Genomic DNA, 71,501 nt, shown 5'->3' with positions numbered 1-71,501 from the left:
CGGCCCATCTTTCCTCTTCTGGGGTCACGGAGCTGCTTATTATGGGAGAAGGCAGCTCTGCGGCTCCTCAGGCCATCCCTACAGCCCACTTCCTACCGGCGAACGGCAGAAGGAGAAAAAGAAAGCTAACGCGGTGGCGTTTTCATGAAGCTGCATCCACTGCGTTCAAAAGCCTTTTATTTCAAGACGACGTGCTGCCTACTTATTAGTCCTACAATGCCCTCTCTTTCATAAAAGAGTGGCAATGATAGATGGTTGTTGTTGTTCTAACTCAGCAAAGTGGAAAATGTATCGGCATCCAAATTAAAACGTTCTGAGGATGTCTGTGAAATCTGAGTGCTTGGTAACCTCTGTTCTAACATCTTATAAAATTATGACTCTGAAGTTCTTCTTTAGGCAGGATTAAAATCAAATATGTAAAGACCGTGACATGGCGAGTCCAAGAAAGAGGACGGAGCACGTTGGGGCACAGCTGGGAGCCTCTCAGCCCAGGCTGCTCAGACCAGAAGGAGGTAGGAGGTTCCTAGGGAAAGGGCAGTTGCTGGTGACACTGCCATGCATTCCTGTGAAGGCTGAGTCTCCTGCTCTGCAGTTCGTGGCTGCACCTTCCAAATGCCAGCCAGGGCCAGCAGGAAGGTGGCGCAGAAAACAATGAACCTTTAAATGGGCCCTCCCTAGCTAGCACCTGTTAACCGGCAAATGGCAGGAGGTTGGCCAGGGAAGAAGCTGTAGTGCCTGCTGGTACCAGCTGCCTCTGAGAGGGGGTCTGGCCAGACACAGGCCACCCCTTGGCAATGTATTTTTGCCGAGAAAGCCAGCTGTTGGGATGCGGATGGCGGGTAGGGACGCAGCAGCTGCAGCTTCCATCCCCTTCCACACTGCTGTCCTTGCCCTTCCTTGCTCCTCTACCTTCACCCCCTGGGCTTGGCCACACCCTCCCTGCCCCAGCCCTGGTGGCTGGAAGCCCAGGGGGACGTTGTGCACAGTCCAGCTGGAGTCGAGGGAGAGCAGGAACGGCAGCTGCAGAGCCACCTGTTACCTCCACTCGCCGCCTTCCCCTTGGTCTACCTCCTGACCCCAGCTCACCTTTACTGTATCGTCCCCACCCTCGAGGTCCTGGGCTTCCACCAACACTCTCCCTGAGCGTATCCCAGCACCAGGCCCCCTGACACCATTGCTCTTCCTCTGAAGGGCCCGGGCCTCTGCATCCAGGCAGGTTGGCCCTCCTCACAGCTTTCTGACAGTCGCCACCTAGAGGCGGTGCTGCAACCAGACCCCTGCAGCCAGGTCTCTGGCTTCTGCCCTCGTTTTCAAGGCCTGGCAACCTGGGGCAAGAAAGCATTTCCCATCCTACTGCTTCCCCTTACATACATATTCCCTGGCCCCGCGGGATTCTCCCTCCCCAGACTGAGCTTAGCTCTTGCCTATGGAAGAAGAGATCTAGGAAGAAAGGAATCCTCTCAGCTATGCTTTTTGGGCCAAACAGGTACTCAGAATGACCACTGGTTAATATCCCAATGGCCCGGAGCCAGAGGTGCCGGCCCTCCGAGTGCCCAGTGCCAGCTGCTGCAGGGCTGCACTGGGTGCACAAAATCGCTGCCCCTCCTGGTCCCCCACATCCTCTCATCCCCCCAGCCAGTGCCACCCACTGCACCAGACCTGTGTGCTGCATGCAGCTGCTGGAGGTGGTTTCCTGTGAGACGCGGTTCGGCTCAGAATATTCTGGGTCATGGAGCCCTCTGGAGTCTCCTGAAAGCTTAACACACTGTCTCCAGAAACATGCCCGTGTGTGCACACACACACACACTGAATTTGCACACCATTGCAGAAGGATCAGTAAGCCCCTGCTCATGTGCTCCCGGACCTGCAGGTCCCAGGTTAAGAACTTCTACTGAAATGTGCCACAGCAAGGGAGAGGAGGCAAAGGGGCATACTAGAGAGAAGTCTGGGTATGAGCTTCGCTGGGGTATCAGCTTGGCACATGACTTCAATGTGTTGTGACATCTCTCGGGCCTCAGTTTAGCCAGGATTGCACTGGCAGCTGGACCAGAGTGTCTTTAGGTCTCTTCCTAGCTCTTTGGCTATGGGGCTGTATGACACCCTCGACTCCACCCCCCAAGGTCAGGCAAGGCAAGGGAAGGGGGGTCCAAATCTCTCTAAGCAGTGCATCCTGGGGAAGGAGGTCAGACAGCCAGAAAAGAAGACTGAGCAAACTGCAAGTTCCCCTTTAACAAGAGTGACAAAACTGCAGAAGCTTCGGGAAGTGCAGCCACTTCCAAGTTGATTTTGATTTACTTTAAAACAACTTGAAAATATTTTCTTCAGTGCACTCTGTGAGAGAATAACCACCAGCCTTTGCAAGGATCTGGGTTTAAAGCTCTGCTCTGGGATTCTTTAGCTGTGTGACCTTAGGCAAGTCCCTTTTCCCTCTCTGAACCTCAGGTTCCTCATGAGCTGAATCACTAACTGCTGTGAAGGTGAATGAGGAAACAGGTAAGATGGGCCTCATATGGGGTTCACCCATGATAAACAGAAGTTCCCAGCAGAGGTCATAGTGGGAGTCAGGGTCTCCAGCGAGACAGTGAGGCTCTGGAGATGGGAACCTGGGACTCAGATAGGATGACAGTCCTCAGCAGGAGCATCTGTGAGCCACAACATCTGGCTGAGTTCACTCTCAAAACCAAGATCAAGTCCAGAGTGCTTTCTGGTAATCAGAGTCTCCCCTTTGAGCCTTTGCATTTACAGGACCTGAGCTATAACACACGCCTGAGTTCTGTTCATGTTCTGTTGTCATGGGTCATTGTCCAGCTGACCCTCACCCGGGGGGACCCTGGACTTCGCTCTATTCTCAACCTCCAGGCCACTTGCTGGAGTCTCATGGTGGAAATATGGTCCCACCTCCCAGCTGTCGCACTGACACTTTTATCTGTGGCCTCAATCTCACTTTCCCTGTAAAGTCTCAAACCACAGGCACTACACACAGAGGGAATAATGACAAAAACTAATGAAAACGTACCGACAGTGTTGAAACACACCCCATTACAACTTCTTAGCCAGCAATTTTGTGACCTAGGTTTACGGAATTCATCTTCTCTTCTCTCCCTTCCCCTTCCTCTCCTCTCCCTCCCCAGTACACCCCCTGCCCCCCACCCAGCACCTCCCACCCTGCTGGCAGCAGCTCAGGAATTACTCAGGGGAGCGGGGGTGGGGGGCAGGCAGATTGGCATGCTAGCTGTAGTTAGTATTTACTCATGGCTTCTGGCAACAAATCTCGATTGTGCTGTGAGCAGTTAAACTAGATAGAAGCCAGTGAGGATCCTTCCTGCAAGTGCAAGTACATGGCTTTGGAGTCCAACCTGCTTGGGCTAAGATTCCAGAATCCCAGCCCTCACCTGCTGTGACCCTATTTAATCCCTCTGTGAAGTGGGATTACTCACAGCTCTCTTTTCAGTGTTTCAAGAAAACACTGGCACTGGCCTGGCACTGCTCCTGGTGTGAGAGGAGGCCCTCACTCCCCCAGGCCTGCGCCAGATGAATAAAAACAAAGGCATCTGTCTGGAGTGGGAAGTGCAGGACACAGGAGCACGGGGGACACAGTCAGGAGCACGGGGGCGAGCAGAGTGGCTGGCAGGGTGAGCTCTGAAGTCAGTGGGTGAAATGAATGAGACCTGGCATAACAAGCCCTGGGTTAAAATCCTGACTCCACCACTGACTCATCTGGGTAAAACTGGACAATTCCGTAACTCTTAAAGCCTCAGTTTTCTCATCTGAAAATGGGGATAATGAAAGTATCAAGGCTGTGAGAAGTAGGCATACTGTGCTAAAGCTCTTAGCACAGGTCTGGGAACAAGGCAAATCCTCTATAAATAGCAATTGTGAGGCCCTGCTTCTGCTATTATCTTGGTGCTCATGGTCTTCCATCCATGAAATCTGAGAATTGTGCCAGAGGCACTTTGAGCCTCTCCCCCCAATTCTAAGATCAATGCTTCTAGGATATTGGCCAAGATGAGAGACAAGGTGGGCAAAGATGTAGCCTGCTGCCGCGCACACACCTGCTGTGCTCAGGTTTTAGCCTCTAAAGTGCCCTCTCCTTGGAGGAGGTGCCTGGCGCAGTGCTCACTCTCAGCCTTGGGCCCGAGGCCCGCAATACGCCAGGCTGGCAGAGGGAGGGGACTTTGCACGCGGCAGCCAAGGGCACCAGTGCCCAGACTCCGGAGCCCCTGGCTGGGAAGGTCCTGGGCTCGGGCGGTGGGCGGAGGTCGGAGCTCCGTGGACGCCCCGAACTCTCTCGCCCGTGCATCACTCACCGTCCACTCATCGCGCTGTCCAGAAGCCGCTGCTGGTGCCTTGCCCTCGCAGTCACCGGAGATGCATCCGCAGCGCCTACTGCTCCGGGGCTTGGAGCGTCAGGCCCGCCCCTCCCCGCCCCTCGCCCCGGGCCGGCCAATGGCGTCACGTCACCTTGCGCGGCCAGCCCAGCCCCAGGCACCGCCGGGAGGGTCCGCTCCTGGCGGTGTCTGAGAGGCCTCGGGGAAGGTTTGGGGCGTCTGCTTTGCGGGGTGTTCCCGGACTACACAGAGGGCGCCTGGAGACTCGCGGAGGAAGCAGCCCCGACTCGGTCGGGAGGGTCCGGTATGCAAACCAAGGACAGGGAACTTGGGGGAAAGGACAACCTTGGGTTTCCAACAAAGGTCGCAGTGCGGGCCCCGCAATTACTAGTGTGCCTGTCACGAAAGAGGAGGTTATCAGTAGAACCTGAGCGATGTTAGTTTTTGCTCAAGGGCCACCTGTGTGCCGTCCGGCTGTTTGCTTGCTGTGGCCTCTCAGAGCTCCACTCGATTTAAGAAGCCAGACCCTGGACTTGCCTGATGGCGCTGTGGTTAAGAATCTGCCTGCCAATGCGGGGAACACGGGTCCAATCCCTGGTCGGGGAAGATCCCACATGCGGCGGAGCAGCTACTGAGCCCGTGTGCCACAATCCATGAACCCTAGAACCCGTGCGTGGCAACAAGAGAAGCCACTGCAATGAGAAGCCCGCGCGCCACCAAGAAGAGTAGCCCCCACTCGCCGCAACTAGAGAAAGGCCCCGCACAGCAAGGAAGACCCAATGCAGTCATAAACAAACAAACGAACAAACAAATAATAAATAAATAATAAAATAAAATCTCATTTGTAAAAAAAAAAAAGAAATCAGATCCTCTGATGATTAAGAGGAGATAAGCTTCTCTGCCGGTTACTGCCTGCTGGAGGAGGATTTGCCTGTGCAGAGGCAGAGGGGACAGAAGGGCACAGGCCTTTTGGGGAACTCAGAGCAGTTCAGTGATTCTGGGGTGTGGGGTGACAGGGAAGGGGAAGGGGCAGATGGAAACAATTGCAATTTCTGTTTTGTATCACTATCCCAGTACTGACCTCGGGACTTCCCCTTCCCTCCCCCAACGTGAATCATTTTACTTTCGTTCAGTCTGTGGTTCCTAATCTTTTTACAGTCACATGGCCATTTTAGAATCAGATATGGACCTTTTAGAAAAAGGCAGGTGCCCACATAGGCAAAAATCAGCCTGGGATTTGAGTCTTTGAGCCCCTGGACCCCACTTGAGAGAGGCTGGGCTAATCGTTGTTGTTAGGGTTGCTGGATTGGGGGTAAAGAAATTGATCTCTACCATCTACTTCCTGCATGACCTTGCCATGTTGCAATCGCTCTGGCCTCAGTTTCCCTACCTGTAAAAATGAAGGAGCTAAAGATGACCAGGCCAGGTAGGGATCTTTCAGCTCTGCCTTGACATGCATTCGTGAAGAGTAGCCCAACCTCTGCTAGCTCAGGGCATCCCAGTGGTTGGGGACCTCCACTCCTGCATAGCCCAAAGGTCTGATCCGCAAAGCTGAGGACAAAAATTGGGTGCTTCACAAAGTTTTTTTTTTTTTTTTTAACAGTAAGTAAAATTCAACATAGCCCTCAACCTCTGAGCATTCATTCATGCCCAGTAGGATAAGTAGACATAGCACCCAGGTAGGATACAATTTCCCTGGCGCCCTCCAGCACCTGAGAGTGTGGGTGAAGCTGATGTTCTCATCAGGGCCAGGACTAGCCTGGAGTGACGATTGGCTTTGAGGAAGCAACCTGATGTGTCCTGCACGCCCACTGTGTGTCAGGCACTCCGCTAGCTGCTTTACAGCAGGGATCCCACACAATCCCCTCAACATTCCTGGGGAGTTGGGTGTCACTACCCGCATTTCACACGGACCATGAGTGTCCATCGTCAAGTACCTTCAGAAGGAGAATCACCTTTTCCTTCAGTATTCAATGGAGCTGTATTTGACCCGCAGCTCACTTATGGTGGGTGTTGTGTATACGGTTAGTTGCCAACCCAGTACCCATTCCCTTCTTTGGAAAAAAGAAAGAGAGAAAGGAAGGAAAGGAAAGGAAAAGAAAGGAAAGTTGATGCAGCCACTATGGAGAACAGTATGGAGGTTCCTCAAAAAACTAAAAATAGAGTTGCCACGTGATCCAGTAATTTGGAGAAAACTAGAATTCGAAAAGATACATGAATCCAATGTTCATAGCAGCACTATTTACAATAGCCAAGACATGGAAACAACCTAAATGTCCATTGACAGATGAATGGATAAAGAAGATGTGGTAAATATATACAATGGAGTATTACTCAGCCATTAAAGAAGAATGAACTAATGCCATTTGTAGCTAAGTGATGTAAGTCAGAAAGAGAAAGACAAATACCATATGATATCACTGACATGTGAAATCTAAAATATGACACAAATGAACTTATCTACGAAACAGAAACAGACTCACAGACATAGAGAACAGACTTGTGGCTACCAAGGGGAAGGGGGCATAGGGGAGGGATGAACTGGGAGTTTGGGATTAGCAGGTGTAAACTATTCTATATAGGATGGATAAACAACAAGGTCCTATTGTATAGCACAGGGAACTATATTCAATATCCTGTGATAAACCATAATGGAACAGAATATGAAAAAGAATATATATATATATATATGTAACTGAATCACTTTGCTGTACACCAGAAACTAACACAACATTGTGAATCAATAATACTTAAAAAAGTTGAGAGGGAGACAGAGAGAGAGACAGAGAGGGAGAGAGCAAGGATGAGCAACTTGTTTGGAGCAGCAATGTGCCACTCCCTGGGGAAGGATCATGACAACTTGTATTCTTCATACTGTACTTACAACCCAACAGTGTATCATGAGATTAAGTTAGTAGGTGATTTGACTAGTATTTAAAAAAATAGAAAATATCAGTGTATAGCACACATAGTAAATGTAAGTTGTGTCTTGTGAAACTTTTGTTTGCACTATGTTTCATTTATGTGTATTAGGCTGCGATATAAAATGTGTTTCTCACTGTGGGCCACAGTCAAAAGAGGTTGAAAGCTAGTGTCTAAGTCAGTCTTGACAATCTTTTTCATGGCTTTCTCAGCTTCCTTTGAAGCTATAAGTGGTCACATGACCCAATTCTGGGCCAAGAGATAGGGAAAAGTGTGCTGTGGGAGAGTGAACACAACTTTTGCTTTCCTGATAGAAGGATCAGATAGATACCCCCTTTCCCTGCCTTTCTGTCTCAAATGTGGAAAATGTGTAATGTCTGGAGCATTGGCAGCCATTTTGAGGTTATGATACAACATGTCCACATACTAAAGCTAGGGGAGCACAAAGATAAAAGAAGTCTGGGTCTTTTTTAACATCATGGAGTTGCTGCATAACGCCTTCACTGCCTACTCTAGACTTCCTGCCATGGAGAAAAATAAACCACTATTGGTTTAAGCCAGAGGTTGGTTAAGTCTTTTCTGTAAAGGACCAGATAGTAAATATTTTAGGCTTTGTGGGTTAAGTGCTCTGTGCTGCAGCTCTGCTGTTGTGGTTCGAAAGCATCCGTAGATAACAAGCAAATCAAAGGGCATGGCTGAGTTTCCAATAAAACTATTAACAAAACAGGATAGGCCACATGTGTCACATGGGCTATAGTTTGCTAACTTTCACTTTTCCTAGATGATCTTGCCCCTTTTATTGCCTCTCTGACCTCATCTCCTCCCACTTCCCCTCCCTCTCTTTGTTCTGACCACACTCGTCTTCCCACATATCAGGCCCACTCCCACCTCAGGGCCTTTGCACATGCTATTCCCCCAGCCTGGAAAGCTTTCCCCTCAAACATCTGCATGGACGCCCTCCTTCATCTCCTTCGGGTTTTACACAAATTGCTTTTCTCTGAGGTCTTCCCTGGCCCACTATCTAAAATGCCCATCTCTGGCCCATGAATACTATTTTCTGGCACACTGTGTATTTCATTTCTTTTATCATGAGCTCCTTGATGGAAGAAGATTATATCTGTTTCCTTAGATATTGACTCTGCCTGGAATGTCAAGGTGTTTAATCAACATTTGGTGTAGGACTGATTTTTTTTTTTCCTTTCTGCAAGATTCAGGTAAGAAAACAGACTTGGGGAGGCTCATTACCCCATCCAAGGGGACATGGAATCTGGGTTTGCCCCCTGGTGGCCCTGGTGGTCATGTTTGTGCCACCAGAGAATGAGAGTAGAACAATATCTACCTCTATGGGAAGATCAGGCCTCAGGGAAGCTGGGGCCACAGAATTTTCTGCAAGACTACTTCCCCCAGGGCATCACCCCAATAAAGGGGGCCTCTGGGAGTCCATTAAGGGAATAGAGCATTTATCCTGTTATCTTGGGCAGTCTCATTTTTTATAGCATTCCTGCATCAGAAAGTCTTTAGAAAAGTTATTATTTTGTGAACAGTCCAGACTGACTTGTAAGATCCATAAAAAGCCAAATGGGGGCGCTCATGAGCCAACATTTTTAGCTAAGAAAGAGCCACAGAGAATAAACTTATGTTTGATTTGTACGTGTGGAAATGGAAAGGAGCCTGAGTCTGATCAAACACATGTGACTTCTTGCATCAGGTAAGGCTGCCCCTGGGGCAGGGTGCTCTGCTCAGCTTTCGCCTGAAGCTGCTTGGCAGTAGGGCACCGTTCCAAGAAGACTGAGCAATTGCTTTCTTCCCTCTGGTGCTTTGAGAGGCACGTCGTGAAAATGACTCGGTATAATCACATGTTGTTGAGACGCAATTTAGATTTCTCTGTGTCTTGAAGGAAAAACAGGCTTATGTATTTTAACATAAATCATATTAATAATGAAGATTATTTTCAAGGCCATTCCCTTAAAACAGTAAAGGGGAGTTTGAATTAAAATTACTGGTTAATTGCCTAAGGTCTTTTATGGAAGACTTTGTATGATTTTCCCCTTTACTCTCTCCAACATAAGATTCTGAACAAGTGAGTTTTTAAAGCAATTTTTCAAAAAGTCTGCAGATTCTGAATGTATATTCTTTAGAAAACAATTGGATGATTGTACTTGATTGAGATCTGTAAGATCCAATTTAAACCAAGCAGCTTTTCTTTACCTTTAATGGGCTCTGTTTTATTAAACCCATCAGGAGGAAGAGGCCACTTACAGAATGCTTCTTGCACCATTTGTTTTGGTGGAATCCTTGAGTAGTAAGGTCATCCCATTGCATGATCTTAACGTGCAGCAGGATTTGCCATCAGTTTTCAGATGATTTCTCAAATTATTTGCATACCATCTACCTTTCTTTCCTATGTGAAATGGTTTTCATTAACTCCATTTGTTAGCATAAATATAATAACTTCAGGTTAATATATGGAATTCTGCAACCCATTCCAGAGGTGGGCTGGGAATGAGAATTTATTCTCCAAATGGACATAAATTTCAGTGATATATGCCATATAAATGCCTTCTCCTTAAACGGGCATGCATGTGCGCCTGTGTGCGTGCACACACACACACACACACACACCCCATATTGTTTGTCCTTTAAGTTATGCTTTGGAAAACCTTCTGTATCCCATTCTGCAGAACTAATAAGTGCTTAGGCACTGGGTTTCCTAGGAGGAAGAGAGTTTGCTTTAAAAGGTGATACAGCTAAAGACTGCTGCTGAAACTTCCTTCTGAGGAAGAATAACAGCTTATCTCAAGTCCCTTCTCCACTTGGTCCAGAGAAGAGGATGTAAATTGGCCCCAGATCTGCTCGAAAAAAATATATGAGAACAAGGATGGCATGAACATCTACAGACAGAGAACATAAACAGGTCTGGTTTGTTGGTAAGTCAAAGATCTTTCTCTTCACCCCCTCCTCCCTATCTTCCTGACACTGGACATACATACTTTTTTTTTGGTTCATCCAACAGTACAAATCAGAAAGCTAGGGAAAGGACATCTCTCCACTTGCTTGGATTTTTCCTGCCTTCCTGCGCCTCCCCCAGACCTGTGTCACCTCCCCACTCACCTGCATTTCATATGTTCTTCCACCTTCTATGTGGCTATGCCCCTGGAGGATGCTGCTAGAAAGTCGATTATTATGAATGGATATTGTAATGGCCATGAGTTAATAACGTCTTAAAAATAAGATGAAAATAACTGGCAATGCAAAATTCCTGAGCAAACTGCATTTTCATTGTAACTATGATTTTAATAGTAGAAAATGACTTTATGTTTTTTTTAATATTTTGATTCATTTAGCAAAGAGCAAGACCGTTTATTGGACACAGTGGCTGGCCATGAAACAGTACAAGGGCAGGAGGACTTACAGGACAAGGCTTCTCAAAGGAGAATGTCTTCAGTAAGGCTTTCCCTCCACACAGAGTCTGTTGCTGCTTAGGAGCCAGAATTTCTATGAATAGCAAGATACTGACTGATACTCAAGGCTGAGAACTAAGAAGTGTTAAGACCTTCCCTCAAGCCAGGATATTAAGCAGCCAAAGGAAGTGGAGACCTTCTAGATGGAAAAGAAAGGAACCTTGAGCGAGCACAGAGCATTTGACAAACAAGGGCCGTTTGTCCAGCTCCTGGGTTGTGAATTTCAAAATGATCTTCCTCAGGCACTTTGGGGAGACACACCAGCTAAAGAATGTGGCTGCTACTATGTCCTGGAGGGAAGAGCGGGCTCCTCTACCTCTTCTTCTAAGCATGCAGCTTCCCGAGGAATGTAAAACATCCCCAGTGGGGAAGGGGCAAGCTGGCCAGACTTGACCTGTAAACCCTGGGTTTAAAAAGATGTTTCAGCTGAGTTGACCTTACCTCTGAACCTGCCATCAAAGCCACCTCTGTTTAGCCCCTGATGTGACAGAGGCTGTCCATTCCCAAGTTTCCTTCCCCAAATGTGTAACTATAAACTAAGGTCCTGGGTGTTTAAGAAAGGATGGCACCATAGAATTACTAAAATTCTTAAATTTTGTGTCCATTGGGAATCATTTCTGGTTTTTCAATTTGAAAACTCTCTCATTGTAATAATTAAGATGTCAGCCTTACAGATGGGACAGAATTAGAATGACCAGTGTAATAGGGTTCTTAAGAGAATCAGACCAATAGGAAATATGTATTATGTTATATTATTATATTACATTATATTATATTTATTATATACCCTATCGTGATAGGTAGAGATGAGAGATTTATTTATTTATTTATTTATTTATTTATTTATTTAAAGGAATTGGCTCATGTGAATGTGGGGCCTCACAGGTCCAAAATCTTCTGGAAGGGCCAGCTGGCTGGAGATTCAGGTGAGAGTTGATGTAGCAGGCTTGAGTCTGAAAGCTGCAGACCAGCAGGCTGGAAACTCAGTCAGGGTTTCTATGTTGCAGTCTTGAAGCAGAATTGTTTCTTCCTCAGGAAACCTCAGTCTTTGCTCTTAAGGCTCCCTTAAGGCCTTAAGATTGGATGAGACCCACCCACGTTATGGAGGGAAATCTGCTTAACTCAAAGTCTCCTGATTTAAATGTTAATCCCATGTAAAAAAAAAAAAAAAACCTTCACAGCAACGTCTAGGCTTGTGTTTGACCAGACAGTTGGGCACCATGGCTTAGCCAAGTGGATGCAGAAAATTAACCATCACAACCCGTGAGTTTGACCAACAGCTTGTATCCCCTCATGTCCTTCTCGGGACAGACTCTGTGGCAGGTTGTGGCCTGATGCTTGGCATTTGAGACACTTTAGGATGTGAAAGTGCCTCCTCTCCTAGGGATTTCATGTTTTCATGTACCTATATCTAATCCGTGACAATTTTTTTTTTTTTTGCGGTACGCGGGCCTCTCACTGTTGTGGCCTCTCCCGTTGCGGAGCACAGGCTCCGGACGCGCAGGCTCAATGGCCATGGCTCACGGGCCCAGCCGCTCCGTGGCATGTGGGATCCTCCCGGACCGGGGCACGAACCTGTGTCCCCTGCATCGGCAGGCGGACTCTCAACCACTGCGCCACCAGGGAAGCCCAATCTGTGACAATTTTTGAGGAACTTTTGCTTCTCTGTTGGCCTACTGAGTGTAAATTAGGAGTTGGCCAAATAGTAAATATTTTCTTATTGTACTCCATGCTGTCTCTCTCGCTACTACTCAAGCAGAAGCAGCCACAGACAACTCTGTAGAAGAAGGGCGTGGCTGCGTTCCAGTAAAACTTTATTTATCAAAGCAGGCAGAGGGCCTCATTTGGTCCATGGGCAAAGAAAGATTTGGGGTTGATATAGGACATTTTCTTTATGCAAAACCTGGCAAAGGGTGTGGGTAAGTTATACTCTAACATGGGATGCTTTCATCTGTGAGGAATAAAAAACCCAAACAAAGGGGATTTTATTATCTCACACAGTAAAAAGCCCCCAAAATGGGTAGTTCCATGGTTGGTTAAGTCAGTATCTCAAAGACATTTTCAAGGACCCAAGTTCTTTCCGTCTCTGCACTCATCCTCAGCACAGTGGTTAAGTTCCCCCTCATATTTGCACATGGTTCCTGTATTTCTCAGCAGTCATGACCATATCCACCTGAAGGAGAGGAAGGGTGTCATCCAGTCAGGGCCATTTTAATAGCAAGGAAACCTTTTCCAGAAGGTACTGGGCCACCCCCCTCTCACTTCTTGCTGTCCGGCAGTGGGGTAGGGGTGCGCTGCAGAGGATGGACCCTTGTGACTGACAGGGTGAAGCACATGGCTGGTCGAAGGGAGGGAGATAGATCAGCTGTGAAAATCCAGGCTCTACCAGCAAGCAAGGGATCAACGGTGCCCCTGGGAAGAAGTCCGGCAATGCCTGCCCTGACTGCAAAGCCCCCGAAGACAAGGCCAGCCCATTCCAGGGAGCAAAGTCACTGTCTTGTGATGAGTGAGCGAGGTCTGAAGGGGGAGGGGGAGGACAACAGACGGAGAGAAGGTCAGGAGCGTACTGGCCTCTGTTGAGCACCAAGGAAGTGGGGTGGATGCTCTGAGTAACTGGGAGAGGACCCTGGCTAGAGAAAAGTGGCCTGGCTGTGAGCACAGGGGGCTGCCCAAGCCAGAGAAATGGGAACTGAAAAGGTCCATGGAGAAATGAAAAGCGGCCGTGGGGTCCTGAGGCCAGAAAGACCTCCCACCGGCTGCTGGGGGGCGTCAGCCAGGGGGCTCTGGGCTCAGGGGAGCAAGGGGACTTTGGGAGTTTGTGCTGGCTGGTCTCTCTCTGCTGACCTTTTTTTATAAGCCCCAGGGACTGGAGCACAGCAAGCAGAAGCCACAGGAGCCCCGGGCCTCTGGAGGGAAACCAGAGGGTAGCCTGGGTGTTGATGTTGTCTCCCTAAGTGTCAGAGATGTTTGCTTCGCCACTTCTCACCTGCATGGTGGGGGAGACCCTGCTGAGGCTGGGAGTTTTGTCCTGGGCGTGGAGGCGGGCCGCGTGGCGGGACCTGGCGCAGCTCCCAGGCTTGGCTCAGGCCCATCAGCCACCAGGGAAAACCCCAAAGGCGCCAGGCCTCTGGCAGGGTGAGCCGCATGGCACTGACCGTGCCGGGGGCAGGAGTCAAGCACTGCACAGGCTCTCTCTGTGTTGGGGTTGGGAGAGTTTAATGCTCAGAATAGAAACTGCTCCTGGGCATGCAAACACAGGGTGAAAAATGGGGTAAACACAGTCACAGCCTCAGTGCCGAGCTGGTTTTCTGCCTCGTCCCACCTAAGCTAGCTCCCTAAACTTTCTTTCTCCCTCCCTGTTCCTTTCCTCCTCTCCATCCACCCCTGAGAAAAGTCAATCTCAGGTGACTTAGATGTCAAGCACCTTAGGGTCATTTGGTCAACACCCTTCTCTTTCAAAACACAAGGGAGAGAGGCCCAGGGGAAGGGGCGTGGTCAAGGCTATGGGCTGATGAGGTCTGTGGCCAATCTAAGACTTTGTTCTCCTGATGGCATTAAGAATTTCATTTCCGGGGACTTCCCTGGTGGCGCAGTGATTAAGAATCCACTTGCCAATGCAGGGGACACGGGTTCGAGCCCTGGTCCGGGAAGATCCCACATGCCACGGAGCAGCTAAGCCCGTGCGTCACAACTATTGAGCCTGCGCTCTAGAGTCCATGAGCCACAACTACTGAGCCCACGTGCTGCAACTACTGAAGCCCATGAACCTAGAGCCCGTGCTCCTCAACAAGAGAAGCCACCGCAATGAGAAGCCCGCGCACTGCATCAAAGAGTACCTCCTCCTCTCCGCAAGTAGAGAAAGCCCACACAAAGCAATGAAGACCCAACACAGCCAAAAATAAAAATGAAAAAAAAATTAAAAAATAAAGAATTTCGGAGTCTGGAATGAATACTGGCTCTACGGCTTTTTAGCTGTGAGCCAGTGTGCAAGTTACTAAATTCTCCATGCTATGATTTCCCATTTGTGACATGTAATTGTAAAAGACCCTGCTTCATAGACTGAGGATTAGAGGAGAATGCACCTGCAAAGCACTGAATGCCCCCCACACACTCACGTCGCTTCTGTCCATCGTTATTGTCTTTGTTGTTGATAGGGTTCTCTGCCTTACGCTTTTTGTACTGCACAAAAATCTTCTTTGTTATGTATGGAGAACATATCGGCTGGCTTCAGATTCTGATGGACTTTGCCATGCTCCCCTTGTCCCAGGATAGACAATTACATACCTGGTAATATTCTAGTCCTTCTTCTGAAGCTCAACACAAATCTACTTTCCTAGGTCTCCCTCTGAATTCATGTCTCGTGGCACATTGTCTGCAATTTCATTGTAACGCTTTATCTGCCTTATGTCGGCCACACTTCCATCTATGGGGTCAGACAGTAAGCTCGACTCACCCCTTTAGCCCAGCACCTTGCATAGTGCCTGGCCCCCCAGGAAGAGTTTAATGAATATTTGTTGAGTTAAATGGACTCTTGTCCCTAGCAACCTATTCTCTAAGTTTATACTGGTGCTACTGATCGAAAAGAGAGATGTGTTCCACTTTGGAAAGAGGAACCTGCGATTAGGAGCTGCAAACATCTCACCGAGTTTCCTGGAAACTGGATACTGAAGCGATAGTGGGCTTCAGGCCCCCTCATCCCCACTGTGTATCACGTGCAGCCTCAGACAGAAGCAGCTGTTTAGGGGCAAATGAATCATCACCGGCATTGCCTATTTACTTGTCATCTTCCCTTCAAAGAGGAATTGGATTTGAGACTCACTAAGGCTTTCCAATATCCATTAGGTGGTAAACATTGCATCGGGTGGTCTCTTGCACCTGCCCCAGTATACGTCAGTGCACTCCCGCAGTTCTAATGTTCCCAGCTGCCCCAGATCTCTGTCTTAGGTTGTACAAATTTCCCGGATGATCATGCTGTTAAAAAACAACAACAACAACAGAAACCACACAGCCTATCTTTAGACTCAATATTGGATTTTCCTTGGACCTGCTCTGAAGTCTGGGCACGCACTCCCTGTTAATGTGCCCAGCTGGGCATCCCTGAGGCTTGGAGCTGGCAGGACCCTTAGAGATGACCTCATTCTCTCACGTTACATATGATGAATGACCCAAGGCCCCAAGCAGAGCCCAGTGGGACCATCCTCCTGGCCTCCTGGAAGCTTCTTTTTATAAAGTGTCTTCACCCTTATCATAATGTGAAACTCACAACATAATGGTCCACTGAAATGAAACTTGGCTTCTCTGAATTCCACTTCTCTCCTGTGCAAAGGTCTCGACTTACCAGTTTTTCCTTCTTCTCCAGACGACGATAAAATAACCAGCCAGGCAGATCTCATGGGGGCAGCCCCTAGCCAGCCAATGGGGACAGGCCCTCTTTGTCTCCCAAGAGCAGTAGTTTTTCCTGCCATCGACAGGATGGCAGCTCTAATCTCCAGCTTATCCCAGGGTTTTGAGGGGAAGGTGCAGGCTGGATGACTGACCAGTTTGCAGAGAAAGCTTGAAATTTTGTGCAGGCAGGGGATGGTGCAAGAGGTTCTCCCATTTGGATATATCAAATAGTATGTTTCCTTTGAGAGATCAGTGAGGTGTGGAATGGGGTAGAACACCAGGAGAAGAGGCTCAAGTGTGTTCCCAGGACATATATACCATTGGCAAGGTTTTGGCTCCAGGCTGAGCTGAAAGGGTAGGTGGGACTTCGAGACAATAACATGCAGCCTGCAGAAAGGAGCTGGCAAATCTTCCAGAATGGCTGTAGGCACCCGCATTCCAAGAAGGGAGCACTCAAGGACCAGGAGGGCCAGGGAGCTGATGCTTACTGAGCCCCTGCCAGCAACCAGGTGCTTTACTTCACTGACAACATAATATTTGACTCTCAGTCAATTCTTGGAGGTAGGTACTTTTATTATTTCTTTTTTACAAATGGAGAAGTGGAGGCTCAGAAGGGTTACACGAGCTCTGGCCACATAGCTGGTGAAAAGCAGATCTAGGGCTCCAGCCTACATCTTGTGCACTTGATGGTCAAAGTTCTCATCAATGCATCCCATTTCTTCATGGTCATGGCACAAAAAATTAGGAGCAAGACTTCTGGACTGGCAGTGCAAGGAGCTCGGGGGACACTCTCCCTACAAACCAACTATTTAACTGGAGGAAATTAAAAGTATCAATTATTTCAAATCTCTGGAAATTGTCCTAAGGGCATGTAGCAAACAGAGAAAAATTCATTCAAGAAAATCTACTAAATCTTGGTGAGAACAGGGAGGGTATATGGCGCTTGAACCACTACCCCTTCCCTTATTCCCTCTCAGCTCTATCTCTTGGAAATTATTCCAGGCACTCCACTCTGGGCAGGGATGGCTAATAACATGGGGACTCCCTCTCCCTCCAGCGTTCACTTACATTACAGTTTTGCCCCAAGCATTTGACAAATCGAATAACCTTTCGTGATAGGATCACTCAACAATGTGGAGATAGAAAGAAACTTCCTCAACCTCATGAGGACATCTACAAATAACCTAGGTATCATCGTGTTCAATGGTGAAAGAATGCTTTCCCCAAGAATCAGGAACAAGATAAGGATATCTGCTCTTGTTCTATTCACTGTTGTACTGGTGGTGGTAGCTAGGGAAATCAGGCAAGAAAGAGAAAAGGCTTCAAAGGACTCTATCAAGAAAGTGAAGAGGCAACCCATAGAATGGGAGAAAATATTTGCAAATAATGCAACTGGTAAAAGTCTAGTATCCAGAATATGTTAAAAACCCTTACAATTCAAAATAAAAGGGCAAATAAACCAATTTTTTTAAAAGGGCAAAGCATTTGAATGGACATTTCTCAAAGAAGATATATAAATGGTCAATAATTACATGAAAGGTTGCCCCAAACCGTTAGTCATTAGGGAAATGCATATCAAAACCATAATTAATGAATGACTATAATAAAAAAGTCAGACAATAACAAATGTTGGTGAAGATGTGAAGAAATCAGAACCCTCATACACTGTTGATGGTAAATGGTGCAGCCCCTTCGGAAAACTGGCGGTTTCTTAAGAAGTTAAACACCGATTTACCACTTGACCAAGCAATTCAACCCCTAAGTATATATCAAGGAAATGACTATATATGTCCACCCAGAAACTTGTACATGAAAATGTTCATAGCAGCATTTTTCATAATAGGCACAAAATGGAAACAACCCAAACGTCCATCAACAGATGAATGGATAAACACAAGTAGTATAACCATATAATTGACTATTATACAACCATGAAAAGGAATAAAATAAAGATACATGTTACAACATGGGTGAACCTTGAGAACTTTATGCTAAGTGAATAAAGCAAGTCACAAAAGACCACATATTACAATACAGGATTCGATTGACATGAAATGTCCAGAATAGGAAAATCTATAAAGACAGAAAGTAGATTAGTGGTTGCTTAGCATAGGAGTGGATTGGAGTGGGGAATAATTGCTAATGCATAACAGGCTTTTCTTAGGGGCGATGAAAATGTTGTGATCTTAGATTGTGGTGAGGTCGATCATGAATATAATAAAGGACATTCAATTATACACTTTGGTGAATTTTATGGTACTTGAATTATATCTCAACCAAGTTATTTTAAAAACTAAAAAGATCCTTTCGGACTGGTGGGAGAGATCTTGGAACACTGGGTGACCCCCCAGGGCGTGGCTCCCCGTGACTGGCGGTCCACTATGGCTCTCTAAGCTGGAGGGTGGTATCCACACCCTTTCCAGGCTCAAGCCCTGGAATCTGGATTTGAGACCTGCATTGGCCTTGCCCTGGAGATAAGCCTTGGTGATGTTTTCTGTTTCCTTACTTTGGGGTTTCCTCACTGAGAGGTCCCCACAGCAATAGGAACATGCACTCACACCGACTTGGGTGATTTGTAATCTGAAAAGCACTTTCCCCATCTTTCTTGGAGGACTCATTGCACCCATCCTGAGAGAAGTGCTGTTATTCCCACTTACTAGGGGAGCCTGAAACCAGAGAAGTGAAGGGGCTTGGCCCAGGTCAATCAACGTGTTAAGGGCAGATTTAACGATCCCCAGCCCAGGGCTCTACTTCCAATAGCTCTGTTCTACGTCTACGCAACATCTGCTCTGCCTTCTGCTGACAAAGGAAGGCAGGCTACAACAAGGTCAGCCCTTCTAGTCTGTGTTTCTCAGCAAGGATGGGTGTCATTACACGTTTGCAGGGACAGCAGTAGCTAAGGATGTGGTTGTAGCGTCTTGGGCTGAGAATCAAATGGAGACACGTGGTAGTCGCCTGCTTTTGAGGAAGGTGCCACTTTCTTGCCTGGTCCACTGACAGAGATGAGGGCTCTGGTCTCTTGAATGATCTCACCCAGACCCTTTTTTCGGGGGAGGGGGTGGGGTCAGCAATAAGAGTGTGGAAGAGCTTTACTTTGTTAACCTAGGTAAGCTCATAATCGCCTCAGCCTCTAATGCAGCATACCCAGCAGACTCCCTTAACTGATGGCAGCCACCAGGAAGCCTAGATGTTTCAGAATCACACGCGTATCACCCAGAACTCCCAATGCCCGCCTCACCTCTAAGACACATCCCAAACGCTGCTATAGCAGAGGTGTTTATTAAATGGGGTCTGAAAGCTCAGACATTATGCTTCCCAGTTTGCTTCCTGCAGCCTACTCACCTATCCAGCTCTGCTGACTCGGGCTGAGAATGGGGCAGGACTGTCGGGTTCCCCAGAGGCCTGTGCCACGAGGGTGTCTGTGCCCATCGTATCCTCCTCTCCACGTGACAGGTGGGGACCCTGGCTCCTCCCCGCTTGGGACTCCTTCTGTGCACTGCAGGCCAGCCTGGGACACCTGGCCCATTCGGAATCAGGTACCATCCCCGCCTACCCAGACCCATGTTCCATATTACTCATCCTCCCCCAGCTGTGACTCTCAGCCCCTGAACTTCCTCCTCGGCGGCGGCTAAAGAAACAACGCTATTGCTTCCACCTCTGAAGGCTTGTGAGAATGTCTTTTCTCACTTGGTTTTACAGAAGAACTGGGTTATTGCAGGGAGGAGTCTACTTGTTTGGGATACCTGCTGCATTTAGGCACCAAACTGATACAAGCTTCTGCTTGGCTATTTCCATACATTTGCAAAATAACTTGTAGGGAATGTTGAAAAGTGTACAAGAATGAGCACACGTTTCTAATCTAGACCTTAAAGCATGTGCTCTAAGTTTTGCTCTCCAGAACCCTGGTGTTTGCTCACACGCACGAATGAAGAAGCATTGTAATTTCTCATTAATTAAGATTGCCTATGAAGAATAATGTGTCTGAGTATCCGATTCATCTTTCTTTGTTCATTCTGGGTTAACTGTCACTTCCGTGGCCCCGTGGCAGAGACCTAGCCTGCTGCCTGCCCACTTTCCTGTCTTCCCTCTTTTCCCATCTCTTCCTTCCTTCTCTCCCATTTTCAACAAATATAGATCTCTCACCTAACCTCCCGACAGTCACCAAGCAGGGCAGAGCGATGTCTCCGTGCTGCGTGAGTCTCCAGGGCACCGCCTCTGCGGTCCCTGCATACAGCAGGCGCCTTGTCCTGTGTGTTGGCATTCACGGCTGAGGACTGTCAGATTTCAGTCTCTTTCAGTTTACATCATCTACTTGGAATCTTGAGAGCCCATGTAGTGAGGATGTAGGGAGCCCTCAGCGATGCTTCTGGAACGAGCATTGCTCATCTGGCCTGGCCCTCCCTGCAGTGAGCACAGAGCCGCATTGTCTCAAGTCGCTCTGTGACTCCTGCTGCCCGGCGCCAGCCCCAGAGCGCGCAGAGAATTCGGCCCACTGCTCGGCGCTGCTCCCGTCCTGAGGGCTCGCAGCCTTGCCTTTTCTCCCTGCTCCCGTCCTGAACCATCTCGGTTGGAGTTCAGGACCCATAGCTGTAGTCTACACCTGCCTCTGAGACGTGTAAGCTGCCAGAGCATCCCTGGCCTTTCAGAGCTGAAATGTTACATCAGAGATGAGATGGGCCGTGAGTCCTTGCTGAGTACTGGGTCCTGTGTCAGGAGCAAGAGAAGCCCCAGGGCTTCTGGACTGATGCAACCTTGTGTGAAGTGGGAACGATGTTCTCCTTCGGGGAAAGCACAAGGATTTCTCCGCTCCATGTCTGGGAGAGAGAAACTTGTGAGGGTTCGAGGCAGTGCGAGCTTCTTTGGAGCCACCCTCAAGGTCTCCGCAGGACCTGTCGTGTCGCTAGATGGTTCCAGAGGCCCAGCTACCGTGGGGATGTCTGGTCAGCCATTGAAGAACTGACCTGTGAAGACCCCGAGCTCCCCGCAGGGCCCCTGGACATCAGGAAATTCCAGGCAGGGCTGTCTATCTATACAGACCCCTTGTTGAGCATCCCCCAGCCTGGAACAAGCAGCTCAGAAGAGGCTGGTGCCCGCGAGGGAAGATAGGAAGAGTGGGGCCTCGGGGGGAGGGATGATGGGGGCGGTGTCAGAGGTGACCTCCTCTGGCTCGCTGTCCCCATCGTTCAGGTCTTCGCCCAGGTCCGGGATCATTCTGACCGTACTGTCCTCAAAGTGCACCTGCTTCTTCTTGGCCAGTGGGTCAGTTGGCTCCAGAGTCAGCTCCATCAGGGCATCTGGGTGCTGGAGGGCGTTGGGCTTCCTGGTCCCTTTCAGGATGCTCTTCATGTGGATGAAGAGGGAGCCAGGCCCCTCCTTGAGGGCCCCATGGAAGGTGTATGTTTGCTCGGTGTCCCCAGAGCCAGTGGTGCTCACGGCGCTGCCAGAGGGGTCCGTGTACTGCTCTGGCGGGGCCAGCACCTCTGCGGCAGCTTTTCTCTTTTTCCGCTTGCTCAGCAGGAAGTAGGCCAGGCCAGTGATGATGAGCATAGAGCCTGGAAGAGATCTGGGAGGTCAGGATGCTGGACGAGTCCTGGAGAAAAGCCAGAGGCTGTCCACGCCCACCGTCCCAGAGGGCCACTGCGGCACGCCTGTGTGGCCACACTCAGGTCCCCAGTGCTGCAGCCCTCACGCCTGACTTGTCCTCAGAGACCCACATCAGACCCGTGTGGCAGGCCTGATGCCTGGCCAGGGGATGTCAGTGGGGCCAGTGCTGTGCTGGGGCCCTCACCCTGACAGTTAGCCAGGAGACCCTGTGCCCCAGGCCCCTTTCTTGCTGACAGCCGATGCTGGTGCTGCCCGCCTGTCCTCCCATCACCACGCTCAGCCTCCCTCTCAGGGGCGGCTTGTTGGGGCTGGACCTGCAATGCTTTCGACACACCTGGACTCTATGTTGCATACTGGGCCCAACTGCTGAACTGGGCTTCCCTCCATTCCCAGGAGTGGGGAGATCCCGCTTTACTGCCCGCTGCCCTACAAACATGGAGGAAATGGCAAATCCCTGTGGGTACAGCTGGCACAGTGTTGGCTCCCCTCCTGGCCCCTCATGTAGCCTCCAGGCCAGAGGTCCCTCTGTCTCCTGCTGGCATCCCCACCCTGTCCAGAGGAAGGGGTGAAGGTGGCTGTCCCGCCTGCCAGGGCCAGGGCCTCCCATGCATCTCACGCTCTCTAAGGAGTGGGGGGCCGTGGCTCGCTGTGGCCTCGGCAGAGCCGAGTCCTGCTCAGGAGTGAAGGCTGCACGGGGTGTCCCTGAGAGGCCATGACAGGTACTTTAAGAGAAACAGCAGGAAGGAAGAGGAGGCTCCACCTTTCCACCTCATCTCCAAGGGCGGTCTGCTTCCTGGCACTTTTAGATGGGTTGTGAGGAGGGGTGCAGTTTTCACAGCTAAGGAGGAGGGAGAAGGGTCCTAGCAGAAAAAATCATTGTCAAAGCCCAGGAGGTGGAAGCATCAAGTGCTGGCTTCTGAGATCAGAACCTGGGCTGACGAGCAGGGCGAATGGGGTGGGAGAAGAAGATGGAGTTGCAAGGGTCTTGGGGGATCCCATTTGGTGTGCCTTTCAAACCAGGCTGAGGAGTTTGGACTTGAAGGGGTAGGTGCTAAGGAGGCACAGAAGGGTTTGGATGGAGAAGTGACTATCTTGCTCCCTCTGAACGTTCAGACCACACACAAGCATTGGAGAAAAGGTCAGTTCGCTCTTGTGGGTAGAGCCTCTGGGCGCCTATAGGAAAGATGCACTTCTTGGGACTTTCCTACCACTTGATCAGTTCCTCATCCCTATGATCCATGCTAGAAAGGGCAGAGGGGCTAGTGGGGCCCTGGAGCCAGCATCACTGCAGGTCCATGAGAGCGGGATGCAGCCCCTTCTGCTCAGAGCCTACCTGCAGTGGGGGCTGCCTGCCTCCACTACCTCCTGGAGCTCCTACCTGGGATGGTCACGTGCCAGACCAGGACAGGGTGGAGGAAGCAGGCCACAGAGAGCAGCATGTAGGCCAGGAACCTCTGGAAGCAGCCCAGCCAGTGGGCCTTCTCCCTTGCTCTGTAGGCCAGGGACCCTGGCTGACACCTGGGGGGAGGAAGTCCAGGATTGGCAGGGAGTAGGCAGCGACCCAGGAAAGCCCCAGCAATATATAAAGCCACCAGAGTCTGGAATTGGGTCCTATTATGGCCATGTTCCCTGCAGTGGCCTCTGGTTGAACACCCCCAGGGGCTGAAGACCTCACTGTGGGTTCCACAGTTAGGGGCCTTGCCTGAGCCTTTCCAGAGGGTGTCCAGCAATTTTGTGAAATGCAGCCCAGACATGCCTGTTTGGCCCAGGGGGGAGGAAGGTAAATGCTCTCAGGATGCTGCAAAGGCAGTGGGGAGAAGAGTAGGAGACTCAGGGGCACACTGGGAAGTCCACAGTGTAGTGCAGAAAGTGTGCAGTACAGGAGACACCTGGCTGGGACAGTTGTAAGGGTTGTGCACTGCACAAAGGGCCTGGCCACATGGGTGAGAGGGCTGGAATCCAGCTGCACCCTACTCAAAGGAGCCTTGGCTAGGCATGAGATGGCATTGTCCCAAGGGGGCTTCTCTGTTAACTGACATGCAAGGACCACACGTGGGCCTGGCAGAGGCCTGATGCTGGGCAGTTTTCCTTAGGGGAGCTATCTCCAGGCTGCAAAGGAGGAAAGTGTTTGCCTTTAGGTCCATCTCCTTCATCCTCTGAATTGGCTTGGAGCGGGGCTCTGCACACAGCCTCCTGCCCAGTCTGGCTTTGGGGGAGTGGTGTGGGCTGGCGGATGACGTGTTGGACCAGAGCACAGCCCTCCTCCCACATTCTGCGGCCATGGCTCATTGGTGCCCTCTGGTGGTCATTATTTTGTAACAAACCCTGGCTGGGAGTGGAGGGACTCCAGAGACGGTACACCGCCCCTTCAGGCCCGGGGCACCTCCCTGCCCTGCCCTGAGAAATTGCAAAGGTCCTTTAGCAGTGACATTCAGCAGAAATGGGGGAGGCCTGCTGCCTCAGGGCGGCCTTGCACGATGCCAGGACAGCTGGATTTGAAGCCTGGCTTTTTAGCTGACCACCTAGAGACCCAACTGTCTAGATTCTGAGAACTGTGGCCAGGGGTCAGTCCTTGGCCACCCTGATGACAGCTTCCATGAACGGAGCATGACTGGGCAGAGGTATAGGCCTCTGTGGCCATGTGGTTTCCCAAGATTCTGAAAAATCTGCATTCCTGCCTCACAAACGGGCATGGAGGCAGGCCCTGACTTGTCCCTGGGTCCCAGCAGGAGGCAGAGTCAGTTCTCAAACCCAGCTCTGGCTGCTCCAAGCTGGCTTTCCGCGAGGTACTCGCCCCGTGGTAGATGACTCAGACGGGGGTACAGTGACTGGTTGAGGATGGGGATGGACTCTGTCGGGGGACTCTGGGTGGGGTCAGGCCCTGAATGGATGAGTCAGTCCGCTCCGTGGTTGGGAGAAGGGAAAAGGGGACCACTGAGCTCCACGAGCCTGAGCCCATGTCCAGGCTGGGGCTCGCGGCAGGGTCGGGAGGGAACCTGTCCATGGCTGCTTCGGGAGCAGAACATCTACCGGGTCGTGGTCTCGTGGGTGGAGGCATCTGGGAGTGTCTGGGGCTGGGGGTGGGAGTGGGGCCGCTCTGGAGGCTACTTACTGGAAGCAGATGGCCAGCAGCTGAGCCACGAAGTAGGCCCCTTCACTCACGGAGACGGCGGCTCCTGTAAACCTGTGGCGGAGGCAGGTGAGGGAGGCCGGGTACCCTCTGACCCTCCCTTCACTTCCCTCGGCTGTCTTCTCCCAGCGCCTTGGCCTCCTGGGCCTCTGTGTAGCCGAACAACTGACCAGGAGTTTCTTGACCTAATCTTGTCACCCAGTCAACATGCACCAGAAGCTGCCTGGACGCCAGGGCCTGTGCTGGGTTGGGCTGGGCCGGGGCCCAGAGATAGAGGAGGGAGCTGCAGGCCAGCAGGGGAGACAAACTTGTCCCCTACACTGTTGCTTGGACACCGGCAGGCACATCCTTCTACCCAGTGTCGCCAGGGCTGACACCGACTGCTGGTTGTCTGAGCCTTAAAGCTGGGTCCCTTGCCTTCTCATCATCCAAACAGTCACCAGCAGGGGCTGACTGTGTTCCTTAGACAGCCTGAGAATCACTCCCATTCTTTCTGGTCTCACCTGTACTGAATTGGACACTGCCCCCTGAATCCTTATACCAGCTTCCCCTTTTGGCTTCCCTGACTCCCTGACCCTCACCTCCTGGCCTCTGTTCCTCCAATCTATCACCATCAAGCTGCCCGAGGGCTCCTTCTGAATCTGATATTCCTCCGCATCCAGACTTCTTCAAAGGCTCCTCTGCTTCAAGTGTGGTCTGGGGATCCTGCAGTCAGAATCTCCTGGAGATTCCTGGGCCAGCCCCAGACTGTATATATCAGAATCTTTGGAGGGGAACTTACATTTTTTTATTGGAGGGTCTTACTGGCCTATAGAAATGAAATTTCTTAGCACGCCTTTGAAAGCCCTACATGAAGCTGTTAGGTGCCACATGGCCTTTGCACAGGCTAGTGCCTCTTGGAGGTCTCCCCCTTTCTTCTCTTGTCCGTTTGACAATGTTAGTTATTTCTCTCTTTCTCCCTCTGACCATTTAGTACTTAATCTCTACCTTCTCCCACTTTCTCTGTGCCTCCCAGTATCTGCCTAGCTCTTTCTCCTCAGCTTTTAAATGGTAATAATTAATTTACATAATGAATACATGGCGTACATTTCTAAGGGCTTTACAAATACCAATTCATTTAATGATTTTTGTTAAATCACTGTGATTACCCTCAGTTTACAGCTGGGGAAACTGAGGCACAGGAAGGTCAAGCCCCTTGCTTATGGTCACATAGCTGATCAGTAGTGGGCCAAGATTCGAACCCAGCACTCAGACTGCAGAGCCTGTATGCCTACCAAGCGCACCAGAGCATGTGTTTTTTTTTTTTTTTTGCGGTACGCGGGCCTCTCATTGTTGTGGCCTCTCCCGTTGCGGAGCACAGGCTCCGGACACACAGGCTCAGCGGCCATGGCTCACGGGCCCAGCCGCTCCGCGGCATGTGGGATCTTCCCGGACCGGGGCACGAACCCGTGTCCCCTGCATCGGCAGGCGGACTCTCAACCACTGCGCCACCAGGGAAGCCCCAGAGCATGTGCTTTGATAAACAAGTGACATTGCCTTTTTCTATGTCCTGGAGTAGAGGGGGAAACTGAGGCTTTGGGAATAGAGTGGCTCATTCAGACTTCCCAACTGGTGCTACAGAGGCTGTGCCTCTTGAGGCCAGGGATGCTGGGCCACTCAGATGAGGCAGTGAATCCAAGCAGGGAGCCCTGCCCTTGTAGCAACATCCTACACACGAAGGCCTCTGCTCAGGGTTCCATGCTACCCATGTGCACCCTTCAGCCACCGTTTGTGGGTAAGTGTGAGGAAGGTGCTGAGGGGCCTCTTTGGAAGGAGGAAGACAGGAGGCAGCAGGGGTAGAGGAGAAGTGGAGAAAAGCCCGGAGAAAACCAATGACAGGTCCGCTCCTACTGGTGCCTACTCGCGGCCATGGCCCCTGCTTGGCCCTGGGGACACAGAGCAGGAAGTGACAGTCTTATGGGGAGATGCTCCAGTAGACGGAGAGAACACAGTGGCAGAACTCTGAGATCTGCAGGGGTGGGGGAGATTGTGAGTATGGGAGGAGGATAAGTGGAAGAAGGAGTGAAAAGAGGAGGGAGGGACATTTGGGCCTTTGGGTGTCCCTTGCGGAGTGAGTGGGGTGTGAGTAGCAGGAGGGATGGGCCAGGTGGGCAATGGGTGCCCATCCCAAGGGGTAAGAGCAGGGCATGGGTGGAGAACATAGACTAGTTTACAGTAAGGGGCAAGGGTCTTGAGGGTGGAAGAAACATCGTCTAGGACTGGACCACAGAGTGACCAGATGGGCACAGTGTCCCCTCAGCACAGGGACGGAGCAGTCAGGAAGAGGCAGGGTTCTGGGTAGAAAACAGTCTGCATTAACCAGCCATGGATCTGGACTGTTCCATAGGATAATACCCTCCACCTCTTACCCGAAGTGGATGTTTGTGGGTGAACTAGGCAGCCATGTGGAGAGGAGGAAGGCCCGCCCTGCTTCTGGATTCGAGGCAGACAGTGCACCGTGGCCAGGCACAGGCTCAGTAAGATGTGGAGGCCCTTCGGAGCAAGGAGAAGCCCCTTCCAGCCAGCAGGGGCTCCAGGCTCGGGGAGGCTTCCCAGGGTGAAATGCAGGGAGGAATGACAGGCTTTGGGAATGCCGGAGTGGCTGGGAAGGCACTCGTGTACTTTACAGGATGGAGCAATGGCTTAGAGGGGAGGTGATGTGGGTGAGTTTGAGAAGACAGAAACTCCTGGGGTGTAAGTTGAGTGACAAGAAATAAGGTGGAGGCCAGAAGATGGCAAAGGAGTGTGGGCTGGAGGCTCTGGGATCCCTTGAAGGTGGACAGAGGGACCAGGTTTCTAGGTGGCAGTGTGGAGATGGGCCAGAAGGGTGGAACGGAGTTGTGGATGGGGTGTGATCCATGTAGCAAACCAAAGAGGCTCCCTGGGGCAGGAGGGCTCCTTAGGACATAGACCAGGCCACCGTGATGAGGGTGGGTATGGAGGGGAGGAGCTGGGGGGCAGAGGATGCAGCCTGGTGACCCTGCAGGCAGGCCAAGGCTCCCTTAGGATGGAGCTGCTGAGAAGCTGGGCTGTAGAGCCCGCAGGGACCCCAGGCTCTCCTCATCCCTCTGGGATACCACTGCACAGCGATCTTTTTCCCACTAGGGGGCGTCTGTAGAGGCAGCTGGCAGAGGAGAAAGGACAGAGGCTGAGACACTGAAGGGACCCAGGTGGATGAATCTGGGCCCTGCTGTTCATGGGCTTGGTGATGTGGGCTGAGCTGCTTACTCCCTCTGAATTTTTTTTTGTTTTTAATCTGCAAAACGGACTATATGCACTTCTTCTGTAATGCTGTCAAAGGTAAAGGACATAAGGTAAATAAAACATTTAACTGTGCTTGGCGTGTAGAGGAGCTCAAATAGATAGTCCTTTGAACTGATTCCCCAATCTTTAAAACAAGAGCTTGGTTATTGTTTTCTGAATAAAGACATGATTGAAGAGATGGATGGATGGATAGATGTATGGATGGATGGGTGGGTGGATGGATGGATGGGATGCTAGTTGGTTGATTTACAAGATGATCTGGCTAAAGTCCTTCCCAACAAAGGGATATTCCAGAAGCCACCTCTACTCCTTTCACCTTTGGGACGGAATGGAGCTCGTGTGGGATGGGGGGATGCTGTGGGTGAGTCTCAGCAGATGGACTTGGGGTGAGCTGGAACAGAACATACAGGCAGGGAGGGCACATGCACACATACTCACAGCAGGTAGAAAGCCAGGCTTTTAAACTGTCCCTGGAGGAAGGTCTCAGTGCCCACGCCGATCAACACTAAGGGGAGAAGAAGAGGAGGGAAGAGTGGGCCCAGGTGCTCCAGCCACGGCACTGCCTTGTGCAGGCTCCTTGGACGTGGAGTGAGCCCTCTCCTGGGGATTGGGCACCAGGGTAGGCTCCTCTCCATGTGACACAGGGAGCTGTAGCTGGGAAGGTGCAAGGGAGCAAGGAGGCTTCAGGACTGGTCTCTGGAAACCAGAGGGGTTTCATGCAGCACCCCAGAGGCCTTTTAACCCAGTCTTCCCAGAGCAGATGCCTGTCCTTCTCTGTCCACATTGGTCATGCTGCCACCCCTTTAGTGCCCCTGAAACAGCCCACACTGACAGGCCACCAAGCCCTGGGCTCCACCGGTGTCCTCCACATGCAGCGGCTTCAAGGGCCCTTACCATCCTGTAGGCCCATGTGGGCTGTGTTTCTGGGCCCTAGAGCTTGGCCATGGACCTGCCCCCACCTGTGTTCCCTTTGCCCAGATCACGGTTCTTGCTCTTTCCGTGCCCTCGTTTTCACTTGCTGGCTTGGCGGCTGCATCACGCACTCCTGGTTCATCACTTTGGACCCAGGGCGGATTAAGCCCCTGGGGTTTTGCTGGGACACGAGATGCAGCTCAGCCTCATCTTTCCGCCCGTCTCTTCCTGGCAGTTGGTGTCTGTGCTCAAATACCTGACCTTGCATTTGTACGAGTAAATCCATCTTGGACCCACGTGTGTGGACTTGCTGGGTCCTGGCTGTCTCCTGACTCTCAGGGCTTCACTCAACCAGCCGCAGCCCTGACCCATCCGCCCGCTGATGGAAACGCTCCACGGACAGCACGCAGATGTTCCTCCCGCCGTGGTGACCCACCCCTCAGACCTCTTTCTGGCCCTAACTGATTACAGCCCACGCACCCTACGTTTCTCCCTCTGGGCTCTGACGACCCACGCTGGTATTTGCCGAACAGTGACTTTAGCTCGTCTGCCTCCCAGAGAGTCAAAGATGGCGGGACTGGGCTTCTGTTCTCGGCTGCCCGTGTGTGGCCCGTCATCTCTGCCGCGCGGGGGGCTGCTTCCCTGGGCCTGATGCCTCCTCTTTGCCCTGGCGGATTCTCTGTATAAGCACCCATGCTCAGGTGACCGGAGCCCTTTGCCCACTGCGGAAATGCTGTCTCCTGAAATGCAGGGTGGAGCTGTTCACTCAGGTGCCAGCACCTCCTCCCCTCCTTTCGTGGGGGGATGCGGAAGTACTTCAGGGAGAAGGGGACAGAGCTCTTCCATCGAGGAAGGGGGTGCCTATGTATTCTTAGTGATGGGGGTTCCAGCGCTCCCCGTGCTTATGGGCCAGGGCGGTGGAGGACACTGTCCTCTCCAGGTCCTAGCCACTTGCTGGCTTGTCCCAGGTGAGGAGTCAGGGATGCCACACAGCCTCGCTCCCCTCTGCAGTGTTAACGTGACCTGTAGAGCACTCAGTGGCTGATACACAACGGTCACACGTGTCCTGGTTCCTCACAGCAGCCCCGCAGCACAGGGAGTTCTATACTCCCCATTTCATAGGGACGGAAATGAGGCTCAGTTGCCTTGTATAGTTCCCCCAAGGACACATCTAGAAAACAAAGGACCGACAGAGCAAACTTGAGCCTTCTGGCTCCAGACGATGGGCCATTTCCTGGTTTCCACTGTCTACCTGTGTGTGTGTGTGTGTGTGTGTGTGTGTGTCTGTTACGCAGGCAAATATTCACGTATTTAGTTTTCACTGTGTCTCCTGTCCTGTTCCCAGCACTAAGCATTTATTAACTTATGTAATCATCATAGCAGTCCTAGTACTGTTACCCTCACTTTACAGAAGAGGAAACTGAGGCACAGGGAGTATAAGTAAAACAAAGAAACAAACAAACCAATCATGGATGCCTAGGTCAGGTCCTGCATTTCGGTCTCCCATTTGCCAGTTAATAGCTGAGCCAATCTCTCTGAGGATTCAGTAAATTAATTAATGTCAAGCACATCACTGGTGCTCAGTGAAATTACCAATCTTTTGTACAAGAATCCAGTCCAGCCCGGGGAAGTGTCTTCCCACCCAGCGCCCGGGGAAGGGGTCTTCTGCTCAAGGCTGTTGCTTGTGATTGTTCACTTCTGGGGTGAGGCAGGACCTTCATCCACCTTGTAATCTTTGTAGATTTGCATGGGATTCTGGCGATGACCAGCAGATAGCAAGAAGGGGTCTTGGGAACTCAGCCCCTTTTCCTGATTTGCACCCCTTTGGCATATGGAATGCTATTTTGACGTCTTTTGATGGAAACAGAGAGTCAGTAGTCAAAGGGGCATTTCAGGAACACTCTAGAGGCAGTTTGCAGTTAAAAAATGAGAATAACAATAGGGAAAAGAGAGAGCTGGGTTGAGATCCCAGTTCTGTGTGGGTAACGGTGGATAAGTACTTAATTCATCTGAGCTGGGTTTACCATCTGTGGAATGGGGAGAATTCGTTGTATCTCCTAGAGTTGTTGCTTGGATTGGAGAAAAAAAACGGGTCTGAAAACCTGGGATTTGTGCTCATAGATGTCACGTGGCCCATACACACAAGCTCCTTCCTCCCTCTACCTCTGGCCTGGGCAGCTTTCCCAGCCTCCAGGTAGCCCATTTTGCATCAAGGAAGGTGGGGTCACTCTTCCAAAAGCTCTCAACCAACAGTAAACATGCTGGATTCTGCAAGCCCAGGGACAGAGATATGCCTTTTGGTAGGGCGAGGAGGGCAAGGGGGTGAAGTCAGAGACATGACCCCTCAGGTCAGGAGATCTGTAGGGGGTTCTCACGGGAGGCCATAAATCCCTTTGACACTGGGGCCAAAGGGTCCCCCGCTGGATCCTCCCAGTTCTGGGGCTCATGCTCTCAGAGGCAGACCATGTGAGGCTGAGGCAATGCTTCTGTCCCCCTCATCCATCTGTCTGCTTGTGGCCTCCACCCAGCTTCTGCCCGCAGCTGCCTGCCCAGGCTCCATGGTGTCTCCTGACAGCTATTCCTAGACTGTGCTTCCATCTCGTCTTCTGTGGTTTCACAGGGCTCTAGCTCTGAGCAAAATGGGCCAACCTACAACAGCCACTCACCCCAACAAATGACGCTGTGACCCTTGCCCTGAGCTGGGCCCGGGGACAGAGGAGATGAGATTGAGAATGGAGATGGGGGACAAATGCCATACATGTCCCCAGAATCAGGGCTTCATTATAACAACTTCTCCATAAGAAAGAATTGCCCCAGAAGAGCCTTGATCCTGGGCGGCATTGTTCTTTGTGCCACAGGGGGTGCGGGTGCTGGGCGGAGCCACCTGTGCTGCTTTGACACCCCCACGGAGGGGCCTTAGACTCCTTCCATCCCTCCCTGTTGTCTGTCCCTTAGGATCACGTTGCCCCTCATCTCAACCCAACAGAATCATATTACAAGCCCACCCTGGCATAGTCTGGCCCACCCCTCCATCTCACTTCCCCTCCCTGTCTCCAGGGAGGCATCTTTTCTGGCGTCGGGTTAGAAACCAGCATCTGTGGACAAGCCTGTCCTCTGCGTCTTATTCCCCGGCCTCTAGTTTCTTTCCCTCCTGTCTGGGCCGAGTCCGACCACAGCACAGTAGTTTCTTCTCCCAGAGGCCAGGGCTTTCTTCTGAGTTGCCTTCCTGAGCTGTTCGTTATAGTTCAGACTTAGCAGGGATCAGAGATTCTGGACCTGTGGTGCAGGCCTGGGCCAGGCACACACCGGAGCATCTTTCGGGCATCCTGAGGCTCTGGTCCAGAGTGTGGGTCGATGAAAGCTATGGGCGTGCAGTGCTGTGACAGAGAACATGAGGCTTGATCAGAAAAGCAGAGTCCTGGCTCCTCAAGCAAACGATAACTCCCTTCCTTGCTTCCTATTCCAGAAAAATGGGGATGATACAACACGCATAACTGACTAGGAGCCTCAGGCTTAGTAAATTATAGAGAGTTGTGCGAACGTAGATGATGGCTAATGGAGTTATTAGGAGAGGCAGGTTGTTCCCATCAGTAGTCTCAGGGGAAGGGGAGGGTTTATTCTTATCCTTTCCTTCCGTTAATACATGTTTTTTTGTGGCTCAAGAGCTCTTCTCTATGTATTGATGTTGTTCATTGATTTTCCTGTCTCGGGTCCCTTCTGCAGGCCTGATTGATACAAGTGGCCCAAAGCCCCCTCTACCGGTACATCTCATGTGTTAAGCCCCTCTGTGCAGCCTGCTAAGGGCCTGTGTGCTCCTGAGGATGGGGCCTGTCTGTGGCACTAATGGCTAAAGGGCTATCTCCAAGGCTTCTGGCCTCGTGCTACCTTTGCCTCAGGGCCGATGTCATGGTTGGCTGTAGCTTATCTGTTCTGACTCCATCACTGGGTTGAGTTTTGACACCTGTCTTGCATTCAGTGCAGTGCCCTGGTGGCAACATAGGACACTTCACAGAGGTCACTAGAGGCCACGCTAACTGGCTTTCCATGCCAGGCAGTGGTCTTGGCCCTGGATGACTGGGGAGCTGGGTGAGTATGTCATATTCACTGCTGCTAAGGGCACCTCATAACTCCCCACATCGTATTTATTGCTTTTCTTCATCCTCAGCTATGGCATATCTCCTACTGGTCTTAGTGTCTGTAGGGACATCTCAGGTAGGGACACACTGATCTGATGACAATGGCTGGGGATGGTTCAAAGGGGGTCACAGCTGACTGTAGACACGAAGGCTAGGTTTGCACCATTTCTAAGAACACAGAGATGTTGGAACTAGTTGCTAAGAATCCAATGAGACAATAAAGTAGTAGCTGCAGGTTTCTTAACTCAGGAGAAGTTGTGGCAGATGCTAAGCCTGGCAGGGAAGTTTACCAGTGTGTTGAGAGCCATTCAGGGGACACCTATGAGGCAGGGTTCAGAGACACTATGAGAAAAGGCCAAGATTTTATAGAAGAAAATTCTAGATATTCAGTTAGAAGAGAATTTAGAGTATAGGGTGGCCCTCAGTGCCCTCCAACCCACTCACAAGCCTGCTTAGGGAGAATTTCCTGAAGGCGAGAGTCCTCATTCTCTACTGGATTCTCTACTATCGACTATAGTAGACCATCCAAGAGGACTATTTTGTTTGGCCTTGTAGATTGGCCAAAGTGCCTGTGGTAGATTGCAATGATGCCCCTGCAAGCCTTCACCCCCTTGGTATCCACACCCTTTGTTATATGACTTTGCAGTCCCTTGCACTGAAGAGAAGTCTCTTTCCCCTTCCCTTGAATCTGGGCTCAGCAATGTGACTTGCTTTGGACAACAGGATGTTATCAGGTACCAGGCAAGCACAGATGGGAAACAGGCTTGTGAACTGGACCTGCTTTCTCATGCCTCTGCCATTATCATGGGCACATGGCCAGGCCAGCCTGCTGGAGCACAAGGGACCTTATCATCCCAGCCAAGGCCAGTCTAGACAAACCAACAGCTGTCTGACCCTCAGATAGGTGAGTACACCCAGCCTACGTTAGCAGAGATGCCTAACCTACTCGCCCAGATGTGTGAATGATAAAAGCTTATTACTCTATGCCACTAAGGTTTTGCAGTTGTTACACAGCATTATTCTGGCAATAGATAACTGACACATCCACTATTAAAAACAGCTTTATTGAGGTATAATTGACATGCAACAAACTGCACATATTTAAAATGTGCGATTTGGTAAGTATTGACATATGTGTATACCAGGGAAACCATCACTCCAGTCAAGATAGTGAACATATTTATCACCCCAAAAGTTTCCTTATATCCTTGTAATCTTACCTTCCAATGCTTCTGTCCACTCCCAGGGAAACACTGTATCTATTTAGATAATAATATAGCTTTTCGTTTTTAGTTTGTTAATATGGTCAATTACATAAATTGATTTTGGAATATTAAAGCAACCTTACATTTCCGGGATAAACTGTACTTGGTTATGTATATTATATTTTTATATATTTTAATTTGATTTGTCGGAACTTTTAGAATTTTTACATTTATGTTGATGAGGGGTATTAGTCTATAGTTTTCTTTTCTCATCATGCCTTTTTCTAGTTTTGGTATCACTATAATGATACTTCACAGAATGACTTGAGAAGTACTCCCTCCTTTTCAAATTTCTGGAAAGGATGTGTAGCATAGATATTATTTCTTCCTTCAAGGTTATAAAATTCAAGGTTATGAAACCATCTGGGCCAATACCCCACCTTTCGCTGATGACATCGTTTACGTGGAGGGACTCTACAGACCTTTGCTGATGCCATCGAGGATACTGACCCTCAGGCAGAATAGCATCCTTCTTGTAGAGACCCACAAGGGGAAATTTCTTCTAGGTCTTGATTTCAGGTCACAGTATTTGGCTGAAGTATTTGACTCTTATTCTTTCTTGCATTTAAAGAGAATGTATCTGCTCACTCTTCCACATGGCAGCTTTCCCGGCACTAGAAAACAATGACCATGCCTCCAAATGTTCTTTCTCCATGCCACACATACCATGTTTCTTTCTTTTTTTTTTTTTTTATTGGAGTATAGTTGCTTTACAATATCGTGTTAGTGTATACTGTACAGCAAAGTGAATCAGCTATATGTGTACATATATGCCCTCTTTTTTGGATTTCCTTCTTATTTAGGTCACCACAGAGCACTGAGTAGAGTTCCCTGTGCTATACAGTAGGTTCTCATTAGCAATCTATTTTATACATAGTATCAAGAGTGTATATATGTCAATCCCAATCTTCCAATTCTTCCCACTCCCTCTCCTTTTCCCCCTTGGTATCCATATGTTTGTTCTCCACATCTGTGTCTCTATTTCTGCTTTGTAAATGAGACCATCTATACCCATTTTTTTTCAGATTCCACATATATGCGTTAATATACGGTATTTGTTTTTCTCTTTCTGACTTACTTCACTCTGTATGACAGTCTCTAGGGCCATCCATGTCTCTACATGTTTCTTTATCCGACCTTTACCTAGCCTATGGCAAGCTAGGAAGGCTCAGGGGAAAGCCCCAGGAGGGCTCCATCTCCCCAGCATCAGCCATTTGCTCCTGACTACATTCTTTTTTGATAACAGCCCTCTTCAGATGGTTGCACAGAGCTAAAGAAAAATCTTAAAAGAACTGTCAGCCCATGAAAAATAAAATGAGGCTACCATCTTTCTTCTGGTTTCATCACTACATGTGATGCAGAAATAACTAATGTGCTGTGGGATGACCTTAATGTCCCAAGCGCAAAATGTGAAGAAAAATGTTACTCAGTGTTAAGACCGTTCATAGTCTAGCCCCTTCCTCCCCTTCCAGCCTCCAGGGTCATATGTTAGCTTGTTCCTTTCCTCTGATCTTTCTTCTTTTTCCATCCTGCAAGAAGATCTCATTACTCACACTGTGCCATCCCTGTGTCCTGCACGTTCTTCTAAAATTAACCAGCGCTGAGTGAGAATCTAGGTGCCATGAAGTTTGCTGCTTTAGTCATTGTTTCATTGAATGCCCACGTTCTCAGAGCGCAGATGCACTTGTTATTCCCATTTCATAGATGAGAAAACTGACATTTAAAGTGATTAGCTGACATGCCTAACTAAGGTCACACATCTACTAAGTGGTAGAGAAGGACACAAATTCACCCTCTCAAACACTAGGCTGCAGTGTTTGGCACTGGAATATGTATTTACTAGCTTGTCTCCCTGGTCACCTCATGCGCTCCTCTAGGTTAGAGGTCATACCATCCTAATCTATGTGTCTACATTGCACAAAGTGGGGGCTCAGCCAATGTTTGTCAGATAAATGAATCCTAGGTGGAGATCCAGATTTTTTGTTCTAAATCTAAGAAGGAGGACACAGGCATAAATAAGTAAAGAAAGAAATGCTTGAAGTAAATTATATTATCTTCCAGTGGTAAGAGGGTGGAACTAAGGAGGGGGTATTTCATTTGCCCATTGGGACAATCAGACTGGAAAACAGTCCACATCCACTTACAGGATCTGAAAACAATACGTTCTTGCCTGGTAATAAACCCACCTGTGGACGTGTTGGAGCGCATGAAGCTTCCTTAGATGGCAGGAGGTGGTCACTGAGATATACATATAAGAAGGCTGGAAATTAGCAAGGAAGGCCCAAGATGATTGCCTCAGAAGCATTCTTTTTTTTTCTTTTGAAGGCTTTGAATAGGGCTAAAGTCAAACTATGCATTTGTTGTACTCTTTAAAAAATAATGAGAACATCTGGGTTTAAATGCTTCTTTTATCCTAGACTATATTAATAAGCCTCCATTTGAATGGAATGTGGCAAGGAATGGGGCTGTCAGGAATGTGGCTCTGTCCTTTATGTAGAGAAGAGGTGAAGGGGTCAAAAACCTGGAACAAAGCAAAACTCCTAAGTGATCCCAGGTTGATCGAAAGTAATTGATTTCTGGCAAGCAGGACTTGCTTAAAATGGCTTTGTCTGAAGCCCGGCTCCTGTCCTCGTTGGCTGAGTGGTGCCCTTCTCTTGGGAGCTGTGTGCCGACAGCCCTCAGATGTTCCGCTGCATCACTGCCCTGTGAGTGGGCAGACTGGGGCTCCAACACCAGATCTGCTGTTTACTGGCTGTGTAACTTCTCCCAAACTACCTCAACATTCTGAGCCTCAGTTTCCTCATTTGTAAAATAGGATTTAGCTCAGCACTCGGCCCTCACAGGTACTGGTAGGGCTGCAGCAAGATAATGGCTTTACAGCAAGTTGTCAGTCATGTACCTCTGGACCCATACATGGAAGGTCCTACTGCAATAATTCCTTCTGGAAATTTGTGCAGATTTGTCTGTCCCCAGATGAGGTCCAGGTGTGGGTTTGGCTGGAGATGGTCGTGGTGGTGCCAGTCAAAGCATGCTTGGCAATCATTCACAGACAGAGAATTAGCAGTTGGATCAAATATCAGTGACTTTACAGCTTTAGAGAACAAACTGGTGGTTACCAGTGGGGAGATGGAAGGGGAGAAGGGCAATATAGGAGTAGGGGGAAAGGAAAAAAACGGGTTATTATGGGATTATATGAAATCATGTGTGTGAAACTTTTGAAAGTTGTAAAGCACTCTAGAATTTAAAGAAATTTCATTCAATAAGAAAAGATCGCATAATATTGCAGATAAAAAGAATATCAGTGTCTTTAGATTTCGGAAGTGTCTGGTCAACCCTTCCTTTGCTTCAGTGTAACTATGTCCACTCTCACCATGGCCTCACCTGCCTGAAGCTGTGCATGGTCAGAACTGACCGATGGTGGGGGCACTAGGCTGATAGGGTGGCCTCAGCCAGCCTCTTTGGTACCCTCTGTAGGTCTTGCATTCTGCATCCCATCATTTCGCCAAGACATAGAAAGACATGTCCTTTGGCCTGATTTAGGCGGAAGGCATGCTGATGAAGAGTAGGATCTCAGGAGTAGATAGTCATCAATGGAAATCTTGCCTCTTTGCTTCCTGAGTGTGAGACTTTGAACCAGGTACTTCACCAACCAGCCCTCAGTTCCCCCGCAAGTGCAATGGGGACGAGGATGAGTGTGATGGTGCTTCAAAGGGTAGTTATAAAAAAAAAAAAAGGTCATGAAGAACCTAGGGGTAAGATGGGAATAAAGACACAGACCTACTAGAGAATGGACTTGAGGATATGGGGAGGGGGAAGGGCAAGCTGGGACGAAGTCAGAGAGTGGCATGGACATATATACACTACCAAACGTAAGGTAGATAGCTAGTGGGAAGCGGCCGCATAGCACAGGGAGATCAGCTCGGTGCTTTGTGACCGCCTGGAAGGGTGGGATAGGGAGGGTGGGAGGGAGGGAGGGAGACGTAAGAGGGAAGAGATATGGGAACATGTGTATATGTATAACTGATTCACTTTGTTGTAAAGCAGAAACTAACACACCATTGTAAAGCAATTATACTCCAATAAAGATGTTAAAAAAATAAAGGGTAGTTATGAGGATGAAACGAAATACTTCATTTAAAACATGTAGCCCTGAGCTAGGGTCACGATAGAAACTCAGGTAATAATGTTCATGAGCAGCTGTTACATCAAGAGCAGAGGCTGGAAGAGTGAAAAAACGCCCCCGAGAAGCTTGAGCGAGTTTTGCTCTGAGGAAAGTTGAGAGGCCTCCCCACAGGGCCCAGAGACATTTCCTCAGCAGTTCCTCTTTGCGGGAAGCCCAGGCCTGTCCTTGTGCAAGGACACAGCAGTGAGGAGAGGGCTTTCTCTCCAGGGTCAAGGCCCAGGGAAATGAATCTCCTCACCTCCCTCCGTACCCCAGCCCAGATCTGGAGGGCCTTCAAGGTGTAGCATCTACCCTGACACAGGGAGCTCTTTCCACCCTCTCTCTGCAGGCTTGGGGCAGGGGCTGAGGACTGGGGAGGAAGTTCATGGAGATTCACTTTGGGGGATAAGGAGGAAAGCAGAGGTGCAAAGGGAAGCCAGTCCTGCCTTCCAAGCACAGGATGGGGACCAACCTCGCTGGATAGGCCCCTTTCTAATTTTATGGAGGAAGTGCGCCCTGGGCCTCAGCGCTCCCATCTCAGTTGAAACCCATTTTCCCAGGTGCCCCCCTCCTGACAGTTAATGAGAATGAAACACAGGGTTGAGCCTCCCCTGGGGCCTAAGTCTCTGACTCGGATGTCATGACCCTGTCTTCAGGTGGACAGAGTGAGAACCTGCCGGAGGGACGGGCACGTAGGGATCCGGCATGTGTACTGGCAGGTGTGCAGTGCTTCCAGTCTGTTCCAGTGCAGTTCCCCGGCTGTGTCTTTTCTTTGGGTGGCTCCTGGTGCCACATCTCAGCAACAGAGGGACACCCAATGCCTTCCATGGCCAGGCAGGGGATACAAATGAATGACACCAGCCAAGTGTAAGTCAAATAACGAGGAGTGGGTCTGTGATGACCTGGAAAGCCTATGACTTCAAAGGGAGAGAATTGCCTCATTTTCTAATTTTCAAAACACTTCTGCCTGGGGGCAATCTGCAAGGCCTGTTTACCCTTCTCTGGCAGTGGCAATGCTCTGTCTGCGCCCACTCATGGTGTGGGGCTGGTCATGGGGGTGGGACAGCAATGACCCCTGGGACCACTGGACATCCTAATGAAGCTTCATTTAAAAGGGCTGAATGGGGAGGAAGAGGTGAGCTGTGCTTCGGCCACAGCCGCTGGGCCTTGCCATCCTGGTGCATGTCCCCAGGTCCTGGCGCCTTTAGAGCTGCTGACAGTCTCAGATCCATCTGCAGAGGGAAAGGGAAACCAGGAAGGGGCTGCTGGATCAGGAGCTGCCTGGTCCCTGCAGGTGACACTCTGGGTGACCTTGGGTCACATGCTTTTCCTAGTTTCTAGAAAACCCACACTCCTCCCCACAGGCAGACCAGGGCTACCTTAGGTCTCCCAGAGTTTCTGCAAAGTGACAGCCTCTGTCTCAAGTCTGATTTCCTCTCTAGCAGCAATGCCCCTATAAATGAGGTCTGGACTTCTTAACAGAGGATTTCAACAAAAAAGAGGCTTAAGAGAATAAGGAATTTGCAAATCTTACACATTGGAAATAGGCCAGCAGTTCAGTGACGCTGAAAGAAACTCGAGAGTTTCCCAAGATGACTAAAGCCCCTCTTTCTAGCTTCCCACCTGCTCCCAGCACTCTAGAAAGCCCAAACACAATTATTGGAAAGCCTGGCCATTAGAAGGCAATATAGTAGCCTATATTTAGCCTGGATCCTATATCAAGATCAAGGGAGAGGACCGTCTTCTGCATTGACAGTGGCCCTCTGCACAGAGATAAGGGCTGTAGTTCAGAGAAGTTTGTGTGTGTGTGTGTGTGTGTGTGTGTGTGTGTGTGTGTGTGTGTGTGTGTATGTGTGGCTGCAGACCCTTCCACTGGCTGGGATAAATTGGACTTTTAAACTGTCTGTAGCTAATCCATTAAAAGTTTATATACCTCTTAAAACAGCTTCCCGACAGGAGCCAGGTCTCCCCTCTGGGCAGAGCGTGGCAGGGGGAAGTGCCACTGTGATTTCTGACAGATGAAAGAGGTGCATTTTACATATTTAGAAACCAAGGCATAGAGGAGGGCAGGGTGTAGTCAAGATCAACGGTGGTAGATGAGGACTCAAACCCCAGACACAGGCACAGAAGCCCTACTGAGGGTTAACTTCCCTTCCCCAGGATGGGCATTTAGGGACCTTGGAGCTCATGTAGGTGACAAGGTGGTTCTGATGGAGGCTGGACCTGGCTCCCCTACTCGTTCATTTACTAAGGGCCCTCAGCAGAGCAATTCCAGACCCGTCCTGGTGCCCACTGGATGGGGCTTCCTGCCCTGGGAAGCAGGAGCTCTTTGGGCAGAGTCCTGGCCTTTTTAAAAATCCAGCCATCAGGGCTTCCCTGGTGGCGCAGTGGTTGAGAGTCCGCCTGCCGATGCAGGGGACATGGGTTCGTGCCCCGGTCCAGGAAGATCCCACATGCTGCGGAGTGGCTGGGCCCGTGAACCATGGCCGCTGAGCCTGCGCGTCCAGACCCTGTGCTCCGCGACAGGAGAGGCCACAACAGTGAGAGGCCCCGTACCGCAAAAACAAAAAACAAAAAACAGCCATCAGGGTTCCAGGCCGGCTATCTCTCTGACCTGTAGCATGACCTTGGGCAAGGTCACTGCCCCTATTTGAACTTAGGTACTCCTTCTTGTAACAGGAGGGGTGGTATTAGACCATTGACAGCAGGCCTCCCTGTGCCAAGTCAGGGCTAATTGCTAGAAGAGCCTACTGGCCAGCATAGCAGTAAAGCTGGCCCTGAACCCAGGGAATGACACAGATCCCCACTGAGCTCTGAAGTATGTCCTGGGGCTTCTCCCAAAAGGTTTACATCCTCAGTTCTACTTAGCTATGCTCAGTTCATGCATCCTCGACTCTCCAAAACACCTGGCTAGCAGACTCAGTTATCTCTATCATAAAGATTAGAAAGCGTGATCCCAGAGGGCCCAGGTGGCTCTCCCAATGTCACACATCGGTGAGCAACAGGGCTGGAGTAGGAACCAGCACTGTTTGGGTCTGAGCTGGGAGCCATTTCCCATTTTCCAAGACCCATTCGTAAGATTGTGTGTAATGGTGGGCAAGGACTTGATCGGCAGTGGGTGTCTCTTCTCTGTCCCCAGGGGACAGTGGGGGCCAGAGCCACGGCTCAGAATGCTGCCTGCTCACCTCCCCAACACAGATCCTGGCCACGTGCGGGGCTCGGGCTAGGGTCCAGGTCCGAGCTGGGGAAGTGAGCAGGCAGAGCTCAGGGTCACAGCTGTGCAGGTACTACTGTAACCATCTGTCTTCCCAGCAAGTCGAGCAGCCCCCGGATCAGGCTGGGTGAGGAACAGCAGTCCAGCACGGGGAACCATTTCTCCCCCCAAACCCTCGGTGTTTTAAGGGAAGCCTGGGATCTCTGTGTCCAGCTCTCTAGCTCAGCCTGCCCCGTGTGCTGGGAATTCTCTCTCCATGAAGTGGGGCTGTGGTTCGAAGAAAACAAGATGCACTCCGGTGACCCTTGACTGTGCAGTGAGGCAGCCGATTCTTACATTTGCCCAGCCCTTTACACCTTCACCTTCAGCTCCCACCTCCACCTCACAACAGCCCCCAAGGAGGTGGGGCAGACTCTTTCAACTCATTTCACAGATGACGATGCTGAGGGTTCCCAAGGTTACAGGGATGGTGGGTTGCCAAGCAGAGATTCTGTACCAGACCCCTGGATCCCAGCCCCAGGCTCTCTCCACTGCACCTGCTGCTGCCTTGAAGAGCAGTGTTTCTGGGGTTTGGGGAAAGAAAGTGACGAATATGTGGCCAGGTGTTTCTTCCCATCCCTCGCTGGCTGGCTCCCACCCCTTGGACAGTCCTGTCTGCTGTGCCCAGTACACAGAGGACCGAAGCTGAGGGGTGGGTTCCTACCTGCAGCAGTGGTGATGCCCAGGAGACGACAGGTGTATTCCAGCCCCGTCCAGAACACCTGCAGTTTCATGGTGCAGGGTCCCAGAAAGGCAGGCAGCAGAAGCTCTGGCCCGAGATGCTCCAGGTGGCCTGTGTGCAGCAGGAGGCTGTGGCTACCAGCTCCGGGCTCTTGCCAAACCAGTCCAGGCCACCTCAGCCTGGCCGAGGTGTGAATAGGGCTCACTTTCCCAGCTTGCCAGGTGCTCGGCTTAATCATTACCTTGGAAGAATGTCCCCACTGCTCCACGCAGCCGGGGCCTGGTCTGGAGCTGCTGCGGCCCCAGCGTGGCTGTCTGAGATCAGGCAGATCAGGGCTGGGCTAGAGGCAGCGTGGAGCTGACAATTAACTGTTTCTGGCTGGGAGGGGGGAGCCAGCCAAGGAGTCAGCCCAGGCCGTGCCCTACTCGGTAGCAGAAAGGCGCAGAGAAAGTCGCATCTGGACCTGAGGCCTTCAGGGTCTGAGAGTCAGTGTCTGGAGGGCCCAGTGTACATGCAGGTTTGTGTTTGTGTGTGTATGGGAGAGAGGGATGTGTCTTTAAATCACCAGCAGAAACAACTTTTGAAATGAGTTCCAAGCCTCTATTCTGCTGTATTTAGGTGGATTAGAAAGCTTCCAAGTCTGTGGCAGATTTGGAGTCTGACCAGACATGCTTAGCTCAGGCCCAGCGCCACACACGGACTTTTCTTTATCCCTGACATGCATCCATGACATGTGATGTGGGAAATTACTATAATCTTTGGGAGGTGAGTTGCTATGTCAACAATTAACTAGGTGACCTTGGGGAAACCCAAAGATATGCGTGAGCCTTAGTAACTTTTGCAGAAAACAAATGAGCAGATTTGGTTGGATTGGTGGTTCTCAAAGCACGTTCTGAGAGCTGCTCCAAGAAGCCTATCCTCTAAAATTGGACAATGATGGGCTTTTACTAATTCTTACTTTACTGACACAAGGGATTGAATTATAACAAGTTTTAGTTTTCCTCCCAGGCATTTTTCTGGAATTTTTATGCCTCTGGCCATATGGGGTAGACATCAAAAACAACCAAAGGAGGAGAAAAAAATTCCAAACTAAATTCTAATAATAGAAAACTCAGGCATGGTCCATTTTGCTTTTTTCTTTGTTGAGCATGCGTAAGCCCTCATATAATAAATATTCTTTGCCGTTAAATTATTTTAATTTGATTGATTAATTTGATCAAGATTTCATAGTGTTCCAGAAAGACTACTAATTTTCCTGCGCTGCATGAGTTTAAGAACTTCTGTGTTCACATGATCTTTAAGATCAAGTTTAAAAATGTATGATTTGACCTATGTGTTTATTTCTTTGGTTAACTGACTGAGTTTAATAGCAGACTATGTTCATCAACTCCAAACGTCCCAGTTTCGACAGGTCTTGACACTCTCGCACCTTCCCCCCGGTGCTGGTACCTGAGTCTCTGTGACACAGGCTGAATTGCACAGGTGGAGGTGCTGGGGCCTGGGGTCAGCAGCCTGTGGCTCATGTCCTTCAGGCACCTGTTCTTCCTGAGCTCCGTGGGAAGCTCTGGGTGCCCCACAGCACACCTGGCTTCTTCCTTGCTAAAGCAGCTGAGTATGCTGTAAACCTGGCCCCTCCGTGCTCAGGAGATATGGTGTCCTTCCAGGCCTTCGTTGGCGGGGTCTGTTCAGCCTGCTGGTCCTGGTTACAGCTTCTCCTTCCTAGCAACTTTGGGTTAGGAATAAGCGTGTAACCCAATTCCGGTCAAAGAGCCTGGAAGGGGCAGGTACTGCTGTGCTGCTGGGAAAGCGTCTCTGACTTTTAACGTGCGGCCCGAGGACGGGCTGCGCTCTCTCCCTTTGGATATGCCGGTGTTGGGGTGGGCTGCTATCTGGTGTTGAGGAGATGAATGGCATAACCAGCAGTACCGGGCACCCGATGCCCTTACGGAGCTGGCTAAATTCACCTGTTCCTTGCTGGTAAGCCGGTTGACGTAAGCTCCATTTCTCTCCACAGCCTTTCTCTTGGGAAGCTCTTTTTTTGTGCACTGGGCTTAGGTTGGGAGAGACTGAGAACTACAGGGGCTGAGCATTAGGAATGTTCTTCCATCCCTGAGGGTCCTCTTGCTTCACCGGGGTTGCACCCTAAGAGGGATGGAAGAGGGGGGGGTGTAGGGCCTGTCATAACGGTAAAATGTGGAGGAACCCCAGAGAGGGCCCTTTTTCAAGAAACTGCAAAGAAGACTCTGGCAGAGTTTATGACCCCTCTTACTACGATTCAGTGATCTGTGGAGCTCCACGGGGAAAGGAGAAATCTGGTTGGGCCCGATTAGACCTTTCAGAATTCAGAGAAAATATTGCCAGGAGCCAGGGGCCAGAGACCTTAAAATAGAAGCTGGCTGAGAAGGCAGAGAAGCTCCCAGACATCCAAGTCTGACCTTGCAGTTGCAAATGGGTCCAGAGGAAAAAGAGAAGGGGCGTTTCCTGGGGAAATTGGGGGACTGCCCAGGCAGCTTGTGAAAGGCCGAGAAGGGGACAGGACAGAAGGAAGGACTGAGCAGGGCTGAGGAACCTGCATAAAGAGTGTGGAAAAGTACTCTGAATAACAAAAAGCGAGTCTCAGATTACAGTGCCTAAGAAGCAAAGTGCTAGAGACCCCACTGCTCCAGACAATGGTGTGACCTGGATCTCATACATAGAAAGCATTGTTTCAATTGTTATTGCATCCTGAGGAGTCCAAGCTTGCACTAGCGGCTGGAAGTTATGGGGGGAAGCTTTTAGCTCCAAGTAGGGGAAGGTGTTCTAGCCATCATTCCCCCATTGGTAGGATAAACTGTTGCAGGAGATAATAAGCTCCTTGGAGCCCACGTGAATACTTGGTGGGGGGAGGTGACATGATGGGCAGTTCTCAAGCACTGATTGGATGATTCAGACCCGGAAGTCTGTGATTCTAAATGATTATGATTCCTTAAAGAATCCAGACAAGGGCTGTGAGATGTGCCAGCGATGCCACCTAGAATTCAAAGGAAGAGAGCTGGGGTTTCTGTCTGTGGGCCCTGGGTGCCCAGCCAGGGAAGAGAAGCAGTGTGGTGATTGGCAGGGATGGATTCCAAACTCACTTCTGCCATTAACAGCTGTGTGGCCTGGGACGTTCCTTACTCTCTTTTAGTCTCAACTTCCTTATCTGTAAAATGGGTCTACTAGCTATCTTACTGGGTCAGAAGTGGCATGTCAAAAGTACCTGTCCAGAGCAGATGCCAGTAAATGGGAGCTAATGCATACGTGAACAGACTGACTGCACTGTGGTCCACCCTGTGCAGGTTTGTTAACACAGGACCCCACCCACTGAACCCACGATACCCCAAACTGGGGCACAGCCTGGCCTCAGCATCATAGAGAACCAGGGTAAAGTGAGTAGCTGTTCTTTGAGATGACAGGGCACATCCAGAGCTTTACTTACTGTATTGTTTTGTTTCATGCTACAACGACCGGAGCCCCTGTGTGTTGCAGCCATAGGAAGGTAGGTTGACTCAAGAAACTTACAATAGTCCAAGCCCTGACTCCAGGGCTGTGAGAACCAGTGATGATGTCAGTGACGATTGTCATAGCTAGGTGCTGTGCTAAGTGCTATATACACCACCCTATTCTTATTATTATTTGCATTTTACAGGCGAGGAAACTGAGTCATGTTTGGTTAAGTGCATTTGCTCAAGCTCACACAGAACAGAAATGAGGAGATTTTGAGTCCAGTGGTCTCAGCTTGGCCCCCTCTACTACCCCCTCTGGTTTTACAGTTGCCTCTGTCACAGAGCTGCCCCAAGAGAGGACACCATCCCAGTACCCTTGGGCAGATCATTCAGAAAGCCTTTGGGTGGAAGCTTGGTGTTGATTTCCTCACTGTTCCTGGATCCCAGGAGGCAGAGGTGGGCTTGGTGAAGCTCTTCACCTTGTTCTCCCAGTGGTGGTCCATGGGAATGAATGCTTCCAGTGGAGGGCTGCAGCTGTCCCTGGGTCTTGTCTAGGGCTTCTGTGTATTGCTATAAGTGGATACTTCACAGATACTCCTCACTATATGAGATAGCCATAAATTGTGCACAATTAAGAGCAGCAAAAAAATTCCAGATGCTTGGGATGGCTCTGGGGAGCATAAGTCAGGAAAAGATGAAATGCGGGTGTATACGAATCTTCATCTGTTGGGGGTGAGGAAACTTCAGCAAAATAGTAGGAAGCTCACGGGCATAACTCAAGCAAGGGCCTGGCACTGGAGACAAATCCCGGGATCTGGTCTAAGCCTTTGACCTCTTCAGATGCCCTGTCACCTCACTCCTCATTTCAGTGTCTGCAGAAGAAAATAGACCCTCAGACCTGCACCCCAAAACCCCTTGCATTCCTCTTAACTGCATCCTCCCCTTCACTTGTCCTTTCCTTCCGATGGGGGCAGCGGGGTTAGTCCTCACACTTGTGCTTTCAGTCGCTGTCCTTGTGTGTCTCCTGAGCCTTTGGAACCATGTCTTCCACTTTTGCCTCCACCTTTCCCATCTACTCATCTACAGCTAAGAGCAAAGCTATGCTGCAAGACGCTGCTTTCCCCTGCAAGCCACGTGCAGTCTTTCCTCCCTTCACCACCTAGACTTTTGAAAGTGCTCTAAATTTACCACTCCCTCCCATTGTTTCTTTTTCTGTTCAGTTGTTCACCTACTAAAATGTGGCTTCTACCCGGGTACACGTCACTGCAACTATGCTGGCCCGGCAGCTGCCGCCAGACCCAGGGGCCTAATTGTTGTGCTCATTCAACTCCACCTCTCGGATTTTTTTAGCATCTGACACTGTTAACTCTTCCTTCCTTCTGGACAACCCCCCTATGACATTATCCTTTGGCAATCATCCTACATGCATTAGGGCTTGCGTTCTTTCCTTTTCCCGTGTGTCCTTTACAGAGTCCTCTTTCTTTGCTGGTTCCCTGGTGGCGATCTGTGGCTGGCAGCCTCCAAATGGTTCCAGTGATCTCCCCTCCTGGTATTCACACCCTCGTGTGGTGTTCTCCCGCATTGGGAGGGTTGGTCTGTGTGACTGAATACGGAAGAAGTGGTAGAATGTCAGTCTGATGTTAGGTTATGAGAGACGTTACCTTGGCCACTTTCTCTGTCTCAGGGGAAGCCAGTTGCCATTTCCTGAGGAGCCCTACTGAGAAGACACATATTGGGGAAATGATACCTCCTGCCAACAGCAGCAACGTGAGTGAGCTTGAAAGCAGACCCCCTGCCCCAGTTGAATCATCAGATGTCAGGCCCCGGCTGCCTATAATCTTAGGAGGATCCTGAGCCAGACACCACCCCCTCCGCCCCCAGCTGAGCTTGTTGTTTCAAGTTGCTAAGTTTTAGGGTAATCTGTTACTCATCGAGAGTTAACTCATACATGCTTTGGAACCCTCTTTTCTCTCATCTGCTTTCCACTCTCTCTAACTGCCTGGCTTGAGTGTTACCAGAATGAGAATAATTCCCAGGGAGGCCCTCCGGCCCAAGCCTCCTTTCCTTAGCTGTGGAGCTAAATTTCCACCTGTAATTTGGTCAATTATACATCAAACTCATTATGTCCCAAGTTGAACTTAGTATTTCCACTCCATTCTTTCCCTTTTTCCTGAGTTTTCCATCCTGGATACTAGCCTCATTATTAGTCTAGTCACCAAAGCTAGACACATCAAAATCAGCTTCCCGCTTTCCCCAGTTCTTCTAATTCTACACTGTAATTCTCCTCATCTGCCTCCTCTTGTCTGTTACTCTTAGTCCTCTTTGAGCTTAGCCCTCATTATTTCTTTCTTTTTTTTTTTTTTTTGCGGTATGCAGGCCTCTCACTGTTGTGGCCTCTCCCGTTGCGGAGCACAGGCTCCGGACACACAGGCTCAGCGACCATGGCTCACGGGCCCAGCCTCTCCGTGGCATGTGGGATCCTCCCGGACCGGGGCACAAACCCGTGTCCCCTGCATCGGCAGGCGGACTCTCAACCACAGCACCACCAGAGAAGCCCGCCCTCATCATTTCTTGCTCAGCTAACTGCCACAGCCTGGTCTTCCAGCCTCCATCCTATGCCTGAATTGTTGGTGGAGATTGCAGATCTTCACAAGTTACAACTTTGCTGAATACCTTCAAAGATTTCCCACTGCCTAAAGAATAAATCCTGAACTCCTCAGTCCAGGATCCCAGGCCTTCTGTAAGCTGCCCCACGCCATTTCTCCAATCTTTGCCCCCTCCCTTCTTCTCTTTCTCCAGACTGACTGGGGTCTCAGCCCCAGCCCCACCAGACACACTCATGCTGCCTTTCCTCATGTTGTTCTCTCTGTAATATCTTGTTTCCTTGCGCAATACTCTCTCCTCCTCATTACCATTACACTCATCACTGAAAGTCCAGGTGAGTAGCACCTCCCTGAATTGTTTTTGATCTCCACAGTCAATTACTTCTCCTCCCAGGCCCCCAGGACCGGTCACATTGTGTTTGAATTATTCCCTAATTCTTAGTGCTGCCCTCTCCCACCAGCTGACAAGATCTGTGGACTCAGGGATGGTAGATGCTTGAATGAATGAAGGACACTTGTTCAAGGGGATCCTTTATTTATATTTTACTTCTTTAGGATCAATTTAGCCAAAAAAGCAGGAAGTACACAAAGCCACATACCCAACAGTGTGAGGGTGTGCAGTTGATACATTTCAGGTAAACTCATCTTTGCCCCTCATCTCTCCCTCCTTCTCTGAGTTTGGTGCAATCTGTGTTTGCTCCCTTATAGTGCAGGGGGTACCCAGAATCTGTGCACAGCTTGCGTGCAGGGTTGTGTTAATGATTTTCTTGCAAGTCTTGTGCTCCCAGGGAGATAGAGCTGCCCAGGGTCCACCAGGCGTTGCCTGTGCAGGGTGGGGTGAGATATCTGCTCTGAAAGGGGGTGGAGAGGGGCTACCCAAGCTGCATGGGTCTGTCCCCGCTGCAGCTCAGATAAGGGCTTTGGCAACTGTCATTTTGACACCCTGGTTCTGGCAGAGGGATGGTACAGTGGTCTTCAGGCCAGGTTACCTGGGGGTGAATTCCAACTTGCCTCTAAGATCAGTGTGAGCTTGGTTAGGTCATGCTTCTTGGGTGTTGGTTTTTCTGTGTTTATAATGAAGCAGTTGGACTCTTCAGATCCTTCTGAGTCACTGAGGCTGACGTCTTTATAGCCTGAAGTCCATTTCAATGAAGACATCTTGAAAGAGAGGACTGACAGTGTGAGGGATTGCTATTCCTGGTGGGGGTCTGACACAGGCACCGCCTGCTTTGCTGAGTAAGCCTCATCAGACGTGGTCAGATGGCCCTGCCGGTGCAGCTTGGGCTCCTGGGACCATCTGTCAAGACACAGATTTATGGGGTGCGGCTGTGGAAGGTTTTAAACATTCCATGGGCTTGGCCTTCTTGATGACCACAGATTTCTGGAAATTGGTCTCTGACATCAGTCCTCCCAGGGGACACAGTGAGACTAAATACCAGTCCAGGTTTGTATCATTTAGGAGGTTAAATGCCCAGTGTTCCCGGGAGTGGGCCCCAATGTGCAGCGGAAACAATATTTTAGTCAAAGGCGTAGAGTCGCTTCGGACAGGGTCTCCCTCTGCTGTTGCTGTGAGGAATGGGTTTTCCTCATCAATCAGAGCCCCAAGGGAGGCTCAGGAGAAAGAACACAGGCTCCTTCATGAGAGTCCAGCTTGTGCTCTCTCAGAAAACCACACCCACCCTGAAATGTAAGTGCTGGAGTGAAATTAGGAGGGGAGAGCTACAATTTCCGTTCCGTGTCAGTGCTTTTAATGATTGTGTCTCTGAACATTTTGATTTTGTAGTTTAAATTACAAAAAGATGTTCAAGGCTCTGTCAAGAAAAATGAGAATTCTGTTCATAACTCAACCAAAGTCATTTGTAACTTCCTATAAGTACTAAATCATGTTTTATTCAGTTGTTTCTGTTCAGTCACCCAACATCACCCAATTGGTCACATACCAAAAAAATATATTTTCTGATATAACTAAAAGAGAGTTTATTTTTGAAAACACAGGGGCTTCCAGGTGAACGTGGCTATTTAGTGGTAGACATTTGGCTCCCCTCCGCCCCCATCAAAGTGCAGCGTGAGAATTTTAAAAAGTGTTCACTCCAAGGACACAAGGTAAGAGCAGAGAGGAGGATTCAAGTGAAGGACGGAGGCACGGCAACTGAGTTTTCAGAACATGGGAAGTTTCGAGCTACTTGCCTGCAATAGGTTTTTCCTGTCAGCAGTGTGCTTTTCACCCTGCAAATCCCTGAGTGGCTCAGCACCCAGGGACACCAAGAACTAAAGAACAAGGGTCAGGCGTGGGGCTAAAAATGAGTGGATAGTTGAAAGTCAGTAAATAGGGACTTCCCTGGTGGCGCAGTGGTTAAAAATCCACCAGCCAATGCAGGGGACATGGGTTCGAGCCCTGGTCCGGGAAGATCCCACATGCCGCGGAGCAACTAAGCCCGTGCGCCACAACTACTGAGCCTGTGCTGTAGAGCCTACGAGCCACAACTACTGAGCCTGCGCGCCTAGAGCCCATGGTCTGCAACAAGAGAAGATGCCTCAGTGAGAAGCCTGCACACCGCAAAGAAGAGTAGCCCCCTCTCGCCACAACCAGAGAAAGCCCGCGCGCAGCAACGAAGACCCAATGCACCCACATCATCTGGGGACCCCCATCCCTCCTCTCTGCCCTGCCCTTCTCCTGCTTCCCCAGCCAATGGAGACCAGAGGCTTATTCTCCAGATGAACTGAATGGTAGCAGTGTGTCAGGCCTTGGAATGCTAGGCAAAGCAGAGGACAGAAGACAAGGATTAAAGTCAGACTTGTGCTGAATTGTGGGCTCTTCAGACTTTTTCTCCTCCCTGACTCTAGAATAGTAGCAGGCAGACCTATATCCCCAGGCAGGCAGCTGGAAGACTCTTTCTGGAGAGTATGAATAGCCCCAGGGAAGACCTGGGCCCTAACTTATGAGGAACCAAAATTCTAATGACCTTCTGATGAAACCCACAAATCCTTGAAATCTCCACAGAACATGTCCAATTACTGTTGCAGTACCTTGTCCTAGGTATAAGGACAGCGCAGGGCCATGAGATATTTGAGGAAGGTGCCAACGTGACAAAGAGGGCCTAAAACAAACAGAAAAAGAGGGCTCAGAGAGAAGGTGCAGGCAATGTAGGAAGCATAGAAAACTTAAAACTAATCAACCCTCTTATTACCATCTTGAGAGATACGTGGGAATATGTTACATCTATAAAACAAGGACAGCACACAATGAAAAAATAACCAGAGCATAAAAATTTTGAAAAGAAAAACGAACAGAACCCAAACAAAATAAAGCAAAGAAAACAAAAATGATAGAACGGTTGGAAGCTAAAATCAAGTAGAACAGAAGACAGAGGAAGAAGGGAAAGGCTGAGGTTCATCTACTGACCTATAGGAGTTCCAGACAGACAGAGCAAGGGGAAAAAAAGTATTGAAGATGTAGCACAAGAGAGTTTCTCAGAAATGAAGAAAACAAGTATCAAGAATGATTATATTTTTGGAAGATGGGAGGAGAGGTAGTGAGGAGGATGTCACAAGTTCATGCCTACAGCTGACCAGTCAAAAACTGCAACATGAATATTACCAAAAATATGAAAGTGAATATCAGAAGAATTTGCCAGAAGAGTTGACATTTGTCTTTGGGAAGTGGAACTGGGGAGAGGAATTAGAGAAACAAATAGTTGTTTGTTATTGTTGCTTTATTAAGACTGATTATTTCTTGACATATTAAGCTTGGTTACTTTTTTATTACTTAGACAAAAATAAAAGTGTATTTTGAAACAAGGATAAAAATTAAGGAAGTACCTCCCTCCAGATGCTAATATATTAGAGAAAATTCTTCAAGTTATATCGTTGTGCATATATGGAAAAACATATTGCCACAACGGGATTATAACATGCATGCTGCTAACTAATTGATTTTTTAAGCTAAAAATATACTGGAATTGTGCACCTGCCAACAAAAATATATAGAATGCCTATATATGGAAGGCCCACTGCTAGGTGGTACAGAGAGAATGAAGTTGTATATAGTTAAAAACTATTGTATAAAAGCTACATGAACTTAGTGCTATGGGAGAGAAACTACAGGGCTGAGCCCATCCAGGGAGGCTCCTTAGAAGTGGCTTCCAGGAAGCACTTGAAGCCACAGATGTGGAGGCTTCAGTAATGGAGAGGACAAAGTGCTCCAGACGATGCCAGTCCCATGCCATCCACAGCTATTGAAGCACGTGTGTGAGACTTGCTGGGCCCACATCAGTCATGGTTGTAGCCCATGTAGAGGCCAAGGGACAGGAAACTCCTTGCTTGGTTACAGGGGGCTCTGTCCCTGGCTGGGGAGGAGCGTGGGTGGAGTGAGACTCCTTCCTCATCTCGGCGATGACATTCACCATGTGCCTCACCACACTAGACCCACATCCCTCTTTCCTTGCTGGGAAGTTTCCATCAATTGTCACACTGTGAGCTGTGTAATGGTGAGCCGAGCTGTCTTTAGCACGGCGAGGTCCCATCACTGGAGGCTTCCAGGGAGAGGCTGCTTTAGGGCAGTGGGGATGCCAACATAATCTTCCACTTGGGATCAAGTCCCACATTCTGACCACTTCCTTTGTCAGCTCCTTACCTATATGTTCTCAAGTTTAAAACTAGCCTCACTTTTCCTCTGTTTGCTTTTCCTGTGATACCTCACCCCTCTGTTCTTTCCACCTACAGTTTCTACCTGTATAATTCCCACCTGTTTTATCTGGTCCAAAAGACTACCTTGGAATGGGGTTCTGGAAACTTTGAGACAGAGGAGACTGCACCAGGGCACACACACAGAACAGAAGCAGCACACTTTGTGGTTCTGATGTAAAACCACAAAGTTCTGAGGCTTCAATGGGAGCCCAATTATTGAGTACATGTGGGGAACCCAGGTACATGGTTCTCCTTACTGAACCCAGTGGGAGCCATTGTGATAACTAAATCACATGCAATAAGTGTTAGTTCCAGTTATTGTTTCCACCCCTTCTGTAAAAATTTCCTATTGCCGTTGTAATAAATTCCCACACATTTAGTGTCTTAAAACGACACAAATTTATTACCTCATAGTATTGGATGTCAGAAGCCCCATACAGGTCTCACTGGGCTAAAATCAAAGTGTTGTCAGGGCTGGGTTCCTTTCTGGGGGCTCTGTGGGAAGATCTGTTTCCTTGCTCATTCAGGTTGTTGGCGGAGCTCAGTTCCTTGTGGCTGTAGGACTGACAGCCCCATTTCCTTGTTGGCTGTCAGCTGAGGGCTGTTCCCAGCTTCTAGAAGGCACTCACATTCCTTAGTTTGTGGCCCCCTTTCTCCATCTTCGAAGCCACCAAATATGGTCCAGTCCCTCTCACCTTTGAATCTCTTCTTCTTTTGTCTCATTTCTCTCCCAGATGGGAAAATGGCTCCACTGCTATTGCACTGGGTGTACCTGGATAGCTCTGGCTAGTATCCCTAACTTAAGGTCAGCTCATTAGCAACTAAATTCCATCTGCAACCTTACTTCCCTTTTTCTGTGTAACATAACCCTCACAGGTCCCAGGGATTAGGACATGGGCATTGTGGGGGACCATTACTCTGCCTGCTACACTGTCCATCCTTCCACTGCATACTCTGACTTCTACAGAAGATTGGAGAGGGGAACCAAAGCACAAGAAGTTGGGGTACTTTATTTAGCCTTTCAGGGAGTCCTTAGAGGAAAACTGCAATTGCGAGAAAGGTAGAAAGCAGCAGCCTATGGACCAGTGTTTCTCAAAGGATGCTCTCTGGACCAGTAGCAGCAGAATCACCTGTTAGAGATGCAAATCCTGCCCCACCACCCCAACCCGGGCACCCGACTGAATTAGAAACTCTAGGGGTGGGGCCCAGCAATCTGGGGTTTAACAAGCCCTGTGGGTGACTCTGATGAGAGTGCTCTTGGGATGGACCGTCTCTGCGTTGTGCTTAGGTTTCTTAGGCTGCCAGCGCTTCGCAGTCACTGGGGCCTCCCTGGAAGACTGGGAACTTGATTGCCTCAGAAGTCAGGCTGCTAATGCCTTACAAGGGTAACATAACCCAGAAAATCTACCAGAAGGAACTGAAAGGCCTCTGGCAGGGTCTTCTGGGAAGCCAGCTGGGCTCACAGCTCACACAGGGCTGAGGGAAGTCAGGATGCAGAAGAGCCTCAGAGGCGGTTCCAGTGCAGGACACAGGCCAACCCGACCTCTGTAGCACCGGCTGCAGGTTTCTCTGTGTGGGAGAGTGTTTGAGGAGCAGGTGAAACCAGAGATTTTGACCCTGGAGAATGAGGTGGGCAGAACCCTATGGGGTTAAGCACCCAGAGGATGGGGTCCTTGGACTTTTCTGAGAAATCCAGACTCTCTTTCCCGAAGTGTCACCTAAGACGTTGGGTCTTATTCTTGACTGCACAGAGGAATCAACTTGGGGAGTTTTATACATCCTAATGCCCAGGCCGCACCTCAGGCCAATTCAATCAGAACGTCGGTGCGGGGATGGGGGTGATGGGGGGGTGGACTCAGGCTCAGTACCCTTTTTTAAAGCTCCTCAGGTAACTTTATTGTGCTGGTAAAGTTGAGAACCGCTGGTCCAACAGTGGCTCTCAATCTTGGCTGCACATCAGGATCAACTGGGAAACAGCAACAACACAGAGCAGGCAGCCTCAGTGCCCTAAACCAGCTCCTGAGATCAGCCTGGACCTTGTAGGTGTTAGAACTCAGACAGGGCTGGAGGCCAGGGTCTAACGGGCACGGAGGTGTTTCTGCTGGCAGCGTCTGGTCTGAGGTTTAGCTCCACCTTCCATCATCTTTTAGATTCAAGGCGTGAAGCTCCTGGCCCAGCCTGGGCACGCGGCAGTGCTCAGTTGAATATTCCTTTGTCTCTGTTAAACTGGCTCTTATTTTTGTCCAGCAAGGAAACGTGCAGCAGAAGAAAGGCCCTCCAATATGAGACCTGGGAGGGATCCCTGAACACGGGGGACTCATGGAGCAGAGGTGTAGCTGCTACTCAGAACGGCTGTGGGCCTCCCCAGTGGGGTCACTCCATCTCTCTGGTGCCAAGAGCTTGGGGGGTGTGTGTGTGTGCTTCCAGGAAGCTGGCCCTGTCTTCTTCCAAGGAAGTTTCTCCTGCCTCACAGGAGGAGTTTCAGTTTCTAGTCGCTTTATGATCAGTGTTTGGCTTTTCTCCTTTTGAGCCTGCCATATGAAATACATCATTATGAAATACATAATTCATAATGATGTATTTCATATTTGCACTGAAGGGGGTCTCATATCTGAACCCACCCATTGGCATGTCAACGTTTTGTTCTTGCTAAAAGAATCAGCTGGGACTCAAATGTCAGTTTAAAAAACAAAACCAAACCGATGTGTCAACAATGATCTCAAAGTCTCCCATTTGAGGAAGGATAGGTGCCGCCCTTCATAGAGGTTGGTGGGCGTGTCGGGGTCAAGGGGCTGGCCTGGGAGTGACAGGCTTGGGGCTTCTTACTGGGCCTCGATGATCTCATCGGTGTGATGAGGTGAGAAGTCTAAGGATCATCAACATCCCCCTGGCTCTGGTACCCTGAGACTGTGAAACGAGGTGGAAACTTGCTGAGTGGGAAGACGACCTGTAGCCAAGGACACGGACGTCTTTCCCCCAGTCTCTGCCTTGCTTTCGCTGAAGGCCGGGAAGTGCTCCTCCCTGGGAGTTCAAGACCTCGCTGTGTGGAACTCTTACCCAGGAAAGCATCTTCTTGCTTTTTTTTCAGACCCTGGAGCGTCAGCGTATGAATGAGCTGGGATTTACATCTGTAGGCCTGGCTGCTCTTCGGCTCTTGCTTGGATTTGGGATATAAATTACACCTGTGAGTTTGTCCTGCTCCAGGACCTGTGTTATTTATTGTTTGAGCTTGAGGATCACAGAGGATGAGATCTGGGGGACCAGGCGAGTCTGGCCAGAGACTGTTTAAAGGCTCTATATTTCCCCTGTTCTTTACCCACTCACGTAGGTTCCAGTTGTTTTGAAAAAGAGCAATGGCTCATAAATATGAGTGTGAAGCCTGGGTGAGTTGCCCTTGGCCTTGCCTTACTCCTGGGCACAGGGTTTAGCATGCACAGGAGTGGCAGGGTGATGGGGGAGGAGAGGGCTAGGACTGGCTTTTAACATCCTAGGTCTGAAAGTGACACAATACCAAGCTCTCTATAGAGGCTGCCAGTCCCCTGACACTTCTGTTTCCATGGAAAGAAGCATAGAGACAGTTATACATTTGGGAAGACCTTTGACAATGCCTTAAATTGCCCATAAGGTACAGAGTGCAGAGGATGGTGTATACAACCCCGGACAGAAATGTGTACTATAAATGAATAGTGCACAGAGCAATGCAGGCATGTCACGAACATATATGCAGGAAACATTCTGACAATAATTATGGTGATTATATAAAAGAGAGCAAAAGACTGCTTCACACCCACTTGAATGGCTATTACTAAAAAAAATGGAGAATAATAGGTGTGGCCAGGATGTGGAGAAATTGGAACACTTGTGCACTGCTGGTGGGAGTCATTTTGGAAAACAGCAGTCCCTCAAAAAGCTAAACACAGAATTACTGTAAGATCCAGTGATTCCTCTTGTAGGTGAAGCTAAGTGAAATGTTAGACACGAAAGGACGAATTCTGTATGATTCCACCTTTATGAGGTCCTAGAACAGGCAAATTCATAGAGACAGAGTAAAATAGACGTTGCCAGGGGCTGGGGGCAGGAGAAGTGTGGAGTTATTGTTTAGCGGGTATAGTTTCTGTTGGGATGATGAAAAAGTTCTGGGGATGGATTGGATGGTGGTGATGGTTGCATAACATTGTGAATGTACTAAAAGCCACTTAAAAATGTTTAAAATGGTAAATTTTATGTATATTGACCACAGTAAAAAGGGCAAAAGCTCCAGTGGTTGAATTGGCCTCACTCACCCTCCCTCCAGGGTTGGGGTGGACCCCATCACATCCCACCTGTGCTTCACCACGGTCCTGTTGGGGGGACATCAGCCCCATTTTATGGGTGAGTAAACAGGGTGCGAGGAATCTGTCCAGGATCTGTTATTCTCCTTTAGTTTCCCCCTAACACATACATACATATTCTCATTTGTATGCCTGCTTACTGTTTGTCTCCCCTCCACTAGCATATGCATTCTCTCAGGGCAGGGACTTTGTGGGGTCCCTCACCCCAGTATTCCTAGTGCCTGGAACAGTGCCTGGCACACAAGAGACATTTATAACAAATGAAGATGCAAACTATTCTCTTTGAGCTGGTGGGGGGCCGACACAGGACATGTGCCTCTCTTCCTTCTGGCTCTGCCACCCGGTATTCAGCCTGGATGGGCGAGTGGGGACCCCACAAATCGGAAGCCTTTCATGCTCCAAACCAGGATAAATGGCCACAGGAGAGCCGCCCCCTGAGCACCGGCACTCTTTCGGTGGCTGCGGGGCCTCCCCCTTGGAGTCACCTGTTTCGAAGTGGCTGGATTCTTCCTAGCCTGCTGCCTCTCCCTGCCTTGACCCTGCCCCAGCACACCTCGGTATCTGGACAGATGTGGCCTCTTCTCTTACTTTGCTCCCTCTGGACCCAGACTCTTCTGCCACTCAGTCCTGGGCCCGAGTGGAAGCTCGCCCTGTCCCTCTCAGGGTGGCTGAGAGCCAGAGCCCGGGCACATCTGGGCAGGAGGTGAGAGCCGGCTCCAGGCTAACCTTCGGGCCCCTCGCAGTGGCTTTCTTCTCCCTTTGGTGCTTCCTCCCTGCCCTTGGGGCTCCCTGGGAATGACATTTTACCTCCACTTTCACCCCTGTGTCCAGCACAAGGGCCTGTCCTGTCGAAGCTGATGGCAGATCAAGTTGCCCCCTGCTGACAGGGCAAGTCCTGCTGCTAACAGACCCCTGTCCCAGCCCTGGGTTTGGGGTGTGTCAGGGTTGTGGAGCTGGCCTGGGAGTGACAGGTTTGGGGTCTGCTTACCTCCTAATGATCTCATCTGCTCAATGAGGTGAGAGGGTCTGAGGGTCACAAACATTCTTCCAGCTCTGATGCTCAGATCATAAAACAAGGTGAAAACATGCTGAGCAGGGGAGATGATCTGTTAGCGAAGGACACGGACACCTTTCCTCCAATCTCTGCTTGGCTGACACCCTATGTTCAGGGTCATGGGGTACCACCCATTACTTTGATTTCAAAACAGCTCAGAGAGACTCATCTTTTCTCGATCCTGGTCCGCAGTATAATCTCCTTCTATGACATCACTATCTACCCATCACTCAGATTCACAACCTCAGAGCAGACTTTGCTTCCAGTTTTCCTTCAGCTCTTCCCAGGTCAGCAGAAGCCCTGCTGTTCCCACTTCCTGGCGTTGCCCTCATCTGCCTCCTCTTTATCACCCCTGTGTCTGTGGCCGACCCCAGGGCTGCCTGCTTATCCTCTGATGCGTGCCATTGACAGCCAGCTGACCACCCCCCCCCCACCTGCCACTCCAGATGCCACACTACAGCCAGGGGGTCGTTCAGAGATATGGACTAAACCATACCACTTTCCAGTGTAAAGGTCAACAGTTCCTGCAGGTACACAGGGCTCTGGGACAATAGCATGCTGGCTGGTAAACGTTTAACAACAGCCGTGCAGGACGAGAGCCCTTATTTGTAGCAACATTCAATGTATGTACACCAGGTAGGTGAATGTCACGGGAGTGTGGTTAATAGGTACTCCAAACTGCTGAGCTCAACTTCAATATTAGATTTGTAAATGGTGCCTACGTACATCTGCATAACCCCTGTGGGTGGTATGACCTCTTACTTCCTAATTAAAATGATCCCTTTATCACTCCTCTCTCAGCGCTAACTCTGTCTTGTTTTTTAAATCTAGTTCACTCTATACCAGCAATTTTCATTATTTCCCAGAGGTGGAGATGTTTCCATGGTGATGCTGGGAATGGTGCAGGTACCCTCAACTCTGACCTACGTAAGGGACTTGCTGGTGGGAGACTTTATCCTGGGATCAATGGGTTGGAAGCAGGAGTTGTAACCTCTACTTCTATCTCTTCCCCACACTTCAGTGCAAAAGAAAGTTGCAGAAAGCAGAAGTGAGGTGAGTGGAGAAGGATCTCATGTGGCTTTTTACCCCCTAATAAATCACTTCACCAAATGCTTATATGATTATTCTGATCAGCATGGCAGCACGCCAGAAGTTCTCACAGAGAGAGAGAGAGAGAGAGAGAGAGAGAGAGAGAGAACAACAACATCAATGCTCCGTCTCTCTGCTTCCCTTAGAACACAGCTTCTGAGTGAGGAGCTGCATTTGTTGTCTCTTTGGTGTGTGGCGTGAGGAGAAAGCTATCCCACCCCTACCACTGTTGATTTGTAGAAATTGTATAGTTATATGGTTAATATAGTCAATGCATGTTGACACATTGGATACTTTGGTGCCAAAGATTGGCATTTCTGAGTCACCCATAGCTGACCTTGGTATTTAGCAATTTAGTATAGTTAAGAATTTATAGAGCGCCTGTGGTGTGCCTGCCCCCAGCCAGGTACTGGGGCTGCAGCGACGAATGACATTCCTTGTTATGTCCCAGGAGTTTCTGGTGTGGGAGCTCAGAACTGGGGGAGGCAGGCAAGAATCCTGATTCAGGGAATGCATTTCATAGACACTGTCTCTGTAGGCAAGTTTAGATGTCCACGACTGCATGGGAACCCTTCCTTAGCAAGTCCCTGGCAATGAATTGAGGGTTGGGTTGTAGAATTAGACATGGACCCCACTTTGTTCTTTATAGCCCAGGGCCCCCTCTTCCCACCGAGAGGCTGATCTCCATTCAGTGCCTAGGTCCATGATCCTCATGGAGAGAGCTTTAAAAGATTTTTAAAAATTGAGGTACAACCAATATACAGAACCATGGAAGATTTTAATCTTTCAGTTTGGAGAATTTTGATAATCATATATATCTATGTAACTCCCACTCAAAACAAAGGCTAGAACATTTTCAATCTCCAGGCGAGCTCCCTGTACCCGCCTCCAATCAACCACCCAACCACTGTGTTCTTACTTTTGTGTGTTAGAGATTAGTTTTGACTATTCTAGATTTAATATAAATGGAATCATAAGGTATGTATCCTTTGTGTCTGGCTTCTTAAAAATTTAAGATTCTTCCATTTGGGTTTTTATATCTGTTTTTATTATACCATAATTCATTTACCCATTCATCTGTTATTTCCAGGTTTTTACTGACTATTATGAAGAATGTTGCTACGAACATTCAAGTACAGTTCTCTTTTGTAGACACAGGTATTTATTTCTTGTGGTAAATACCTGTGAGTGGAATTGCTGAGTCATAGGGTAGATGTATGTTTACCTTTATAGAAACTAACAAACAATTCTCTTCAGTGGGTGTGGCAATCTACAGTTACAGTTGTGGTGGAGAACTCTGGCTGGGTCTGATTTTAGCCAGATGTGAAACAGAATGTCCTCATGGAGAGTTTTAACTCACACTTGTTTGGCATTTTCACACTATCCTCCTGATGCTCACAGCCTACCCTACCTTCAGGTTTGAGGATATCTTGTTTACAGACCAGGAACACAATGCTCACAGAGAGTGAGTACCTTGCCCAGTCAGCCAGATACCTGGCACCTCTGGCATTCCAGCCCGGCTCTGGCTGTGTGTTATAATCAAAAATAGGATTTTTTTTTTTTTCTTTTTTTGCGGTACGTGGGCCTCTCACTGTTGTGGCCTCTCCCGTTGCGGAGCACAGGCTCCGGACGCGCAGGCTCAGCGGCCATGGCTCACGGGCCCAGCCGCTCCGCGGCATGTGGGATCTTCCCGGACCGGGGCACGAACCCGTGTCCCCTACATCGGCAGGTGGACTCTCAACCACTGCGCCACCAGGGAAGCCCCCAAAATAGGATTTTGATCTTTGTCCCTGGTTCCTGACACAGAGCTCCTAAAACCTGAGGAATTTCCTGAGCGTTTTTATTATTCATAACAAGCCCCTTTGGACCGCACCAGAATTTATGCTAATGAGTTGACCACACCAGAATTTATGCTAATGAGTTGATTCTTGGAAGCTCCTACAGAGCTTCAGGATGGGGGTTGGTTGCCAGAGGAACCAACCACCTGATTAGAAGGTTACAACTTTCAGCTTCACCTCCTGACCTTTGTATAGGGTAGAGGGGCTGGGGATTGACTTCAATCACCAATGGCCATGATTTAATCCAGCATACATCATAAAATTGTACTTGTAAGTAGAGTTGACTCCTCCTAGCAAATTATAAACCTGAGGGGGTCATGGGAACCCTGAATTTGTAGTCAGCCAGGCAGAAGGCAGGTCTGGGGACTTCGTTTGCAACTGGTATGTAAAGTGGGGACAGTCTTGTGGGACTGTGCCCTTAACCTGTGGGAACTGCATCAACTCCGGGCAGTTAGTGTCAGAATTGAATTGAAGTGTTGGACCCTCAGTTGGTATCAATGGATCAGAGACCTGGTGTTGGAATGATGTATGTGACCTCAGTGAAAACCACGCAGGCTGACTCTTAGCTGCCCCCTCCCACTGCCCCTCTGTTTTCTTTGGGCACATAGTACTAGGTTGCCCTTTAAACAGTGGGACCTGCGGGTGTTAGAACTGAAGAGTGACGAGAGCCCTCCTCTGAGCCATGTGAATGCTCTGATGCTTGTGTTAAAACAGCAGAATCATGACGTGAGCAGATATCTCCAGGGATTTGCCAGATACAATTTATCAAGCTTCTCAGGACAGACACTTACCAAGACTGAATTCCAGAATGTGTCACAGAGATAAGGAGGGGAAGCAGACAACATAAATGCCAACTGTGAGTTGACATGGAGAAGAAGTCTTATAAGAATACTTTAATGGAAATAGAAATGTCATCAGTGAACAAGACTAAATGGCAATGGAGTAGTATTTAGGGACATTTTATGAGTTTTATTAAGTTTTGTGCATTTAAAAATACTAATAACGGGAAAAGAGGGATACGATTTTTGTCTCATTATTATTTATACATAATAAAAATATCTATTAACGTTGTTGGGACTATTTGCTAGTTTTATCTTTTTCAGAAGTGATGTTTTCCCAGAGTGTCTAAGACTTCTTCTCTCCTACTGAGTTGTTGAACCTGGAGCACCTTGCAGTTTAGACTCCGAAGCTGACTTTATCACGAGGATATCTGGGTGCTGACACTAAGCTGTGAAGACAACCCTTCCCATTACCTGTGCATGAAAGCTGCTGGGGAACTCCTGATGCCTTGAGACTACACAGCTGCGTGAGCACATACTGTGGAGAACCATGCAGGGCAGAACTTTCAGTTCCATGTGTTTTTGCAGGAAGTGGCCCCGTACATCATCCCTTTTCACCACTTGTTAGGAGAGGAGAAGCTCAGTTCTGGAGAGGTGAAACACTTGCTTAAGTCCAGCTGGTCACTGGCAGGGGTGGGAGGAGAATGCCATCTCCTTGGACTCCTTGCTGCTGTGCGGGATGCAGGTTGTGGGGCAATGCCTCGCCTTTAGAGAGAAAGGAAAGAAAGAGAGAGTGATGTCTTAGGAAAATAAAAGCTCCAATCTATTGAGCATTTACCATGTGTCGGGACTCTGTCAATGCTTTAGGCATCCACAACGCTAAGGAGAGAAGACTGAGCCTGGGAAAGGCGAAGTGAGCTCTCCAAGGTCAGAGGTCAAGCGAATGGGCACCTACCATGTGATCTGTCTGTACAGCAGCCCAGTGTTGTAAACGCTGCCCTCCCCCTGGTTCAGAGTCTCACTTATCCTCATTGTCCAGACGCTGACATGATTTGGGTCTTCCCGGCCTCAGTATTCCAGAATCCGTTGTCAGCTCGTTTTTAGGCTGGTTCCTGATCACCTGAGGACCACTTCCCAGGTGTCCTTGTGGAGGAGGCTGAGGTTCACCCTGAATCATGCACCTTTATTTTCTCGGGTTTTTGCTGTAGCTCTGAAAAGGGGATGGGACACACGGAACACTACTGTTCCAGGGTGACTGTGTTCAAGCCCACCTTTTACGCACCTCCAGCGTCAGCAGCTTCCTCTTGGTCTGTCCATGGCTCTGTTTTCCAGTGGCTGAAGGAACACATGCCGTCTGTTTTGACACATGTTCTGTGTCTTCCCAGAGACCCCGTGCCACGCGCGGGCCTGGGAACTGCGTAGTCCCCCAGGCACAGAGAAGTCTTCCAGCCGCAGGCAGACAGCCTAGGAGGGGAACATCCCTGGCCCATCAATGAGCCCTTCTAGTTCCTGGACCTAGGAATCAGAGCAAATCTGCGTTTAACAAGGCTTTCCTGGCCTTGGCTTTAAATCTGCAATCTGGGGAGAAAAAGAGTTGGATCCACAAGGACTTGGAGGCCAGAGCAAGTAATTGGTGAGGCTTTCGCATTTCACACGTGCTACCTTTGCAGGAGCCCCATCTTCCATCTAACACCCTGACCAGGAGCCTGGGGGTGGGCTCATCTTCCACACCCAATGCTTTCCTTGCCTTCTTAATAGCCCTTTGATCATCCCCTTCTCAGCACACTCACTGGTCCTGCCTCAGCTTAAGCATTAATCATTTCTCACCTTGATGACTGAAATGGCCTCAGGTAGGGTCCCCTGTGGCCTGTATTCCCTGCTCCCTCTTGTCCCGGGTGTCTTGCCCTCTTCACTCATGCAGAAAGAGTTCTTTGGTTGGAAGCAACAAGAACCTATTCTAGTAACTTAAACAGAAGAGGATACATTGGAAGGATGCAAGTTTGTCCAGGGGTTGGAAGGGAGGGCTGGTAGACCAGGCCTGGAGCAGGCAGATGTCCAGGGTCTCACTGGAGAGAATAAACCCACCTCCCCTGACTTCACTTTTGCAAATCAAATGTCCACTACAGTTGCCAACTTTCAGATAGTGTCTGGGGGAGGGAGCAGAGCCTGGCTGAGGACCTGACTTCCCAGGGCCCTGAGTGAAGGATTTGGGAGTAAGGGAATGAGGTGATGGGCAGTGTCTTTGAGAGTAAAAGGAAATCAAAGCTCAGAGGGCCATGCAAACCATTCATCAACTGGAAGGAGTGAGGCAGGGAGGGAGAGGGAGGGAGGAAGGAAGGGGAGGAAGGAGGGAGAGAGAGGAGACAAAGAAGGCAAACAGATTAATGCGAAAGGAAGGAAAGAAGGGAGTAGAGTGGAGAAAAGAGGAGCTCTGAAATTTGAGACAGTGGCTAGAGCCCAGGAAGCCTGGCCAGGCATCAGGAGGTTTGAAGCAGAGGGTGGGAGGTGTCCCCAGGGGAAATTCTTTGAGTTGCCGGGAGGGGCCGCTGGAGCATTGGATGGGGGATTCGAGGCCTCGGGTGTGGATAAGAAGAGATTCTTCAAGGACACCCGCCCAGAGCCACGCTGGGCATAAGGGGAGCGGGGCAGTGAGTCACAGACCTGTCCTCGGCGCCCACAGGGTGGCAGGGACCCGAGGCCAGCTGAGAGATTCGAGAACAACCGAGGACAGGAGAGGATGCAAAGAGCTACATTGTTCTCGGTCCTCTGCAAGGTGGGTACCCCCGAACCTCCTTACAGATGAGGACGATCAGACCCAGAGAGCTCGAGAGCCTTCCTCAACACCCACAGCTAGACAGTAGCACCACTGGGGGCTGGGCGTAGGGGCGTCTGCTCCCGCAAGCACGTGTGCTTTCCTCCGCACTACGTGTGCGGCCTCTGAACGCCGCTGATCCGGATCTGAGGCTCGGGGTGGGGGGGCGGGGTAGGTGGAGAGCGCAGCTTCTCAGTTAAGGGGGCGTTTGTGCTGGGCAGGGGTGCACTGCATCGAGGCAGCCTGCCCCTCCCCGGCCCAGGTGCGCCCAGCTCCTTCTCAGAAACCCCTTCTCTGCAGGTGGGTGTGCAGCAAGGAAGTGGTGGGGGCGTCCTTACCTCCCCCAAGCTGGCCTTTCAGTGTCACCGGGCTGCTCCCTCCCAGGTTTCAGCACATTGCCCAGCCGTTGATTGCTCCAGGGCCTGCAGGAAGGGGTCCCATGACCTGACTGTTTTCTCAACCCAGAGCGGTCACAAGGGGTTGTTTTGTTTTCTGCTGCCGCTATTAACTCAAACCGTGCTGTGCGGCATCTCATTTTGGCTTTCAAGCACCTGTTTTATCCCACCCCCAGGCTTGCCTCCATTGTCATACCTTTCAGTATGCCATCTGGAAGTCCTATAACCATTCTGAAAGGCAAGGGACCTTGTTCTTTGGAATTCTCTGCTCCTTTCCTAATTAGGAGTCAGTGGATTGAACATAAGCGAGCCCTTAGATCCATCGGAGATGCCAAGTTCAGAAGATTCTGAATTTTCATTTAGATATTTTCTCGTGCTCGGCCCAGCCCTACAAATAAATAAGCATGTGAACGTTACCCAGTTACTTTGTTTGATATGGTTGGATAGAAGTCCTGTCTCTCACAATTGATGATCCAGGCCTCCGTGTGGCTTCGGTGAAGTCTTCGATTTGACTCCTGCTCTGATTACTCAGAGAATTGTATGCTGTCTTCCTTTTGGAAAGATCCTTTCCAAGGCCCAACTTTACATGTGTGAATGTAAAAATGAAACTGGACTTGGTGACACAGAGCATCGTCACTCCCACAGCTGGTGAGGGACATTTCTCCTGGGGTCTCCGCTCCACGCAAGAAGGAGAGCTGCAGCTCTGGGGACTAGAGCCAGGAGTAGTGACCCTCACGGCCATACACGCACTGGGGTGGCAATTTGAGCAAAGGCTTTGCACTCGGAAGATGACCATGAACTGCAGTGGGTGGAGCTAGGACCCCACATTGGTGGGTTGGGGGGCACAGAGGGACCCTGCAGGCCTGGGGGCTGGACGCTGTCTCTGACCCTGCGGGGCTGTGTGTTCCACCAGCCCGTACTGTGGCAGCATCGCCACAGACACAGAGGTCATCGCTTGTATTTTATGATCCCTCACATTTTGTCCATGGGTCCCCCCAGTATGTGGAGTAAGTTCTGTCTGGTTGATTCTGGTGCTCTTGTTTCTTATATCTGCTTACTTTAAGGGAGTGAGAAGAACTGGCCGCAAACAGTGGGTGCGTTTCAAGCGCCATCCTGGCTGGGCGGGAGGACAGGCCACTTTCACACAGGCACGATTTTAAGTTTCATTCCTAGGCCAAGGCCTTGGCCCGTCCTCCACTGCTTCTGGTCTCCTTCTTCCTGGCTCCTCAGCAGGGACCGAGACTTTCCTCCACATTTTAAAAGTCCACACCCTGCAGCCTGTGCTGCTGATTTTTCACCCCATCTCACGCCCCAAATCTTTTTTTCTCTCCTCTTCCTGTAACCATATTGCTTTTACGAACCCCGGCACCAGTGCTGTGCTCACTCAAGGCACATTGAGGAACTAAAGGGCCACCTGTAGACAGATTGGGCTGACGTGGATGGAGCCGGGCCTAGAGCTGAGATCTGGATGCACCATACGTAAGCATGTACGGGAAAGTGGAAAAGCACTTTAAGTTTTATCGAAGTATAGTCAATTTACAATGTTGTGTTAATTTCTGCTATACAGTAAAGAGGTTCAGTTATATATATATATTCTTTTTCGTATTCTTTTCCAGTATGGTTTATCACAGGATACTGAATATAATTCTCTGCGCTATACAGTAGGACCTTGCCGTTTATCCATCTTATATATAATAGTTTGCATCTGCTAATCCCAAACTCCCAATCCATCCCTACTTCACCCCCCCTCCCCCTTGGCAACCACAAGTCTGTTCTCTAGCACATAGAATTCTTACAGTTTACTCCCCTTAGGAAAAGTGACGTATGTGTACCACATCCAGCTCTGAGGCAGGAACAAAGTCTCTGCTTTGCAGAACACGTAGAATGCATTGTATCCAACATATAAGAATGTTTTGGAAAAGATAGATATGAGAACTGTCAGAAATTATTATTATTATTATTATACCTACAGATACGTATATAGGGACCCTAGCTTTCATCCTAAAATGCATTGACTTTTAAGTACGTATAACCAAAAATTATCTGGGCCTGCTTGCCTTGTGAAGGTCCAGTCTTAGCACTGTGATGAATCAAAAGAAATGCAGTTTCAACTCCAAAAGCATTTCAGAGTAACAGAAGACTTGAAGCCTTTTGGAGGGCTAGCATATGGGAAACACAAAACACAGCATAAGGTCTCACAAAATCTTTAGGGGTGTTTCATTGCAGTCCTTGCCATCACGGTTTCTCCCTCACCCCCTCTCACAAACCACAGTCCCTCTTCTGGTCTCTCGTAAAATCTCTGGCCCACCCCCCTTTCACAACCACTTTCCACCTCTACAGCTACCGTGCTGCTCCCCTGGCTGAACACATAAATGACTCAGGATCCTGCTTCCATTCACGCTGCCAATAAAAGTGAAATACAGGAAAGGTTATGAACACTTTAGGCCATATTTTTACCTTTGTGACATATATTGTAAAACCCAGGCAAGGTGGGTCCAAAACTTTCTTTGGATCACATGTGAGGAGTTGCGTCTTAATAACCCCTTGCAAAGACCTTCTGTGGGGCATACAGGGACAGGAATTTCAGCCCTATTTACCCATGAGGAAACAAAGGTTCAGAGGGGTGATTTGACTTGTCCAAATCACAGAGTCCTCCAAGGGCGGAGCCCGGTCTTAAACTCAGGTCTTCTGGCTCCAAGTTAAAGGTTGTGTCCACTAATTCTCAGAAAGCAGGTCTTAGAGTTGATCTTTGGGTCATGCATGGTACAACGGGAATCACAGCTGCACAGGGAATACATGTAGCTTTGTTTTGCTGCGCAAGCTGGTGGTGTTTCTAGCAGTAACACTGGCTGAGGGATGAGCTGGGCCAGGTTGAGAGTGAGGGTAGGGAGCTACCTTTGGGATTCAGGCTAGTGATCCTTATCTCACTCGCGCTGCATAAGCCCACCAAGAGGAACGCTACCTTCTAGCCACCCTAGTCAGGCCCCACTAAGACTACTGGTTCCTTAGCACCCAAAGCAGCTTTTCTTGATGGAATGCAAACAATTCCCTGCCTGGGGCCCTGCCAGACCTTAGCAGAATTAAATGTGACATTCAGTTCCAGATTAATGCAAGTTGGAACGGTTTTGCTGAAGGCGTAGACTTTTGTTTGTTTGTTTCTTCATTAACTTACTGAGACCCCGAATCTGCTTTAAGGACCTGGTTTTGGATTTCTGCATGAAACATGCATGAGCACAGTCTGTGTGATTTTTATAAGGGCTATCCATAATAATTAGATTAACTCTGGCACCTTCTTCTATTTCTTTAAAGTTTGTTTCTTCCTTTTAAGCTTCATTCCAGGAATTTGGGCTGGAATTCAGGGATTCGTAGAACTTCACAGTGTGAGAGGAGAGGAAGTGTCCTAGCTGCTCCCTGAATCCTCTCTATGAAATTCCCACCAGGGGTCCTCCAGCTTGAATCTCCCCCTGTTCACGGGGAACTTCCTACCTTACAGAGCAGTTCATTTCCCCTCCAACAGCACTGTCTGAATGTCTGTCTCGAACTGATTAAAGATATGTCAAACTTGGGTGGAAGAGTTACCGGGTCTGTGTTTTCACCAGCCCCCCAGGGGATTCCCAAACATGCTAAAGTTTGAGACCCCCTGCTCTACAGAGCACTGTCTTTCTGACCTATGGCTGTGTGATCGTTACTTTTATGTGTCAACTTGGCTTAGCCATGGTGCTTAGTCGTTTGGTCAAAAACTAGTCTAGATGTTGCTGTGCAGGTCCTTTTTAGATTTAAATCAGTAGACTTTGGGTAAATCAGACTACTCTATAACGCGGGTGGGCCTCATCCAATCAGTTGAAGGGTTTAACGAGAAAAGACTGAGGTCCCCTGGGGAGAAATGAATTCTGCCTCTGGACTGCCCTGGAACTCAACACTGCAGTATCAACTCCTGCCAGAATTTTTCTGCCAGCCTGCCCTGTGAATTTCAAACTTGACAGCACCCACAATCCTGTGAACCAATTCCTTAAAAATCTCTTCTCCCTTCCCCTCCTCTTCCCTCCCCTTCCCCTTTTCCTTCCCTCCTCTCCCTATGTCTGTTTTGCTCTGTTTCTCTGTCCATCTATTGGCTCTATTTCTCTGGAGAATTCCAACAAATACAAACAACGTTAGAATCCAGTCTGCAATCTTTCTCACTTAGCCCAAACTTGGCTGCACAATCTTCGTCGGTACAAGACTCCAGACAGCTATTTTATTAGGCAGGAGTTAGTACAGGCATGAAATTTAATGGCGGTCCAGGATTTAAAATATTAACTAGGAGCTTAAATTTTGTAGGTAGATTTGGCAGAAGCCATGTGATTTGGGTCATTCCTTGGAAGCTTCTTTATGGAAAAAAATTCTAGCTTTCTGTGAGCAGTTTAAAACCAGATGGATCTGAATTGGAATCCCCGCTGTCACTTAACATGTGTGAGTAACATTTTCCTCATCAGTGGAACACGGTTACTAAGTTTTTTTTCTTTTTGTGGCGTTAATAATGCTTGTAGGTAGCATATCCAAAGCGCTAATTTATGTCAGGCTTAAGGTAGGCATTCAGTGAGTGGGAGCTATTATTATTTCAGCTGTTACTTCTAACAGTGGAGGTAAACTAGAAAGGTATTACTGTCAACTGGGAGTTCTAGGTAACTGTTCTCTGGTTAATCCTGGATTTATTGTAATGTGATGCCTTTTTCTGCCTTTCATTTCTTTCCCTTGCCCTGTTGGATTTACTAGAACCTCCAGAAGAATGTTGAGTAGAAGTTGTAAGAATGGACGTCCTTGTTTTGATCTTGATCTTAGGGGGAAACATTTAGCCTTCTACCACTAATTGTAATATGAACAGTAGGTTTATCATAGAGGTCCTCTACCAGATTGAGGAAATTCCTTCTATTTCTGGTTTTCTTAGAGTTATTATGAGGAATGGAAGTTGGATTTTTGAAAATTTTTTACTATGTCTACTGTGATGCTTATATGGCTTTTCTTGATTAAATTTATAAATATGGTGAATTACATTGATTGATTTTTCAAATCATAAACTAACCTTGCATTCCTGGAATATACCTCACTTGGTCATGATGGATTATATTTTTATGTTGTTAGATATCAGTTGCTAAAGTTTTGTTTGGCTTAAAAAATTATTTTTTCTTTTTTTGCTTTTGTGTTTATAGGGATAGATATCATCGGTCTGTAGTTTTCTTGTAATATGTCTGTGTCTGGGTTTGTTATCTGGATAATGCTGGCTTCTTAGAATGGGTTGAGAAGTATTTCCTCCTTGACAATTTTCTGGAAGAGTTTATATAGAATTGGTATTAGTTTTTTCCTCAAATATTTGGAAATAAAGCCATCTGGACCTGGAGTTTTCTTTGTGAGAAGATTTTGAAGTAAAAATTAAATTAAAAGAATAGATACAAGGCGCTTTCAGGTTATCGCTTTACTCCTGGGTGAGCATGGATAATGTCTTTCAAGGAATTTGTCCATTTGATCTAACTTGTTGAATAGATGGGCCTCAGGATTTTCACAATATTCTCTTATTTTATTTTTAGCATCTGTTGAGTCTACAATTATGTCATAACTCCCATTCCTGATGTTAGTAATTTGGATCTTTTCTCTTTTTTTGGTCATCAATCCGACTAGAGGTTTATCAATTTTATGATTTTCCAAAAAAAAAAAACAACAAAAAAACCCAACAAAAAACAACAGCAAAAAACCCCAAAAACAACCCCTACAGCTTTTAATTTCATTGATATTTTTCTCTTGTTTTCTATTCCACTGATTTATGCCCTGATCTTTATTTTTTCCTTTCATCTGCTTACTTTGAGTTCAATTTGCTCTTCTTTTCTATTTTTTTTTAAAAGGTGGAAACTGAGATCCTAGATTTGAGATTTTCTT

At 49.1% G+C, this 71,501-nt stretch overlaps 1 protein-coding gene across 1 annotated transcript; it reads right to left on the bottom strand.

The window, feature by feature from the left end:
* Window positions 1-21,169: 21,169 nt before the first annotated feature.
* On the bottom strand, window positions 21,170-42,595 carry TMEM72 (transmembrane protein 72; the record flags this gene model as incomplete). The annotated part of the gene is made up of 5 exons (XM_082854188.1): window positions 21,170-21,648; window positions 23,079-23,218; window positions 24,813-24,884; window positions 28,572-28,638; window positions 42,526-42,595. The coding sequence occupies 5 exons, from the start codon at window positions 42,593-42,595 to the stop codon at window positions 21,170-21,172; spliced, it is 828 nt and encodes a 275-aa protein (XP_082710314.1).
* Between the last annotated feature and the right edge of the window lie 28,906 nt (window positions 42,596-71,501).

This window comes from Leucopleurus acutus (assembly GCF_964270905.1).
Source record: "Leucopleurus acutus genome assembly, chromosome: 14".
Lineage (NCBI taxonomy): Eukaryota > Metazoa > Chordata > Mammalia > Artiodactyla > Delphinidae > Leucopleurus > Leucopleurus acutus.
Note: the sequence above shows the minus strand (reverse complement) of the source record. Positions and strands in the feature narration are given on the sequence as shown.